General features: G+C 41.8%; 8 protein-coding genes across 10 annotated transcripts in view; 5 read left to right on the forward strand and 3 right to left on the reverse strand.

Annotated features, from left to right (window-relative positions):
• The first annotated feature begins 1,647 nt into the window (after positions 1-1,647).
• On the forward strand, positions 1,648-5,021 carry atf3 (activating transcription factor 3). The gene is made up of 4 exons (XM_030722115.1): positions 1,648-1,794; positions 2,972-3,224; positions 3,339-3,446; positions 3,566-5,021. The coding sequence occupies exons 1-4, from the start codon at positions 1,655-1,657 to the stop codon at positions 3,878-3,880; spliced, it is 816 nt and encodes a 271-aa protein (XP_030577975.1). The 5' UTR covers positions 1,648-1,654; the 3' UTR covers positions 3,881-5,021.
• A 17,669-nt stretch (positions 5,022-22,690) lies between these two features.
• batf3 (basic leucine zipper transcription factor, ATF-like 3) lies at positions 22,691-24,571 on the reverse strand. Its single transcript, XM_030722404.1, has 4 exons — positions 24,426-24,571; positions 23,913-24,017; positions 23,105-23,149; positions 22,691-22,825 (listed from the first exon to the last, which is right to left on the reverse strand). The coding sequence occupies exons 1-4, from the start codon at positions 24,498-24,500 to the stop codon at positions 22,691-22,693; spliced, it is 360 nt and encodes a 119-aa protein (XP_030578264.1). The 5' UTR covers positions 24,501-24,571.
• A 326-nt stretch (positions 24,572-24,897) lies between these two features.
• Positions 24,898-29,995, reverse strand: nsl1 (NSL1 component of MIS12 kinetochore complex). The gene is made up of 6 exons (XM_030721960.1): positions 29,768-29,995; positions 28,147-28,219; positions 27,897-28,027; positions 27,648-27,702; positions 26,644-26,711; positions 24,898-26,569 (listed from the first exon to the last, which is right to left on the reverse strand). The coding sequence occupies exons 1-6, from the start codon at positions 29,957-29,959 to the stop codon at positions 26,312-26,314; spliced, it is 777 nt and encodes a 258-aa protein (XP_030577820.1). The 5' UTR covers positions 29,960-29,995; the 3' UTR covers positions 24,898-26,311.
• A 67-nt stretch (positions 29,996-30,062) lies between these two features.
• On the forward strand, positions 30,063-36,602 carry tatdn3 (TatD DNase domain containing 3). Of its 3 annotated transcripts, none has more exons than XM_030721573.1 (11): positions 30,063-30,212; positions 30,319-30,351; positions 30,570-30,643; positions 31,050-31,134; positions 32,116-32,178; positions 34,061-34,170; positions 34,733-34,788; positions 34,867-34,979; positions 35,065-35,145; positions 35,235-35,375; positions 35,412-36,602. In XM_030721573.1, exons 1-10 carry the CDS (start codon positions 30,156-30,158, stop codon positions 35,367-35,369), a joined length of 807 nt encoding a protein of 268 aa, XP_030577433.1. In that variant the 5' UTR covers positions 30,063-30,155; the 3' UTR covers positions 35,370-35,375; positions 35,412-36,602. The 3 variants fall into 3 exon arrangements, with proteins under 3 accessions (XP_030577433.1, XP_030577434.1, XP_030577432.1); XM_030721574.1 differs by having other exon boundaries at positions 35,235-35,368; positions 35,405-36,602; XM_030721572.1 differs by lacking the exon at positions 35,412-36,602 and having other exon boundaries at positions 35,235-35,400.
• Positions 35,885-36,863, reverse strand: spata45 (spermatogenesis associated 45). The gene is made up of 2 exons (XM_030721575.1): positions 36,559-36,863; positions 35,885-35,927 (listed from the first exon to the last, which is right to left on the reverse strand). The coding sequence occupies exons 1-2, from the start codon at positions 36,797-36,799 to the stop codon at positions 35,908-35,910; spliced, it is 261 nt and encodes an 86-aa protein (XP_030577435.1). The 5' UTR covers positions 36,800-36,863; the 3' UTR covers positions 35,885-35,907.
• Positions 36,864-42,170: 5,307 nt separating this feature from the next.
• Positions 42,171-55,887, forward strand: flvcr1 (FLVCR choline and heme transporter 1). Its single transcript, XM_030721646.1, has 10 exons — positions 42,171-43,334; positions 43,820-43,964; positions 46,011-46,151; positions 47,188-47,255; positions 48,005-48,108; positions 48,845-48,955; positions 49,826-49,931; positions 50,228-50,339; positions 50,449-50,516; positions 51,978-55,887. Exons 1-10 carry the CDS (start codon positions 42,606-42,608, stop codon positions 52,074-52,076), a joined length of 1,683 nt encoding a protein of 560 aa, XP_030577506.1. The 5' UTR covers positions 42,171-42,605; the 3' UTR covers positions 52,077-55,887.
• Positions 55,888-59,640: 3,753 nt separating this feature from the next.
• On the forward strand, positions 59,641-65,788 carry LOC115774725 (uncharacterized). The gene is made up of 7 exons (XM_030722114.1): positions 59,641-59,735; positions 61,380-61,691; positions 62,082-62,369; positions 62,467-62,580; positions 63,385-63,410; positions 65,065-65,136; positions 65,320-65,788. The coding sequence occupies exons 1-7, from the start codon at positions 59,690-59,692 to the stop codon at positions 65,404-65,406; spliced, it is 945 nt and encodes a 314-aa protein (XP_030577974.1). The 5' UTR covers positions 59,641-59,689; the 3' UTR covers positions 65,407-65,788.
• A 1,720-nt stretch (positions 65,789-67,508) lies between these two features.
• Positions 67,509-68,716, forward strand: part of LOC115774587 (uncharacterized) — a 2,727-nt gene continuing 1,519 nt past the window's right edge. Inside the window, exons 1-2 of the mRNA XM_030721942.1 lie at positions 67,509-67,554; positions 68,140-68,322. Of these exons, the coding sequence (XP_030577802.1) occupies positions 67,509-67,554; positions 68,140-68,322 (229 nt within the window). The remainder of the gene's footprint in view (positions 67,555-68,139; positions 68,323-68,716) is intronic.

Below are 68,716 nucleotides of genomic sequence, written 5' to 3' on the forward strand. Positions count from 1 at the left end.
GAGTAAACATCACATTATCTTCTGGTACTCTGGAAGGGGAACTTTTGTTTTAATTTCCAACTGAAGAGACTGCAGCTCCTTCCTCCTTTAAATATCTAGAAAACACTGACATAAAGGCTTTCAACTTTAATCTGACTACTAGGACTAAGACCTGACTGGTAGTGCTAAAGTTACAGGTGTATCATATGAATCAGGTCCTATAGAAAAAAAAAAATCACCACTAATGCCAGTTAGTGTATCAATCTACAGCTGCTCTGACCCATTGTTGCTGAATAGTTGGGATTTTGTTCCTCCTTAGGAAATCTGTGCCAGCAGAAAAGTAAACAAGATCATCTGATTAAGACTAATCAAGAAAATCCCCACCTGTAGATTACAGTCACTGCCAGTCTAAAATGGTTCACAGCACACACATAAAAGCATTTGGAAATGAAACCATGCAGAAATACATTTTCTTTACCTGATCTCATCATATCATCAGATAGGAAAGGGGAAATATTTCATCTTAATCCATCCATCCATCCATGCAAAGGACCCATATCTATCTGCATGTCTGTCTAACCTCATAGTTTTATACTCCGGCTGGTCAGTGTGGTGTAAGCACACAATAAATAACCGCCCGGTGTCACTCAGCCCGAACGGCCTCATTCACTCGTTAATGTGGAATGTCTGGAATGGAAATCCATGTCAGTGTCAAAACCGGGAGAGATGACAGAGAGGGAAGTGTAGAGGAGATGGAAACATGAACAAGGAGACGAGGCTGATCAGCACAAGACAGGACAAGCGTATGGGCGGGGGGGTGTAAATGAACCAGAGGGGGCAAAACTGTGATGAGGAGAGGAGAAAATATGTTAGAAGACAGTGAAACAGTGTTTTGATGAAGGAATGGAAGAAATGGGGAGAGAGGGATGATAGAGAAGAAGACGTGGCTGATTATTGGAAAACAGGAAGATGTGTGGGAAGGGGCACGGCGACGGAGGGAGGAAAGAAAACAGGAAATAGGGTTGAAGGGAGAGATGGAAAAGGGAAGGAGGAGATAAGAAAAACATTAATGGGGAAAAGAGAAGAGAGAAACATGTTGGGAGAGCGGCAAAGAAGAGAAGGATTATGGGATGTAAAATGGGAAAAATCAGAAAAACAGCAGAAGATGTTGGGGGGGTGATGAAGAGGAAGAGATGAAGAGGGGAGGAAATAGAAAGTATACAAAAAGAGGATTAAAGATGATAAATGAGAAGGAAATGAAGTTTTAAAAGGAGGGAAATGTAAGATAAAAGATGGGAAAAATGAAAAGCTCAGGAAATAAAATGAGTGGAAGAAGGATGGAAGCAGAGAGAGAGCGGGAAGGAAGAGAAAGAGGAAAAGAAGGATGAAAATCTGAGGGGGGTGAGGCAGAGGAGGAAGAGAAAAAAAGCAGGAGGAGGAGGGGGAGGAGGGGGATGCCTGTCCTGTTATGGCAGAGCAGAATCGGAGTTGCTGGATTGCATCATCGCCGGATCAGCCTTCTATAAATAGGATGACGTCACCCCTCTGCTCTCGTTGCTCGCTCTCTGCCTCACCCCCCCCGTCCCGCCTCCTCCCTGTCTCACTCTCTAGTAACATTCCCAGTTGCGTCATGCGTCCCCGCCCCCCCCTTCGAGTGTCTTTATAACCGGAGGTGATGCAACGTAAAGGCCACAAGCGCAACTGTAGCCAACGAGTAGGAGGCGAACACAGAGCGAAGCGCGCAGCTGGAAGACGAGCTTTTGGTTTTCTCCGCCGCTCCAGTTCATCTGATCCGCTCACCCACAGCTTTTACAGGTAGGCTGGAGTTTTGTTTCCGGGAGGGGTTGGCGGGTGCTGGTGGGGGGGGAAACGGAGGTTTTTCTCCGAGAGAGAGAGAAGCGGTGGTGTCGCTGCTTGATCCCGGTGAGAAGCGGAGAAGTGTCGGTGCCTCCGTGCGCTCCGTCCCGGGACACTTTGCGAAAACTTCCACGCGTCTCTCTCTTGGGCTCAAATGTAAAATCGCGCATCTACTGGGAGCAGTTTGCACCACTGATTTATCCTAAAAGCTTTTAATTTCAGGCCGTGTATTCATAAAACTTTGGAGTTATTTCTGAGATCACTTTGATTCAAATCTGATCTGATGCAAGATTCAGTTTGAATTCTGACCGGATGCATTTTTTTTCAGGCTTTTTTTTTTGTAGCTTATTTACATTGATTTCAGGTTATTAAGGTTATAAAGACTTGGAGGTTTATTTAATTAAAAAAACAACCATATTAATAGTCTTATGATGAATATCTAATGTGTAATACATAATAACGAAACTGAAGGGAAAAGGGGGACATGGTTAAATATTTGTAGGTCTAAATATATTTATTTTTTAAAATACTTTTTGTATTATAAGATGGCATAGTTATTACAAACTACAAACTATATCAACAATAATTTCTTTGCAGTATTATCTATTATGGGAGAACCTATGATTTTAATATAAATGTGTTTGTTTTGGTTTTGTTCTCACAGCTGATATAAAGATCATCTTATCAGGCTGACTGTCATAATTCAGCACTTGTCATTTCTCTGTTTAGATAACAAACATCTCCAATTAATTATTCTTTTTTTATGGCACCTTTTCCATGAAGCAAATATTTGCTAACGTTTGGATGACTCTGGTATTTGAACCTGTCCTCATAATTTGTTTGTTCTCCAATGCTGACTTTGCTCCAAACTTTGGCTTTTCATCTAAGATCTGTATCTTTATTACTCAGCAAAAACAGAAATCCCTTTATTATGCATTTTATTGATTTATCTTCAGACCTTTAGTGCTGGGTCCACAGTGACTTTTTATCTTTAAGGACATGTTAGCTGAGACTTATTAACTCTGCACTCTTTTAAATTGTATTTAATGTTTCTGACCCCCCCCCCAAAAAAAAAACAAACAAAACTTTATGACTTCATAATTATGTGGTAATAACTCATGTCTTGTGTTTCCAGAATGATGCTTCAGCACTCGGGTCCTTCTCTGGCTGACATCAGCTGCTCCGCCTTGGTTCCCTGCCTCTCCCCTGCAGGCACACTCACCCTGGACGACTTCACCAACTTCACGCCCATCGTTAAAGAGGAGCTCCGGCTGGCAATCCAGACCAAGCGGCTCTCCAATGGGCTTAGTGCCGACATGAGCTCCGATGGCACCAGCTCGGACCGAGCCTATGAGCAAACTTCATGTGAGAGCAGAGCAAAGAGAGAGGTGAGGCAGAGGGGGAATTACAACACGTGTATATATGGACACTGTGTTTTCTGTAATGAGTGTATAGGGTTTTTTAAAATTTCCTAACAGTTTATATTTCTCCCTGGTTTGCAGTTCACTCCTGAGGAGCACGAGAGGAGGAAAAGGAGGAGAGAGAGAAACAAAATTGCTGCTGCCAAGTGCCGTAACAAGAAGAAGGAAAAGACCGAATCCTTGCAGAAGGTACTTTTTGACTTCAGTCAGATCGTAGCTTTCTGCACACTCACAGTTATGATTTGCTGTGAGAAGTTGCTCATGTATTTTGGTGATTAACAATCCCCTTGTTGCATTCTTCTCTGCAGGAGTCTGAGAAGCTCGAGAGCATCAACGCCGAACTGAAAGCTCAGATTGAGGAGCTGAAGCAGCAGAAGCAGCAGCTGGTCTACATGCTCAACCTGCACCGGCCGACGTGCATCGTCCGAGCCCAGAACGGCCAAACACCCGAGGACGAGCGAAACCTTTTCATCCAGCACATCAAGGAGAGCACCTTACAGCTCCACAACCTCACTTCCTCCACTTCCACTTCCACCTCCTCATCCACATCCACGTCCACGGTAGCACCCCTTAGCGGAGGACTTCTGACCCTCGACCACGTTCAGTGCCCCAGTCACCTATGATAGACCACGGTGTTATCAAGGACTTGCAATTCTTCCGTCTCCTGCTGCTAATGTAACGTTGACTGTTTTAGCGGCAGGTGGAGTTGCCACATAGACTTATGACCTGAGAATGAAACACCACCCATGACTCCTCACACTCATCCTCCGTCCATAATGCTGCTAGAGAGAGAAAGAGAGAGAGAGAGAGAGTGGTATAAAGTGACCTCAGCACCTCCCACTCCCTGAACCGTAGCTGCTGATTGGACAGGGGTGACAAATGATGGACAGCACTTTGATATGCGTTATGTTTCTTTCTTTCTAAATTATAAACAGTCAGGGCCAAGAACAGACGTTAAAGCACTAAAACTTCAGATTTTTTTTTCCTAGTATAGTTAATGTCAGATTTTTTTTTTTGTTTTTTGTACCAAAGTCTGATTTCAAGGTGATCAAGGCACATCATTTAAGTGTTCACTTGTAGAGTAAGTAGGTTCAGATTGAGCGTGTGAGTGTGTACAGATGCAAGTCACTGACTTTAAAAAGAAGCTGTTTCTGTTCAGCGTATGGAAACAATTACATATTTATTAAATGACTACTGTATGATATGATATTGCTGTTTTAACCCTGTCTGCTTGTCCTGTATACAGCGTGAATTACTAAAACTGCTGCTGCTACTAACCACTCAGGACCTACATAGGCTGTAGACATCAGTTTAATTATATTTAATGAGAGTGAACTTGTGCAAAAGTGTGAGTACACGTCAGGTTCTTTGCTGTGAGTGTAGCAGACACAAAAGGGAAACGTACTTCACAGGCAGGGTTTGTAGTTCTGCCTGATACAAAAAACAGTGTAATGGAGTGTATATGTAAGTGTCTTTTCTTAAGAATTCAACGTTTTCTGGCAGGTGAAATTGTCCAGTGTACATTTTATTTATCACTGTGTTCTCTCTTAAAGCAAATGGGATTCATATTCTGTTTATTTTTTTTTCTGAACACGTTCTGTGACGATGAAGCTACATGAGTGTTATTTTACACGTGTCTTTTCTACCTAATATCTTGTATAATGTATTGGCCGCATATTAACTCTGTGCTGCTGTATGTAAACACCGAATGCCTCCTTTGGTCTCAACAGAGCAAAACTAAAGTTATTTTTTTAAAAAAATGTATTTATTGATAACATTTCGTCTGGATGTTGTGTTCACTGGATATCATTAGCTAGGTATCAGAAAGCGCTGCATCGGTTTATTTGTCGGTTTACTCTTCCGCTCACGCACACAGTCATGAAGTTATGCAAGCTAGCCAAATAGCTGTCCTCACTTCCACACCCTTTTCCATTCCCTGACCTTTAAAGTTTAGTCAGTTAATAGCTCAATGAGGATGTGGTTTATTGTGCAAACAGAAACTCGAGAAGCATAATCAGTGCTGTTTATATTTTACTGACAGCAAAATAAAACCAAGTGTTACATCAGAAGCTCTTTATTCCTGAGCGACACGCTAACACGCTAACCTCTGATTCAGGTACCCGCTCACTGGAACCTCCGGAAACTCCAAAGTAGAAACCACCGAGCTAAGGATGAGCTGTGCACTAGAGTAAGATGATTTTGCAGACTGAAGTTGTATTCCTTTGGTAGAAGAAGCTTTAAATTGTTGTATGTGTTGTGTGAGAGTCACACTGTTAGAGGGATGCAGGCGTCTTTGTGTTTTTGCCACCCGTGGTCCCAGTGCTGGTCATTACTATTAGCCACTCAGCGTATGTATTCATATTGTGCCTATTTCTACTACAGAGGACTTTTTCTCTCTACAGCTGTGTTATAGCAAACATGAATAAAGGATGTCAGGAACAACTGCACTGCTACGGTCACTGTGTAACTACTTCTGTCTCTGTGATACGTTTTGAATTTGATACTTTGATAATTAAAGATATGAACTGAAGATGATCTGTCATACGTCTTTTCTGGAAATGGATTAGCAGTCTTGACATTTACTGCTGTGAAAAAGTATTTGCCCCATTCCTGAATTCAGATTTTTGGTCATGGTCATATTTATCCTGACCCCTCCCCTCCTCCCACTCATTTAAACATCACATTATGCACACGTAGGTTCTTGGGGGAGGGGGGCTCGTGCTGCAGTGAGTAGGGCCACCTCCATGGCTCTGCTCGCTGCGTGATGTCCCACTCCTCCTTTTTAATTGCATCATACAGTTCACAACACATCATAGTACATATAGGGCCTTGGGGGGACAGGTGTGTCACACAGTGGTTAGTGGGTGGCACTGCTGAGGTGGCCCCACTTGTCCATTCACTGCTGCCTGCTCCTCAGTTTTATTTACATTTTAGACATTGAGGGCCTTGGGGGGGCACTGTGGATGGGCGCTGTTATTCAGTGCTCATATTACATCTGTCCCTCCAATTTTAATAGCAGTATAGTCTTCACACAGCCATACACATTCTTTTCAATACATACACCCACATCACCCCCCACACACTGGGAGTGGGAGGAGGGGGCGGGCCTGTCTTCTCACACCCCAGTTTCATGCACCCCGCCTGGGGTGGGGACTGGCTCGTTGTTCGGGGCTGGGTTGCCGCTGGCTCTGTGCTGGTAGCCGCTCTCCCAGACTAGGTGTCCATGTATGTTACGCGTGTGTACATGAGTGTGTGACTGGTGCGTGTGGATGTGGGTGTGTGTGTGTGTGTGTGTGTGTGTGTGCGTGTGTGTGCATGAGTGAATGACTGGTGTGTCTGGATGTGCGTGTGTGTGTGTGTGTGTGTGTGTGTGTGCGTGCATTCATGTGTGGGGCTGCTCGTCGCCTCTGGCTCTCTGGACTCTCTGCACGCGGTTGCCATCAGGATGTGTGGCCTCAGGTCTTCTGAGCTCCTGGGCTGTGGATGGCCTGGGTCCCCTGAGTCCTTCCCTATTCGCCTCTGGATCGCGGGGGGCATGGTTGCAGTTTCTTGTCCTCATTATTGAGTACCTTGCATGACAGAGGCGCATACACACACATTACTGCAAACAATAAAATTGTGTGTGTGTGTGTGTGTGTGTATGTGCATGTGTGTGTGTGTGTGTGTGTGTGTGTGTGTGTGTGTGTGTATGGATGTGTTCAATTTTTTTTCTTTCTTCCTTTTGCCCCCCCCCTTGTTCTTGCCCCTTCCTTGTTGCCTGTCAGACTTGGCATAAATAACTAAATAAAAAGATAAATAAATAAAAATACAGACATTAACAAGAATAGCCTATAAAAAACTTATAGAGCTGTTCTTGTAAAAGCAAATATGTTTGGTACATCAGTGCGTTCGGATCATCATTCCGATTGTGAAAAATGCCGGACATGACAGGCTAAAAAAACAAACAAAAAAAAAAACAAACTTCATTTTGCTTTTTTTGAGCCATTCAGAGGAGGACCTGCTGGTGTGTTTGGTGTGTGGTGTGGCCGGTCATTGTCCTTCAGGATTCATGGTTCCATCAATTACAGCAAGTTGTCCTGAAGCAGCGAAGCAGCCCCTGACCATCACACCACCATGTTTGGCTGTTGGTATGATGTTCTTTTCATGAAATGCTGTGTTAGCTTTATGGCAGATGTAACAGATGGACTCAAACTTTCCAAAAAGTTCAGCTTCTGTCTCATCAGTCCACAGAATCTCTTCCCAGAAGACTCGGGGCTCATCGAGATGTTTTCTTTTTGCAGATGTGAGACGAGCCTTTGTGTTCTCGTTGGTCAGCAGTGGTTTTCTCCTTGGAGCTCTCCCGTGGAGGCCATTTTTGCCCAGTCTCTTTCTGATTGCTGAATCATGAACTCTGACCCTAACTCAGGTAAGTGAGGCCTGCAGCTCTGTAGATCACATTGTGGGTTCCTTTGGGACCTTCTGGATGAGTCATCGATGCTCTTGGAATAATTTTGGTAGGCTGGGAAGGTTGGGAATGTCTCTCACTGTGGTTCACTGGAGTCCCAAAGCCTTAGAAATGTCTTTGTCACCATTTCCAGACCGACTGATGTCCATGACTTTATTTTTCTTTAGATCACGGCACGATCTGCTGCTTTTTCAGAGCTTTAAGCCTGCTTCACTTTGTGAGACAGGTTCAATTTAAGCGATCAGGACTGGGTGTGGCTAATGAAACTGAACTCAGCTTTCCAAAAAATGTGGCTAATTACAATTAATTTGTGATTTAACGAGGTGGGATCCTTACTTTTGCCTATCGGGTAAGTTTAGATTATTATTGATTTACTTTGTCTAATTTTTAAATTTGTTTGATGATGTGAAACATGGAAGCATGAGAAATATGCAGAAAATATTTAAAACATTGATATTACATAATAATACCAGATAGAGATTAATCAAACTGCAGCAATGATCTTAGAAATACAGCTAAGCTCCACGAAGCTCAGCGGAGGAGGGCTGGGTCGCTGCTTCCTTATAATAATTTTAAATTAAATTACAATATTTCCACAATGATGCCAGTGCACAAAAGCTGTGATGGTGCATTGATAACAGTAAGTAATGAGCAGAAATGTTAGTGCCTCGCTGTTCGCTGTTGGGACTGTGCAACATCTTACAGACTTTCAGCACTTATGAGGACGCGCGCCGTCTGATGCAACGTATTGAAAAACAAATGTTTTTGATGCTTATCATCAATAATCTCCACTTTCTGACAGTGCAGCTGACTGGTCATTTCCCATTGCAATGTTGCTTTGGATTGCATCAGATCTGCTTTGAAACAATGCTTGTCATTTTGTAGCCATTACCCCAGTCGCATACATCTCATGTTCCACGTGTATAAAATGACAACAACAAAACTAACAAAACTCATGTTTGATCTTTAGACAAACAGGCTGAAACTGTTCAAACCCTCTGCAGCTGTGGGCTTCACAGTTACAACATCACCATTCCTGACTCGTGTCATTAAAGGATGTATAGTGTGTTGTGAAATAAGCTTACATTCCCAGATAAAGACCAGGAAGCTGCCGCGCTTCTGGAACATTGTGTTTTTTTTTCCATAAGTGGAATAGTTTCACAACATAAAAGTTTACTTACAAAATTCCTGCATGTGAGCACAGAGTAGCTGTGCTTCTGCAGGAGTGCAGGACAAGCCTGATCATGTCGAGGCAGAGAGTGGGGGGAGGAAACGCTGCTGTGCCAGTCTTGTTAGATATGACTGGATGTTTGTTATCTGTCCAACGAGGCCCTGACATGCAGCTCAAACAATAACAAACCCGCCCAATCAGACCACTGGCCAATCACTACCAGATCCCAGGAAATATGTGCAACATCATATCATACACGGTAACCAAGCGTATTCAAACACTTGGCAGTTTGCGGAGCGTGCAAAATCAAATATGTTTGTTCCTTTTCTCTTTGTGTTTGCATTCAGGAATTACAGGAAGTTGTATCTAAGTTGCAACATTCAGTTTAACCTTTGAAAAGCAGCTTTCGAAGCAAACATACTGTGAAAACTCCACGGCTCATCCGGAATGAGCCTCAGATTTCTCTGCTTAAACGTGACAGACGTGTTCTCAACAATCCCGCTGAACTGAAAACCTGTGGACAGGAAATTATGTAATTACATAAGAAGCTTCTTGCCTCCAAGCATTGAACCTCACCCTCCTGCATCAGGGCGGTGAAACCCACAATGAAAATAACTTGATCCATGTCTGCCCGCCTGAGATCTCTCTGATATGGTTCGACCCCACCTATCTGTCACTGAAAGTGGATGAAAACACTCAGGTATGCAAGCGCCGTCTGATACTGCGTACCTGTTATCATGAGTTTCATATTTCCAGCAGGAAGATCTGAGGCTTTCCGATAAACCACCTGAACCCAGAGAGTGCCTTGTGTTTAGCTTTTACTCTGTCTTTAAAAATGTAGTTTCCCATTGTTATCTGTTATCTTAATTCAGGAAGAGTCAACAACGGATATTTTCTGAAGAATTCTGTGGGTAAGATTCTCATAATCCAAGTGTGAGAAAAATGGGTGGAGCACCATTTTACTGTGGGGAATGTTTCAACCTGCCCATCGCACTAATTTACGTAACAGGCAAATTAATTGCAGCTCATAATAAACCAAGAATAACATTCCCGCTATCCACAGGTTTCTTCCCACTCTGTTTCCACAACTCTGTCGTTGCATTATATTTTATTAATCCAACTGAATGCTGAAAGACAAAGAAAACAAACAAAGCTAGTCATTCAGACCAAGACTCAAAAGGTCAGCTAGTGCTTGTGTAACTCTAACTTACACTTTAAGAGGGGGAAAACGAACCTGTTGGATGTGGAGCTGCAGGGCAATATTTGCTGTCACGTGTCACATATTCACGGCTGTTTGCAACAGATCCTTTTTTTTTTTTTAGTCGTTAAAGTGATGAAATAACGACCTTGCTTCCGGGTGCAAGAGCCTACTGAACTGGATGAAGCCCTCATCTTTTTTAAGGTGCTGCAGTGTTTTGTCTCTTGACCCCAAAAAGACTCAGTTGGCATCCTCCAGCTTTTTATTAGCACCATTCGTGTGCAGCACCTCTTTAAAAACTCACAGTGCACTGCAGCCGTACGTGTGGAGTCCTGGACACCAGATATTTGAGCCCTTCGGTGTGGCTATAAAGCTCATGTTCGGGACTTATTCACAGTAAATAATCCAAACTTTGCACCAGTATATTAATTTCTGACCTCATGTTATTCCTTTCACGTTAACTAGTAGTGACTTCATGGATTTCTTTACAAATAAAATTTTAGACATTAGAGAAAAAATTATTCATAACCATCTCAAAGATTATTCTTCATGTTCGGCTGCTTTCAGCACTGCTGGTATTTGTTTAGACTCTTTTGCTCCAGTTGATCTTTCAGAGTTAACTTCAATAGTTACTTCCTCCAAACCAGCAACATGTTTGTTAGATCCCATTCCTACTAGACTGTTCAAAGAAGTCTTTCCAATTATTGATGCTTCAGTCTTAAAAATGATCAATCAGTCTTTATTAGTTGGCTATGTACCACAGACCTTCAAGGTGGCTGTAATTAAACCTCTGCTTAAAAAGCCATCACTTGACCAGCTGTCTTAGCTAATTATAGGCCAATCTCCAACCTTCCTTTTCTCTCAAAGATTCTTGAAAGAGTAGTTGTAAAACAGCTAACTGATCATCTGCAGAGGAACGGTTTATTTGAAGAGTTTCAGTCAGGTTTCAGAATTCATCACAGTACAGAAACAGCATTAGTGAAGGTTACAAATGATCTTCTTAGAGCCTCTGACAGTGGACTCATCTCTGTTCTTGTCCTGTTGGACCTCAGTGCAGCTTTTGATACTGTTGACCATAACATTTTATTACAGAGATTAGAGCTTGCTATAGGTATTAAAGGTACTGCACTGCAGTGGTTTGAATCATATTTATCTAATAGACTCCAGTTTGTTCATGTAAATGGGGAGTCTTCTTCACACACTAAGGTTAATTATGGAGTTCCACAGGGTTCTGTGCTAGGACCAATTTTATTTACATTATACATGCTTCCCTTAGGCAGTATTATTAGAAAGCACTGCATCAATTTTCATTGTTATGCAGATGATACTCAGCTTTACCTATCAATGAAGCCAGATGACACACATCAATTAGTTAAACTGCAGGAATGTCTTAAAGATATTAAGGCCTGGATGACCTCTAATTTCCTGCTTCTAAATTCAGATAAAACTGAAATTCTTGTTCTCGGCCCCACAAATCTTAGAAACATGGTGTCTAACCAGATACTTACTCTGGATGGCATTACTTTGGCCTCCAGTAACACTGTGAGAAATCTTGGAGTCATTTTTGACCAGGATATGTCCTTCAATGCACATATTAACCCCTTAACTGGCAGCAAAAAAATCACCTGACAAAAACTACATAACGCCTTCTGGTTATTATTGGCTCTGAAAAACCCATTTCATAGCCTATTAATCGGCTGCGTCTGGTCCGCGGGCCGAATGAAGTGCATTTATATGGCAGGCTAGACCCGCCCATTTTGACTGACACCTCATTCGGCCAATAATGTTAAGAAATGGGTTTCCCAGAGCCAATAATACTCAGAGGGCGTCACGTAGCTTTGTCAGGTGATTTGGTGCAGCCAGTTACATGATTGGCCGAATGACGTGTCAATAAAAATGGGAGGGTCTAGCCTGCCATATAAAAGGGACTACAAACGGCCCGTCACCGGGCCCTTGCCAGTTAAGGGGTTAAACAAATATGTAGGACCGCTTTTTTGCATTTGCGCAATATTTCTAAAATTAGAAACATCCTTTCTCAGAGTGATGCTGAAAAGCTCATTCATGCATTTATTACTTCTAGGCTGGATTATTGTAATTCATTATTATCAGGCTGTCCTAAAAGCTCCCTGAAAAGCCTTCAGCTGATCCAAAATGCTGCAGCTAGAGTACTGACAGGGACTAGAAAGAGAGAGCAGATTTCTCCCATATTGGCTTCTCTTCATTGGCTCCCTGTTAAATCTAGAATAGAATTTAAAATTCTTCTCCTCACATACAAGGTCTTGAATAATCAGGCCCCATCTTATCTCAAAGACCTCATAGTACCATATCACCCCAACAGAGCACTTCGCTCTCAGACTGCTGGCTTACTTGTGGTTCCTAGGATACATAAGAGTAGAATGGGAGGCAGAGCCTTCAGCTTTCAGGCCCCTCTTCTGTGGAACCAGCTCCCAGCTTGGATTCGGGAGACAGACACCCTCTCTATTTTTAAGATTAGGCTGAAAACTTTCCTTTATGATCAAGCTTATAGTTAGGGCTGGATCAGGTGACCCTGAACCCTCCCTTAGTTATGCTGCTATAGGCCTAGGCTGCTGGGGGGTTCACATAATGCACTGTTTCTTCTCATTCACCTTATTTACTTTGTTTATACTCCACTCTGCATTTAATCATTAATTGATATTAATCTCTGGCTCTCTTCCACAGCATGTCTTTCTCTCCCCTCAGCCCAACCGGTCGCGGCAGATGACCCCCCCTCCCTGAGCCTGGTTCTGCTGGAGGTTTCTTCCTGTTAAAGGGAGTTTTTCCTTCCCACTGTCGCCAAGTGCTGCTCATAGGGGGTCGTTTTGACTGTTGGGTTTTCTCTGTATTATTGTAGGGTCTTTACCCACAATACAAAGCGCCTTGAGGCGACAGTTTGTTGTGGTTTGGCGCTATATAAATAAAATTGAATTGAATTGAATTGAATTGAATTGAATTGAATTGAATTGAATTGAATTGAATTGAATTGAATTGAATTGAATTGAATGTTGTCGGTGGGATCCTCTCAGACATTTCTTGGCTGGAGTTTAGTCCAATTTTTGATGTGTTCTTCCTGCCACGTGATGCTGTTTGTGTTTGAACATCAGGGACCCTCAAGAGAACAATTTATCCCCGATTCCACAGTTTCCTCACAGATATGTCAACTCGTCCACGTTCACTAACACTGAACATTACTCGTATTGTTTTCCATCTTTGTTGACATTCAAAGTTCACGAGCCCATCGGGATCTTGTTGGGCGTGAGTTATCCAAACAGAAATAAGAGCGGGGTCAGCTTCAGCTAAATACAATCCGAATAAAATCAATTATAGCAGATTTAAAATATTATTAACAGGGCAAATTTAACCAGTGACAATAATGAAAATTAGTATGATAGTTGTGCAGAGGAGGGATAGTGGATATATTGGACACGGGATGCTGAGGATGGAGCTGCCAGGCAGGAGGAAAAGAGGAAGACCTCAGAGAAGATTCGTGGATGTGGTGATGGAGAACGTGCAGAGGGGGTGGGACAGAGGAGGATACCAGAGATGGAGGCAGATGATCTGATGTGGTGACCCCTAAAGGGAGCAGCTGAAAGAAGAAGAAAAATGATTAATCTGAAATGGGGCCGCGCCCCCGAACGTTCCTGTTTGTTATTGTTTCTGTGCCCTACCCTCCCTCTCTCTCAAAGGTATCAGCCAGGCAGCTGCTGCCAACACTCAACAAGGCCTTCTCCAAGCCGCTGACCTCGTTATCATAAAAATTTATATTTGTGGTAGTGGTCCTTGCTAATGAGAGAGTACCCGTCATACAGAGCATCAGAGGACCGGATCACAGGGCTGTGGTAACTGAACCACAGAGAAACCTTACTTTCATCATCTTCATCACATAAAGGGATTACTTCAGATTGGCTCAAGTTTCTCTCCTCCTTCATACGAAGAGAATATAAAAACGTTAATGTCTGCTTATTCAGAGGTGAGCCAAGGTTCAGCTGTCTTCAGCTGCGGGCTGTAATTAATAGGTTCCACGGGAATGTCAGGAGCACAAACATCAGCAGGGAGAACATCACCTGACACCTGACGAAGGAGTTTGTAATGCAAATGTGACTCGCTCTTTGTTTTTGAGATACCCTGCTGCAGTGGGAACCATTCAGCCTGTCTTTTTGTGCCCTCGTAATTATAGAAATAAAGATTTTTATGAATGCACAGCTTCACAGTTTGCCGACCATTAGAATAGGTTTTCCAAGGGTAGCCCTGTAAGCTGAATAGGCAGAGTTCACCCTCACTGATTTCTGATGCACACCCGGTCATCTTCATTTTGTCCTTGAATTCGGCCTGAAATATGACAGAAACTGCTCAGCTCCAAAAAGAGAATCGCAGCTACACCCAGTGAACATTAGAGGAGGAAAGAGTTCAAATTTGATTATTTGAAACAGCAAATGCAACAACTGTGCAAACAAACAAACAAACAAAAAGAACATAAATCAGGAATGGGGGAAATGATTTTCTCACAGCTATAAGTCTGAAAATACACTTCAGTGCAAACTTTCTGTCCTTCAGGCTGATTCTGACTCTGACTTCAAAAATCTACAATAAATGACGACTCGTCTTCTTAACAGGCGCCGCTCGTTTGACGCTGTGACCCAATAATCAGTGTGTTCGAATTTGAACTTCCTCCAAGTGCACTGCCTGAGCCTGCGGTGCCTGTGACTACGCTAAAGCTTCCATGTTGTTGCACGTGTCAGACAAGCTTTGACGCTGGAGAGTCGAGAACATCTCCGTCCTGAAATCAGAGCTGGAACATTCGACTCAGAATAAAGCAAACCTGAACAAAAACACTCCAGCCTGATGAGGACTGCTCAGCTTCAAACAATTCTGAGCTAATTAAGAAAGAAATTAATTAAAAATAAAAAAATAATTAAAATAAAGGCGACAAATAATCTATAACTTTCACAGCACCGACCTTTATTTATTCTTTAAAAATTATTCTTTTAAAGCCTCTTTTAAAAAGTGGGAAGTACATGTTTCAACACACCAAGTACTGCGAAAACAGCGAACAGTACAGTACAGGTTACTCTGTGCTTCCTTCCAGGGTCAAAAGGTGACTGCACATTAAGTCATTCCAGAAGGAATTAAATCATTAAGTTTAATCTCACTGGTTAATAACCCGGATGTTTCCAGGTGCTTTACTTGTAGTTTGCAGTGAAAACGTGACATCCTGAGGCCGAGATCTCAACCACTGGTTGCTTGTTTTGAGCACATCTCATGAGATGTTGGCTAATATGGGGCCAGATTACACACACAGACACACACACACACACACACACACACACACACACACACACACACACACACAGAGGAAGGAAGGGGGGGGCGGAGTGAATTTAGAGGAAAGATGTTTTTAAATGTGGGGGAAACTGAAGCAACTGAGTCACAAGCGCATGAAAGACGCCTGATGAAACAGCAGTGTCATAATCGGTGTAGTAATGTCAAAAGGTCAGATTAAGACTAAAAGGTCATTAAGGCTAATCACATGTGGAGGCACCAGTTCTTGAGGTGGATCCCCAGAAGTTCAGGGTATTCACTGCTCTAATCATTACGACTGCTCACTTAGTCTTAGAGGAACACGAGTGCACTGAGCAAACGGAAAATGTGGCATCCAAACTGCCCACTTGCTCAATTTTTTTTTTCGCAGAATGACTCAGGAACTTCACAAAAAAAGAAAAAAGTCTGTGCAAGTATCGGCTAACATCTGGATGATTTGGTAACAGTGCAACATGTTGCATTATTAATTTAGGTGTGTCATTTCAAGCTATCACATTAAATTAATGTAGACACCCTGGTGTTGAAATGGGTCTCAGCATCCTTGATTGTGTATTTTCTTTTCATTTTCTCCACATTTGGAAACCTTCAGGATGCTTAAAATTACCATAACTTTTTTTACTTAAAGTATCGGGACATAACATAATCTAATCCTCAACAGGTTTAATATTACAACCCTGGATGAACTAGAAAACATCGTGACACGTCATGCTGTGTCATTATTTATGTGACAAAGGTTCATCCAAAGTGGAGAAGCAGTGTGTGCCAAACTAAATGCATCCTGAATGCTTCCATAGGAATTAAGAGGGTAAGTAGCAGCCAGCCAATCAGATACACTTGATTAACTGATCATCAGGAAGCGTGAACACCTCTGTAAGAGCAGAAGCTCTGACAGTTTGCTGGTCTGGAGTGTTCAGCTCCAACAGCAAAGATCTTGGAGAAGAAACTGTTGCTGTCCACCAGTCTGAGAACGGCTGTAAGACCATCAGTCTACAGAGAGAAAGGTTCGCGACAGCCGCCAGTCTTCACAGCAGTGGACGTCCCAGCAAATTCATCCCCAGGTCAGACAAACTGCAGCAACCCAAGAGCCACAGCTCTGACTCTACAGGCCTCGGTTAGCATGCTTATGTTAAAGTTCACAACAGTTCAGTTAGAAAAAGACTGAACAAGAATCTTTCTCTTAAAGGTGTTTCTGCAAGCAAGCTGATTTATGAGGTGTACTCAGTTTTTCACAATACCACAAATGTGTCAAACATGAAATAATAAATCCTTGTTACACATTGTTACTGCTGACACCTTCACAGTCAACCTGTTAACACCCCCCCTCCACAAACAAGCACACACAGCCAAGCTCACCTGCTTTGTGTGTGGATGTCAGAGGAGATACGGGGCCCACATCTTCCCAGCATTTTGAACACAATAAAAACATGAAAGAAGCAGAAGAAGAAAAAAAAAATGCTCAGCAGGGCATCAACGCCTCCGGCCTGCGAAAGTCTGTGTACATGCCAACAGGCTGATAAACACTGAGGAGCTGGGAAGAAAATGAAGCAAGAGGTTGGAGGTTCAACATTAGCTGATATTCTTCTCAAAAAGTCTGCGCTCCTCAGTTTAGTTGAGTCTTGTTGCTATTTTGCTATTTATTTTCAGCCAGGCTCTGTAACATAGTTGATGACGATCTGAGGGGCTTTAAAACCATCTCAGGTATGCGCGACATGTTTTGAACATGCTGCTGAAACACAACTTAACAATTAAAGTTCAGCGACTGAGGAATTAGCATATGCAGACTGAAGCAGGTCATGCACCATGAGCCTGACATCAGACACAAAGACTAAATCACATCAGTGCGCGCTGACAGTAAACCTGAGAACAGTGTGAATGTGAATGCAGTTCAGGATGTCTGAGAGCCCAGAGCTTAACTGCATCAGTTCCAATATATGTTGATACCCGGTGGCTGAATTTGGGGTTTTCTTTAATTACATATAATTTGTGCCACAATTTAATACATAAAAAACCACATCTGAACTACCTGATATTCAAAATTTCCTGGAGGAGGACCCCAGGCTACAAGCTTTGTGTGTAAATCTGTATTTATGCAACTGTACGCCATCTAAACTGAGCAATCAGTTTGACATCACTGTCCTAACGATGTGCAAACATGGGCCACTGGAGTAATAGGAAGAGCAGCTTGCCATATCAGACAGCTTCCTGTGCAACCATGTGACATAAACTAAAGAGATGTTTCCAGGAAGGTCATCTCATATAACCCATGTTAGAGAGACAGCAAATGACAAACAATAACTCTTCTGACCAGCCATAAAATGTACAATCATGGCCACTTCAGGCATTATCAATCAAACTGTGTTATAATACTACTGCCTTTAACCCCTTTTCAGTAATTATATCCCCCCAGTCTGGTCTGTGCCCCGACTAATAAATATCAGGCTGAACTGGTTTTGCACATCTCTGAAATTAAAGCTGCATGTGTGCAATAATAAATTAGGTACTGGGTGACGACAGAAACATGCATGTGAACAATCTGCTCTGTAGCTGTGTGCTTATCATCCATAATGATCTTCATTTAAATACTTATAGTGTGACATCCAACATCAGACCTGAAAAGAAAAAAGTGCACCAGTTTGTGATGAGCTTCAGTTCAGTTCAATTTTATTTATATGGCACCAAATCACAACAAACAGTCACCTCAAGGTGCTTTATACTGTAAGGTAAAGACCCTACAATAACACAGAGAAAACCCAACAATCACATGACCCCCTATGAGCAGCACTTGGTGACAGTGGGAAGGAAAAACTCCCTTTAACAGGAAGAAACCTCCAGCAGAACCAAGCTCAGGGACGGGGGGGGGGGGTCATCTGCTGTGAGGGGACTACCGTATAAACAGAGTGAAAAGAGATGAACAGATGAGAAACACTCAGTGCATCATAGGAATCTTCTGCTTGTGTTTCTTAGTCCTTCTTACACTCTAGTTTCTCAGTTTGTTGTAGTTTTGTATTGTTTTGGGTTTTTTTGTTAATTATAGGTTATTGTGAGTTCCCTGTGTTCTCGTGTCCTTGTGTGCTGGTGTCTGTTATCCCTTCCGTGTCAGGTCTTCAGTGTTTGTGTTTCAGGTGTGTGCGTCTTCCCTGTTCAGTTGTTTCCCCGTCTTGTGTCAGCTTAGGTGTTGTAGTTTAGATTCCCTCTGTGCCAGTCTCCTTATGTGTCAAGTCTGCGTGTACCATGTTTGGGTTACTTCCTGTTTTATTTTGACACTTCTTTGTCCTGTGTCCTTGTCTTTTGCTTTAGCTCCCTGAGTCTCGTTAGTGTTATTCTGTTCACCTGTTCTGTTCACCCCTCGTTTCCTCTGGATTTATTGTTTTCTCCTGGTCAGATGTCAGAGTCTTGTTTTTGTGGCAGTGGTTTTGGGCCTGTGTTTGCACAGCTTCTTGGTTTCCATAGTTTTCTTCCAGTTTAGGTTTTGTTATCTCCTCTTGGTTTTTGTACTTGCTTGCGTTAGCCGCAATAAAGGCTCGTTTTTGTTTTACACCTCTACCTGTGTCCCGTGTTTGGGTCCTCGCCTCCTTCACACGCCACATGGCTTGCGCCCCCACACTGTGACAAAACCAAAGATCTTCTGTTGTTAGATGTCTATGAATGACCATCTCAGAAATGTTTTTATTTTTGTGGGTCTTCTTGTTTGTTACTCGAAAGGATGGCTTGAAGAAAATACAGATCCATCCAAGGTAAACTTCCATAGCTGTAACCCCGTCCCTCACAGTGTTTAGTCTTTTTGCTTTGTGAGAATTGGACGTAAAGGTGATCTTGAAATTTAATCAGTAATTCTGAGTACTCAATTTCAAGCATTCCAAGCCTTCATAATCATTTAGTGAAAAATCCAAAGCAAAGCCTCTGACACAAAAAAAGCTGCTGCAGAAATGGATCTTTGCAACGAAACAGCTCTAAATAATTAACCTCTGTCCACTTGGCAGAGCCATTACTCTTCCAGAGAAGTTAGAGAGAATTCACTTCACATTTCAGCAGAAGTGCGTGCGCTCGAGCATGTGTGTGTAGATGCGTTGGAGGTGCATGGTATTTTTATGTCAGCATGTGGGTGTGCTGTGTGTGTGTGAGAGAGCATATTTTGCTACTTTTACTGAGATTTTTATGTTTCTGAGAGGTTTTTAAAGAATTACTCCTTTGCTTTTGTATGCCTGCACCACTCAGTAAGTTAGCACTTTACTCCCATGTCTCATAATAAATCTAGCAAAAGCTCTATTGATTAGGTGGCCTCCAATAAATTATGGTGACTAATTAAGTAGTCTCCCCTTCCATCCCTGAGCTGAATAACTGCAGCTTTATGATGCACGCTGAAAAAAAGGAAAGATAGAAAAGTTGATATTTCATCATTTTCTGTTATTTGTTGTAATTTTCCCACAGAGCTCACCCACTGGTTTCTGGACTCTGAATTTTGGCAGCTGCCATCAAAGCTTTTAGTGCCATAAACCAGATTCTGAAGTTGTCAGCTGCCAGTAATAAGCTACATCTGTAAATGTTATGGGTGCAGCTCACAGACCAATGACGCGACACCACTTCACTCACATAACCAAAGCACAAACTTCTCAGATGGGCTTTAACTCATAAGCAGCCAAATTATGTGTCAGATGATTCCATAAAATTGCTCCAAGCCCACAAACACGATCAGAGACTCGAGTTTAGCGGCCAGCAATCAGTCACGACGCAAACCTGTCAATAAAAGTGACTCCTGATTTTAAGCCTGAATATCGGGATATAAGAATAATTTCCTGTCAGCTATAGAATTTTGTTCCAGTGGCACAAAAAGGTTTTATGATCTCAGCATTTCTAAAGTTATTTTCTACAACCCTGTTCTCATCAGCAGAGGTCTTTATCTGTGCACAGGATCAAGAGTTGCATCAGAATTTCAGCAGAACTCTGTGAATGTTTGTGTTTGTGTGTGTGTGTGTGTGTGTGTGTGTGTGTGTGTGGTGTTATCTGGCAGTTGTGTAGTTAGCTTTGTCTTAATCTTTGTGTCTTCTGGATGACTGGCCACATATTTATGCTCTAACTATCTGCCTATGCAGGCTTCCTACTGGATTCCTCAGAATAGTGGAGTGATGTATGACTTCCTGCCCAGGCAGTATTTCCTCAGTTGCTGGGTAGTATTTTAGAGCATGGTTCACTTATAAGCTGACCTTGGCTCGGATTCACAGCGACTGCGTTGTTAGTTTCTCAAGGAAGTCTGAGGTCTTGGAAAAACCAGGCCAAATATGATTTGCAGACATTGAACTTGGAAGACCGTGATGAGTGGGGTTTGGCACACTTAGGCAGCTGTGATTATGCAAGACGGTTTCCCTGAAACCATTCACCTCCACTTCATTAGAATATTTTTAACTTGAACAGCCCTGTTTTTATTATATGTTCCAAGTTACAAACCAAGCAAAAAGCACGTAAAGCAGCTGAGACCTGCTTACATTTGAGCAACATCTGCCCAGATAATCACGTGGCTGCACTGCAGGCCATTGCAAGAATATTCAGGCATTACCTTTTTGACATAAACTCCACACAGCCTGGATTTGAACCCAGGACCTTCTTGCTGTGAGCTGACAGTACCACCCCCCACCCCACACAGAGCTCATTTTAAAACCTACATAAAGTTTTACAGTGGCTGATAATCCCTATAACACCTACAGCTCATTACTGTCATTTCTTTTAAATAGGATAATTTACTGATTGATTTCCCGCGCAGCCGCCTGTTGTGCCATCATTCAGTCATTAGCTGTAATTCTACACTAATGCACTGAAAACAGCCCGACTTTTCCTTCTTCAGAGAATTTAGGTTTGTGGAAGGAAAGCGTCAGTTCGGTTTCCCTGAAATCTTTGACTGTGACACTGCTGAGTGCCAGTGGTTTGCTTCATCATCTTCTACCTCGGAACGATCCGCTCACCTCTTCATGCAAAGGGGGAAGAAAGGAAGGAGGAAGGGAAAGTGAAAGAGCTGGCCCTGTGCCGTGCTCGCTTAGACTTTGATGCAATTGCGGTCAAATTGGGGAACCGATAGTGTCCAACAACATATAGATTTCTATTCTGATGCAGGTGAGACGGTGATTATGGTCCATGTCGGAATTAAAAATGACCTCAAGCCATTTAGTAAAAGGAAGTACTGTCCCAGAAGATGTTTCTGTTACTTAAAATAATGAATAATGGTGGTGAGCATGTCCTTCACAAGTAACCTATGACACATGTCCTGCTAAACGCTGTCCTGCTAATGACTTCTACATTTGACTCAGGTGTGTTGAAGCAGAGACACATCTAAAACCTGCAGGACAGTGGCCCTCGAGGCCTGGAGTTTGACACCCCTGCTCTAGACTGAAACTAGAAAAGTGTGCACTCCTGTGGTTTTTTGTTCATCCACAGCATCCTACCATCCAGCAGCACAAAATGACACAACACTTCAGTGTCAGCACCTTCTTTCATCCACAAACATATCATCATATCCTCTCCAACAATTAAAAAACATGAAAACGACAGTTACCAACAGAAACCACTATCCTCTGAACAGACACATTACAAACAGTAAAACTGCTCGGCGTGTACAAGTACAGTTTTCCTACGAAGCTCCAATCACGTGCTGCCTCCCTAACCTGCCATCAGAGCAGCATCCTGTTGAATCTGTGCTTTGAAACATTAAGGCAGCTCTGAAGGCAAAAGGGGTCCAACCCAGTACCTAATAAAGTGGCAACTCAGTGTGTCAACAGTCATTTTTAGTACCTTTTAAACAGTGTTGAGCAGTATTAAAGCAAAACGCTGATTAAACTGTTTTAAAAGCAAATGTCTCTGATTAGCTGCTATTTATATACAAGAATTCAACATTAATAATAATGGCTGCTCATCTTTCTTCATAAAGGAAAATTAAAAATGTCACTTTGTGTAATCAAGCAATCTTTAACATATGTCCAGATATGAATCAATCAATACTTTATTCTGATCAGACTGTTTGTTAAAAAGCACAGCTTCGTTTTAAACAGAATAACAATGGCAACATTTCTGAGGTCTGCTCTCAGTAACAGGAGGGAAACTCTGCAACTGCACCGCCAGAGGGCGCTGTTCGCTGTGATTCTAGGTGCTGCCGCTAGAGACCAGCAGCACCTCACACCTGTTGCATCTGCGTGTAAGGATTAGTAAACAGCGCTCTCTAGAGGTTCACTGCAACCATTACACAGACATCAACTCTTAGACGTTGTTTTCAAGTTTAAGCGGCCTCCAGAAACTTTGCCTCAGACAGATCGGGCTGCCATATTCTCAGGCTGCAGGGTGGAGGAGGCGAAGGAGCAGTGCATGATGGGGCAGAAGGGCTCGTGGGCTCTGAGAGCTTCGGTAAGCAGGTGCTGCTCCTCTGACAGAGAATCCACCTGGAGAGAAACTCTCTGTTACTGCTGTGTAAATGCTCTGAAGATCCACCAGAAGTATTTTGTAATCTCCTGTAATTTGGTGTAAATTATTTAATTTCTATTTCCGCTGTTTTTAATGCATTTTATACATAAAGGACCCGGTGCTGTAGAAATAAAGTGGCTGTAAAACTGAGAACAGCAGCAAGGCGACGTCTGGGAGGAGCGGCTGGACGTTACCTGAGCAGCATCACATTAAAGACAGGCTGTTTTTTTTTCCCTTTAAATCAGCAGTTTGTTTACCTCCCTCCTCAGCTTCCTGTTCCTCTGCTCGAGCAGCTCACAGGCCTGCAGTTGAACAGTAGAGGAAAAAGGGGGAAGGGGAACTGAGCATTAAAAATGGAGTGTTGCAATGTAATGGTTACAATAAAAAAAAGCTTTCGTGTATATTAAAAATAATAGGATTCATTTGAAAAACTGAGGTTGACCTCATATTTCACCACTTGTTGAAGTTATGGAAATTTGGGGATTTTTGCATAGCCACAGATAAATCTGGCTGCAACACGTGTGAAGATAAATGCACAATGGGATTTTTATTGCTGCAGTCCAAACATATAGCCACACAATATCTTCAATAAGATGGAGAAAGCACTCTGTAATCTCTAGATTTGGTCAGAGAAGCATGCCTGAATACAGATGTTTGTTTTGGTTTTTTATTCAAAGTAAAACCAGAGAAATAAAACGTGTCAGCAATAATAGATCTCAGGTTTTGCATATTCAGCAGGTTTGTTTTCAGTACAAAGAAATGTATTTGCATGATCCTGGGCTTAAACACCTCCCTTCAGCCACAGGTCTGTTACAGCCAGTAACAGGGCTGTAACACCTCTCAGTCTTCTGGCTCTGATGAAATTAACAGCTCAGACAATCACGATGCAACTCGTTCTTAATGACTTGCAATAACAAACGTTCCTGAAGCAAAAAACTAAAACGAGCAATATTTTGCAAAGCTATTCAGGACAAAAATAAACCTTTTGGAGGGCCACTTCTGGCCCACGTGCCACATGTTTGACATCCCGACTTCATGCATAAACAGGCAGAAGGGTTCACACACCTCGTGCAGCACGTCGGCTCTCTGCGTTTGTCTTTTCCGGCTCTTCTGAGCTGCAACTCTGTTCTTTTCTCTCCTCTTCATCCTCCGACCTTCATCCTCTGAACACTGACACACACGCACGTGCACACACACACACACACACACACACACACACACACACACAGGACTTTAAAGTGTGGAAAAAAGTCCTGTTCTGACAAGTTTTGCATTTTATATTTTGTGTTTCTTTTGTTCATTGTTTAACCTGAGTTTGTTTGTGCAAACACGTTTTTGCATTTTCACCCGAGGACACGTTAAATTGTCCCTGACAACATTACATCACATCAGTTTCTGACACAACCACAGCCTCCGTGTGAAGCACTGAGGGCGACTGCAGCGAGATTAGCCTCTAAACAGAATTTGACACTTTAAACCTGCATACCCCTGACCTTTGACCTCCCCGAGGATGAGGAGCAAGGTCAATAGTGGCAAAGAACTAAATGCGCACACATAAACAAAACAAAACTTTCCTACCTCCCATCCTTCACAGAGCTGGCTGGTCTTGATGTTATTCTGTTGAGACTGGCATGAAAGACCAGAGTCTGACATCACAGGCTTTAAAATTCAAACCTAAACCGAGAAGAACGGGGACGGTTTCCTGCACGCCGGTTCTGTCAGAGGAGCGCCGTGTGCGTGCGCGCCGGGCACCGAGTGCAGCGAAGTTCAAACAAACCGGTTAAAAAACTAGCTCGAGTTTCACTTCAACTTTCATCTTGCTTTTCAATTTCGCTGCCTTTTTTAAAGAAGTGGCGAGGACAGTTAATGTAAGTCACGTGACTCGGGGGGCCCCCCCCACGGTTAACCTGTGTTTAGTATGTAGAAGTTTGCTTTCAGGGCTTTTCTACCAGAAAACCAACTGAGATGATGATAAAAAAAAAAAAAAATGACCAGAGTCAACAGAGGAAGCAGCTCCAGTCCCTGTAATTATTCATTTATTTGTAACAGTCAGATTCATTCAATTTAAGCACCAAAACTACTTGGTTAGATTCACAAAAGCAAATTCTTTGCATTAAAATATACCCATATCATAAAGTAGCAACACAATCACATATTTAATCAAACTGACACACCTTAACTGTACATAAAAAGTTTATATATCTCTTTAAAGTGGGACATAAACTGTCAAACATGAGGAAGAAGTTTTATTCAAGGAGAAAATACAAGCAAAGCATCTGGAATTATGTTTTATACAATATGCACAAGATAACAGAAATCCATCTTCTCTTATCCTCGCAGAGACGTTCCACACGGGAAGGACCGGCCAGATGGTGGATTCAAACCCAGGACCTTCCTGCTGTGAGGCAACAGTGATCACCACCGTGCCACCAGAACAGAAATCACTTATTTGATTCACTCAAATCCTCAGCACTAAAAATCACGTGAGGGCTCCTATAGCAAAAATCCCTTCAGGGTAAAATGTTCTTCTAAAGGAACACAAATGAATCTGGTGCCGGTCGAGCTGAGACAACGTGGAAAAGCTGCAGAGGATTAAACCTCTGATGACACTTTTTGTTGCAACTGGAAACACAAATCAGGCAGTTTTGTGCATTTCTGGTTGGGAAAACTTTCAGCCCACACATGAAACAGAAACTTCTGTTTGGCTTCATGGTAAAGACTGAGCACGTTTACGGTTATTAATTTCAGCCACAGAATGAATATTAAAAAAAGGATGTACGCACTGTGACATAATCTCTTGCATTTTAAGGTCTCAGTGTTGCTGTTTTGGCCACCACCGTTCTGGTTTTCCAGAGCCCACAGTGGGCGAGTGCAGTCTGGCACAGACACGCAGACTGAGGCCTGTTAATCAGTGCAGTGTAATAAAATACTAGAATTTCACTCACCAAAAATGAAGCAGAAGCTTCCTGAATGGTCTGAACCTCAAAGCAGGACAGAGTTTATCATTTGTCAGATAATAAAAGGCTCCAAAATGCACCGACAGCACAGAAAAGTGCACTGAATCAGCCGAGGTGAGGCGCAGAGGTAACAGCTGCCTGTGAAAGCAGCCCCCACCTTTAAGCCATAACAAAATCAATACAGCTGAGTTATTAAAGAAAAACTGCATTTAAAATTAAAAAAAAAAAAAAAGGGTGAAATTGGCTGCAAAGAAGAATTTTTCCATAACACATATTTCTGCAGTAAAGTTGGAGTCTCCATTGGGATTCACTGCTTTTACAGTCAGGCTCAAGCGGCCGTTAGAGGAGCTGCAGCTTTTGGCTCTGGTTTAATCTTTCTGCATGAATTCAGCAAAATCTCTTCATATTTCAGAAAAATCTGGGCTGTTTTCAAAATAAACATGAAGCGTCTTTTTCTCCAACTGTGGAAAATTTAACTTTTTTCCTCCATTACATCAGCTTGAAGTGTCACTCCAGCTTGCCCTCTCCCACGGAGCACTCTGGTTTCTTGGCTTGGGGCACATAGCCCTCTGCGGCTGCCGCTTCCTCTACGGCTCTCTTAATTGGTTGTTTGTTTCCCATAGCGCTTTTCACAGGGGGAAAGGGAGCTTCTGATTGGTCATTAAAACCAAACACTTCTCTGTGGATCTCCAGAGAGGCTTGACTGGGTTTCGTTTTGAGGATTTCACAGAGGCCTTCAGCTTGTGTTTGCAGAGTGTTGATAGACTGTAGAAGAAAACGTGTGTCAGTAATGACTCTGTACATAAAGGCAGATGTGCGAAAGGTTTTCAGTGTGTTACCTTTATAACCTGGATGGCCTGCTTTACCACCCCAGGAGCAGCTGCTGACAAATCATTCATGATGTTCTCTGTGAAACACACACAAGTACGGCACTCTTATGGAAGGCAGTGACGCGTGCGTGCAAAAGATCTATTTGGCATGTTGTCGTCATCCACACTGTTGTGGTAAAGATCTTTTTGCAGAGCTTTCATGAGGCCATGCTCGACTTTGCTTCTCTTTTCTAGAATCATTTATTATTTTCAAGCCAAAAAAACTCCCAGCATGTCATCGTGTCCTACTCTGTGCTCTGCAGTAACATCCTTCATTTTATCTGAAGGACGACAGTTACTGAGCTCTCCCCGGGTTATTTTATTTCTTTATGTAGAAAATAAAGCATTCAGCATTCAGGAAGCAATTTACTATGAAAATAATGCAGTCATGTTGTAAAGAACTTTCAAGAATTTACATCTTCATCACATTTAAATTCAACAATTTTCACAGATATCCCACGAAAACTACTGCTCGCTTAAAATAAATATAACGAGTGATAACAATGGATAAACTGTAGTGATACTACAGTTTATCCATTGTTATTGCTTCACGAGTCATTCATAATCTGCCAACATGTTTTAATTCCCAGCCGTCGCCTCAGTCTGCTGAAAATGGTGAACAAGAAGTACTGATGCATTTAGGTATTTCACTTCAGTGACGCTGAAACTTTCATGTCTGCCTTAAAAAAGAACCAGTTCTTCCTAAATTCACTTTAAAATAGAACTTTTGACCCTCAGTGGATAAAGGGCACTTTATGTGGGTTTTTTTGACCTAAATGTAACCATAGGAGTGTCCAAACTTTAAAACAGTAAAAGACATGTGCTGCCAGCAGTGCAGTGCTCAGGAAGTCACTGCTATACTTGTAATGTTTTGCTGTGTGGGCAGCATCTGAAAACAGTAGAAGCTAAAATAAAAAAATGTGTGGGTGTGTGTGTGTGTGGGTCTGTGTGTGCGCCTGTAAAAGTGATCAGACCTTGATCAGAATCTTTGACCACCTCTTGAGGTTTGACTGTCCGCTCATACAGCTCCTGAAACACCAACACAGCTGAAGTTAGAACTCCTGTGGATCCTGCAGTTAGTGTAGATTCGAGGTATTTACATGTTATGGTGCTCATGTGCTTTAGTTGCCTAATAGACTTGTTAATTTGTTTAACAATTAGACAGACTGATGCACAGTAAATCAGTCCTGGTAAATAACTAGACAAACAGAACAAAGTCCCACCATGACTTTGCGCTCAGCCTTGAGGGCATGCACCACATGGGGAAGGATCTTTTTGGGGAATGTACGGCGCCTTCTTGTGGTCTCAACGACGGTATCGTCCAGGAGGCTTTCCAGATCTATAGGTTCGACCTCTGCTGAGCATGTTAGTGGTGGAGAAGCAGACAGCAGTTTGTTAAATAAAGGTGCTATTCAGATATATGAATTCAGAACAAAACAAGTGGTAAAGAGAATGAAGAGGCCGAAGGATCACCTTCATCATCAGGCACCTCCTCCCAAGGGCTTCCATTCACCAGCACATTAGCCTGAACAGCAACCTCAAAATTCTGCACAGTTTTGACAGACAAACACACAATCAGCAGTAACACACATTAAAAATAATGTCAGCTGTGCAACTGCAACAGGATCAGATTAGTTAAAGTTTCTATTTTGGTCAACACAGAAAGCCACATTGCACTTTATTTTGCAGAGTTAATCTGTGTAATCTGAGCCCAAAGACGAGTGCCAGGATCATTTTCAGGAAATACTGTCGTTCAAGCACGCCGGAGTCATTCTGGAAATACAGAGTTGCTTTTGCACGTAAATCACCTCAAGCTGAAAAAGAGCTACAACTCTTCTGCAAGAGTGAAACACTGTTTTCTATATCTGTGCATTTGATTCATCAGTCAGCACACGTGTTAAAACACTAAGGAGAAAAAAAGAATCCTGAGATCTCCAAACAGCATTTTCACTCCATTTAAACAGATTCTGTCTCAGAGCACTTGGGCCACCCCTGAGTGAAATTTAGGGCTGCCACAATATCCTCTGGTGATTAAAGACATTCACTTTAGTGACATTAATGTATGTCTAATATAGATTTTTTTGTGTGTTATTGATCACTGCACGTTGTCTCTTTTAGGCATTACACTCAGAGTCAGAGTTAAGGGACGTGCAGAGAACAAATCTGTAATTAACTGCAATAAAAGATATGCAAAAAAACCAACTAATTAACGCTGTTTTAAGGATCTGTTATTAATACATTTTGTTTTTAAGAATTTCACCACTAATTTTCTTGTTACTGGACTAATTTTCTAACATATTTTGCTGTCTCTTGATGTTTATGCTCAATTTGATGATTTACTTTACTAGTTCTGAATCCAACAAGAAGAAATGACGTTAAAGCGCGAGACAGAAAAGTCTCAGTAGTTTCTTCTTTTGGCCGCTCCCTTTAGGGGTCGACACACAGACCATCTGCCTCCATCACCTTCACTACATCCACAAATCTTCTCTGAGGTCTTCCTCTTTTCTTTCTGCCTGACAGCTCCATATTCAGCATCCTTTGTCCACTATATCCACCATCCCTCCTTTGCACATGTTCAAACCATCTCAGCTCAACTTTGTCTCCAAACCGCTCAGCCCGAGGTGTCCCTCTGATGGACTCATTTCTAATCTCGTCCATCCTGGTCACTCCCACTGAAGAGCTTAACATCTTCAGCTCGGCCTCCTGCGTTTTTTTCAGTGCCACTGTCTCCATCACACTGCTACATCACATCAGGTCTCACTACCATCATGTAAAAAGTATCTATACAAAAAAAAAGTTATAATATAAATAAGCGGAAACTTGTAAGTTAATCCCAGCAAATATTAAAAGGGGCTTTCACCGTTGTTGCGGCTGTATTTGACCGTTAACGGCGACGCAAACATTAAATTCAAACTTTTAAAATTTAATTTGGCGTAAACCTCTATCCGGCGTGAGAAAGACAACTCACGGATCCATTATTAACAAAATCCTTAGTTAAGGCTCTGCAGAACCGCCTGCTATGCACAGTTTAGTAACCCCCACATCATCATCTGTACTGCAGCCCCCACAGACGGCAGCAGGGACTCGGACTCACCGCCAGCAGCTCCTGCAGTAAAACCCTCTTCGTCTCCTCCGGGAAGTCCTCCGGCTGTCCGTCCAGAGCCGTCTTTAAAAGTTCTTTATACTTATTCACCTGTTCACTCACTTCCTTCTTCGAAGTTACCTGCACCCTGTATTCTTCCTTTATTTCCCCACTTTCTGAGATCTTACTCTCTGCCGCCTCCATCTTTACCGCCAAACTGTTTATATTTTTAACGCAACCCGGAACTGGATGTAGAACCTACTGCCAAATCTGACCGTGAAGGAACATTTAATTACCAGAGGTCCGTTCCGGGGTGGTTGGTAGCGATGCTACTAAAGCAAAGCTGTCAGAGTTATTCCAGTTTTATTTTTATCTCTTACCTTTAATTTATTAATTTTCAATGGAGAATGGCTTCGTTGACTGTCACTGTCATATTTCGGCTCATGAGTTTGAAGAGGTAAACTCTGTTATTCCCGGCAGGAGGTTTAGGACAGACATGTTTTCATTTACAGCTCCTAGCTTTACACCCACACCTAACACACAAAGCCTTTGTTTCTTTGTAGGATTGTGAGGATGTGATCCAGAGGACGAGGGAGGTAAGCAGCGTGAACTCCTTTGAGCCCAGAAGATCTTTGCAGATCCCAAATTCATACATTTTATACATTTTTACTAACTTTGTCTGGGCCATTTGAAAGCAGTTATATACTTGTAGTTATATGTTTCATGTTGGTTCACACAAGTATAGCAGGTACAGATTAATATAATATTTAAAACGCAGTTGGTATGAAAGCAGTTTTTGTGTCTTCGTGTGTAGGCTGGTGTAAAGACTGTGGTTGCAGTTACAGAAGCAGTTGAAGAGTTTGCCCGCGTCCTCCAGCTTCAGGAAAGGTCTGCATGCCTGCAAAGTGCATTCTCTGTCATACTACACTGAGGGCCAGTGCAGTAAATACAAGTAACAACAAGAAAGATTATCTCGAGAAAATAAAACCTGCAATATTCACTAAACTGAGCTGAGACAGGAAAAAACAAGACATGCTTTCAGCTTTGTGTTGATTGAATACATAAAACCATTGAAGCACAAAAAGGGTTAAGTTTTCTCGACTATTATTTGTGGAGTAAAAGCATGCAGACACACTGAGGTGAGATCATCTGTGCTGACAGTAAGAGCAGAGCTTGTGTTACTTCATGCAGAGTGTAGAGAAAGCAAATGTATACACTGTTGTGCTCAGCCGCTCCCAGCTGGAAAGCAATGCATTTGTTATCTTTGGTGTCATGTTGACTTTCTTTCTCACAGATATCCAGATCTTGTGGCTCCATGTTTTGGCATCCACCCACTGCAGGCTGGCGGCGGGCCTCAGCAGCGCAGTGTGAAACCTCAGGTAAGTAAAACAATCTGCAGCACATCCGACTTTTAAATATTTGACTTTAACAATGATGAGAAAATGGGAAGAGAATCGACATCCAGACTTCACAGCTCTGTCCCCAGTGGAGAGCTGAAGCCTGCAGTGAAGGAGGGACACACAGTAATTCATGCAGTTTGTTTACCGAGGCTGTGGTGTAAAAATAAGCAGCAACTCCTGATACAGAAAAGGTTTCTACATGCTTTCCACTAAAACACACATAGATATAATCTCAGTGCTAATCACGTCCAATTTAATATTCTAATTATTACTTTATACACTCACTGACCACTTCATTAGGTACACTTTACTGTGTTGGACCCTCCTTTGGCTTTCAGAACTGCCTTAATTCTTCATGGATTCAATGAGGTGCTGCAAACATTCCTTCATGATTTTGGTCCATGTTGAAATGACAGCATCACACAGCTGCTGCAGATTATTCAGCTGCATCCATGATGTGAATCTCCCGTTTTATAGGACGTGGGCAACAACATTATTCAGAAAGGCTGTGGTATTTAAACAATGCTCAGCTAGCACCAAGGTGCCCAAAGTGTGCAATAATGTCCTCCACACCGTGACATCACCAGTCTGAACCGCTGATACAAGCCAGGATGGATCCAGGCTTTCATGTTGTTGCTTCAGTTTGTTTATCAGGTCTGGTGTTGGACAATTTTGGTGAGTCTGCAAGTAAAAGCCTCAATTTCTCTTAGCTGACAGGAGGGACGGCGAGGTGGTCTTCTGCTGTCCGTCTGCTTCAGCATGCTGACCATGTCTACATGCCTAAATGCAGTGAGTTTCTGCAATGTGATTGGCTGGTTAGATTTTAGCATCAACAAGCAGCTGGACAGGTGTACAGAACAAAGTGTCCAATTAATGTGTATATATATTTATATAAAAAGATTGTGAGCCTTCTGTACATTGAATGCACCTCCCTGTTGATGCATTTTTGCTGTTCCACAGGATCTGGACGCGGCCGTTCCACAGTTCTATAACCACAGAGAACGCCTCGTTGCTGTTGGAGAGGTAGATGTTAATCCGCTAATTAAACCTCACACTAACTTTGTCATCAACCACATTGCATCACACAAACCCAATGTCCTGGCAGCACCTCACAATATCATAACAGCCACAAACAATTCCAGCATGATCCCAGACAAGCCCCCACTTGTTACGAACCGGACCGGGCCATGACAAAAAGGGAGATGCACAGAAATGCTAATTAAAAGTTTTTTTTTAATTAAAGGAACAGAAGCAGAACTCAAACTAATCACGATATGTGTAATCAGTACAATCAATAATGTCAGTGAGTGCATGAGTGAAATAATGGTGTATGCAATGTTGTCCAGTGCAAAAAAAAAAAACAAACCAAAAGCCAAAGTAGTGTCTCAAGGAGGAGAGCCCCCATCAACTGACCTGTGAGAACTTACATAGAGCACTGGCACACACTGGGCTCAGGTGTTGTCAATGTCACTGATTGGCAAATGAGTCACTCCAGCCCTCCAATGCTTGCAGGACACCTGCTACACAAGAAGGCCAAAATAAAGGCAGGGCAGAGTGGGTCATCACAGCTTTTTTTTAAACTATTTATTTTATTGCAGAATTAATATGATTTTGTGGGCTGTCAGCTGCAGGCCCCTAACTCCAGGCTCTTCACGTGGATGAGAAGTGTGATGCATCTCAGACTCCACACGATCACTAAGGAAAGCTGTAATTCCATGACTGCAACTTCACACATAAATACACCGGCTCCTGGAGGTTTAAGGATGTCCAGAGATCCAGTCGTCTCTCACACACACACACACACACACACACACACATTGTTTCTGCCCCCAGTTAACGAATCCTTTAAGTTTTAATGTAACTTCTCTCAAAGCAAAGCAGATTAAACCTGTTAAAAGCCCCCGTTTACCTCCTAATCTCTCTTGTAAGAAGAGGTTAATGAACACAGTGTCAGTCTTCCTCCGGCTCTCAGACAGTCACGTACGCTGTTCACCCTCCAGCAGGCTCTAATGCTGCAGGGAACTTCTACATGGTCTCAGTGAGGAATGTGTGTGTTTGAGCAGATTTCAGGCATCACAGGGCTGAGACAACACTCTCACTGCTGCTTCCAGCTGTTATTATTATTATATGGACTATGTTAGAGGCACTGAGAAGAGTTTGAATGTGTAACCCTTTTCCCTGTGAGTAGATTTAACTGAATTTGTTCTGTCAGTTTCTCTTTAATCTGCATCTGAGCGGCAGGATTGAGACTTAAACTGGAGTTGAACTTCTATCTGAAGGTTAAGCCTTGAAATTTGGCACATGAGGAAACTTTGTGGTTTTAGGCTAAATAATCAAAACCAATTTGACTCGACTTAATTTGGACTTGAGCTCCGTGAGAACTGAATCACCTGAGAGTTGATGACCTTAACCTCCTCTTTGCTGGAGGCTCGTGGTCCAGAGTTTTTTGGCAGGTTTGATAACATCAGTGTCTCTGTGTTTTATAGATGTTAGTTTACAGTTAAGTGGAAGAAAAATAAAGTTATGTTAGTGTTATATTGATGTTTATTTCATACATTTGTGGATCTTTTACTTACAAAATGTCATCAGTAAACAATTCACTGACATAGTTCAGAGTCTAGAGTTTAAGACTTGCCTTCACCTGAGACTTAAAAGCAAAGACATTATAGATATGAAGTTTTGATCTGCAGATCCTTAAAAAAAGTGTGCATCCTTTGAATAATGAACTTTTAGATCAGTGCTTTGAATGCCATTTTAATGGTGAGCATTTAGGGGCCTTTATGGACAATTAATAAAGCCTTAATTTGAGTTTACCTTCTAAGAAAATAATTCTGGTCTTCACATCAGACGTCCCTGCAGGACCTAAAAGCAGCCTGAGACTGTTTTTATCTCCTTTTGCTGTCAGGTTGGTTTGGACTTCACGCCCTGGTGCGCCCCCGCTCAGCAGGACCGGGACGACCAAATGAGCGTCTTCATTAAGCAGCTCAGCATCGCCAAGGAGCTGGACTTACCTGTGTGAGCACTAAATAAAAGAACTGTAGCTCAGACTGTCAGACTGAATTTCACTGCATGTTTATTGTAGTGTTCTTTCATTTATTTATTACCACAATGCAATTCTGGCCCCTCTGTGGCTGCTCGACCGTCATAAAGACTAAACAGGTGGGAAATGAGAAGCCCAGGATCTTACTGCCTTCGTTCCCATCGTGCCAACGTTTTTAAAATATGGCTTTAAGACATTTTAAGACCAAACAAGATTTTATTTTTACCTTAAAGACGGCCCAGTGCACCGAGGCCCGGAGTAAACATAAATGAGGACCTGCAGGAACCCTGATAAACTCAGCTGTACTATAACTTCTTTACAAAGTTATCACATATAAAATAGGCTGAAGCTGCATTTGAATAGCAGGAGGTATTCCTCTGTGTTCCTGTCATGATCAGACATGATCAAACTCATGACTCAGTGATGACAGTCTGGGATTCAGATCCTGCAGCTGCAGTTTCCATGTGAAAATCCTTCCTGAATGTGAAGTTTTTAATCCCGGCATAAATCTGTGTAACATTGTGACTTCCTGCACAGGAACGTGCACTCCCGATCAGCTGCTGCGGTCACGATTGAGACCATGAGAGGACAAGGTGGGTGTTACACTCCAGCGAATCATGCATCTGCAGACATTTGGACTTTATGACACATCCTGATTTTTTTTCTGCCAGGCGTCAGCCGAGCTCTGCTTCATAACTTTGCGGGAAAGCCATCGGTCGCTCTGGAAGGTGTGAAGGCGGGTTACCTCTTCTCTTTTCCCCCTGCTGTCTGCAGGAGCCGGCAGGTAAGGGGAGAAACATCCTCCTGTGGGAAACGGTTTGTGTCGCTGCTGATTTACCTGAGTAATTAATTTTAGTGTTGCTACACAGAGAGACAAGTTAATCAAGCAGATCCCGCTGGAACACATCTGTCTTGAAACCGACTCTCCTGCTCTGGGGATTGAGAAGCATGTGAGTTTCTAATGCTTCAAAATCATCAGCATATTTGGGATCTGTAACATAACCACAGATGTTTTTTTTTCTCTCTCTTTGTTTATCAGGTGAGGAACGAGCCCAGAAACATCGTTCTGCCCTGCCGCTACATCGCTGACATCAAAGGTGTTTCCTCAGAAACTGTTCAGCTCGTCACGGCACAAAATGCATACAGACTCTTCCCCAAAGCTAAAACATGCTAACACACACACACACACACACACACACACACACACACACACACACACACACACACACACACACACCAGGGGAAGCATAACCCAGCTCATGACTGTCTGTGCTTTGGTATTTTACTCAGCCTCAGATGCTCAATGTAACATGAATGTAAACATGTCAGATTTTAAGCTCATAATGGATACACGGTAATGTTTGAATAGCAGCACATTTAAAAAGTCATTTCAAGTCAGTCCTTGTTGCACAAGCACAAGATGAACCAAGTCTTGCAGAAACTGTAAATAATTGTTGAGTCGCTCTGGACTAAAGTTTTTGACGGATGGGTGAAAATTAATTTAAACTCAGTCTTTCATTTCAGTATTACCAATAACAAGTCTTTTTAAGACCTTGAGCTCATGCATCATGATCTCCAGCATATTCTGGGTATTGCATTATGTCAGATACACTTCATCGGTCCTGGAAATAAAACACTGAAAGCTGCGACACGTTTGGGTCTCAGATTTATGTGCAGCAGCAGCTCAGGTCGTCTTCTCAGGCTGCAGCTGTTTACACCAGGTGAGTTTTATCTGAAAGAGAGGAGACGTGGCTGACAGGAGTCAAACACCATTTTAGAGAAAATCAAATAATACAGTGATATGGAATCATTTTACTTCACTGACCACATCATGAGTTTAATCTCGACTGCAGCAGGAAAACCTCTGCATGAAAATTTTGCCCAAACTTTATAATAATATGTCTGTTTTTCCACGTTTAGTCTGTTGGGGCTCAGAAACATCTGCATGGCTCCTTAAGCATCTTACTGAGGTGTTACAGCAGATCCTGGGTGAACTCTTTCAGGCTGTGAAACTGGCCGTGATTCTGCCGCATGTTATATTTTAATTTGTTATAAACCAGGTAACCTGTAGGGTTAGGACCCCAGTGTGATGTCATGTGCAAGAGCAGCTTCAAACGCTCCTTCATCACTGAGGTTTCACTTTTCCACAGATTGCATTAACAGAAAAAGCCAGCACAGGTCATATGAAGGCAATAAATAAATTGCATCCTTCATAAACTCAATAACTTTGGAATGGGATCCTTGAGCCCTTCAGAGCTTAATTACCCAGATATTAAAATATTATTTGGGGCACATACACTTTCTCGTGTGTATATCGGATCTACAGGAATATTTCTGTAAAATCATCAATCCAGCTTTCTTACAGCTCTCCTCGAAGTGTCTTCTCTCCGGGAGATTGTCCGGGGGAGGTCGCTGGGTGCAGGCCGCGCTGTGCCGCGGTCCGCCGCTCAGAGCTGTAAGGAGAACCGGGCCGGTCTTCAGGTGACTCCGGTAATGTCTCCTCTGGGATCTCTCCCAGAACTGCCGGGGGTTCATCTCCACCTGACACCACGTCTCCCTGCGCTGACTGAGCTCCAGCAGAGCCTGCTGCTCACACTCGGACATCACTTCTTACCGGCGGTCTTAATTTGGGGTAAATTTCCTTTTATAAATTATCCAAAGTTAAGTTGTGACGACAGACTGTTACCAGGGCAACAAGAAACCAGAAGAAGCGCATCAAAGATCTTTTGTTGAGAAGATGAGCCACTCTGGTCAGCTCCCTCAGTTTTCTGCTGACCGGCTTGTATATTTGCTTTTCCTCCTCAGGATCAGGATTAGTGTAGTTTGGAATAGGAATCCTACAGCAGATATTAAGCTTTCGTGGAAGGCGTGAGTTTAGTTTCCTTTAGTTTTATTCGTTATTTGTCAGGAACAGGGTTATTATAGTTAACGAAAACGAACCAAATAATGAAAACTGAAACTGAAAAAACGTTGTTATCTGAAATAAATCAAAACTAAAATTAAAACGATAACTAACTAAAACTGTATTGTGAGTTAAAAAAAAAACTAACTGAAATTATTGGTAAAATGACCTTCCTTGTGAATTGATCATTTTTCTGCTCTCCGAGTTTAAGCTGGGAGGCCGGCGGGCAGCTGTGTGCGTGTGTGCGTGCACGTGCTCGGCCACTTCGGTAGGTTGTGCACAGAGGCCGCAAAGATCCTGCAAGTCTAGTTAGAGCATCTAACCAAGCTAGCTCCAAAACAAGCAGCTTCAGCATCAGGATGCAGCTGGATTTGACCTTTGACTCCTTCAAAGAGTTTGTTTTTGTCAAACACCACATGTAGCTGTTGTTAATCTGCTGCACTGAGGCTGAACTTTATTGTAGAAGTTTCTGTAGAATTTACTGAGTTTTAGAGTTCATATTTTTCTTTGTTTCTCCCTGTTGATGTTCATGTGTGTCCTTAATATTACACATATTTAGCATGTAGTGCTGCTGTCAGTGAACTGTTGGTTGTTGAATATATTTCTTTAAATGGGATTTTTGTTGAGTTTTTATTACACAATAGTCACTCTTGAACCTTGAATCTTGCACCTGACAAAGTATGAAAAACTAATACTGAAACTAACGAAATTAAACTAAAACTAAGCATTAAACCTAAAATAAAAACGAGCAAAACTGCTCTGAAAACTAATTAAAACTAACTGAATTAGAGAAAAAAAAGTAAAAACTAACTAAAACTAAACAATAATGTAAAATCCAAAACTATTATAACCCTAATCAGGAAGCAGGCACGAAAACACTGATATCAGAAAACATGGCTTATATGAGATTCAGCCACAATATTTTCCCTGTGCAGAAACACACAATAAATAAGATATAAAATACACAACCAATCAGAGCAGCCTACTCTTTTCAGATTTTAGTAAAAGATCAATTAAATTCTTCCAAGTTTGAAGTTGGATCAAAACTCTTGAGCTGAAAGAAAAACTTGGATCAGTGCTCAGAATTAAAATTCATACAAACTTTAGTATATGTGAAATGTGGCTGTTTGATTTTCATATTCATCCATAATTCACTGAATCACTGAAGACCAGTTAGTGTATTTTCTGTTTGGTGTCTGGAAACAGTGACAGTGCAGGAGCTCGTTTCTGTCTCCCCTGATTTCAAACTGAGGCAACAAGTGGACACGAGGTTGGTTGATCCTCTCGAGAGGGGACCTCCTTCACAAAGACGCTCGAGATATTAGAAATGACTGCAAACCCAATATTCTCTTCACTGGAGTAAAATGTAACACTGCTGAACATTCAGTGAAAATATTAACCTGAGGCCGGTGAAGTGCTACTCCCCTGTATTTTAAAGGTTACGTGAGTCCATTTAACATGTAAAGCTTTCATGTTATCAGTCTACAAAGTAAAATAAATAAAAGAAAGCAATCAAATCTGCAGATTATTCTGCAGGTGTGAATCACCTGCAGAATCAGACTTAAGGCTGCAGCCAGTCTCACCGGGTCACGCTGTGATTAGGATTAGAGCAGATAATGCTCAGCATATGGACAGGATACTTTGAGTATATGGAGCAGGCAGCAATGCTACACACTAAAGAAACATTGTTTTTAATTTATTCAGTTACTTATATAGCACCAGTTCACAACAACAGGCTGCAATATTAGAGCGAACCCCAGCAACCCGATGAGCACTTGGCGACTGTTTGGAGGAAGAACTCCCTTTTAACAGGATGAGATCCCCTGAACCAGGCTGAGGGAGGCACAGCCATCTGCTGCGAGCAGCTGGGCGGTGAGGGGGAAGAGAAAAAAGAGAGAGAAAGGATAAAACAGTCAGTCATATGCAGCAGGAGTGAAAAAAGAAGGCAGTGGAGAAGAAATGCCCAGTGCATTATGGGAAATTCCTCAGCAGTCTGAGACTACAGCAGCATAGATAAGGAATGAGTCAGGGCTGTGGCCCTGCTGTAGACAAAAGAACATTTAAAGCCTGATCTAAGAGTAAAGACTGAGTCACTTGATTCCAAACTGAGAGCTGATAACTGAAAACTCTGCCTCCTATTTTACTGCTGGAAGCTCAGAGAACCACAGTTAGACCCACAATGTTCACGTCTGAAAGGACCACAGAGAAGGAGCTCAGACCAAATACAGGTGCTGCTCATAAAATTAGAATATGAAGAAAAGGTTGATTTATTTCAGTAATTCCATTCAAAAAGTGAAACTAATTTATTATATTCATTCATTACACACAGACTGATATATTTCAAATGTTTATTTCTTTTAATTTTGATGATTATAACTGACAACTAATGAAAACCCCAAATTCAGGATCTCAGAAAATTAGAATATTACTTAAGACCAGTACAAAAAAAGGATTTTTAGAAATGTTGGCCAACTGAAAAGTATGAACATGAAAACTATGAGCATGAAAACTATGAGCATGAAAAGTATGAGCATGTACAGCACTCAGTACTTAGTTGGGGCTCCTTTTGCCTGGATTACTGCAGTAATGCAGCGTGGCATGGAGTCCATCAGTCTGTGGCTCTGCTCAGGTGTTATGAGAGCCCAGGTTGCTCTGATAGTGGCCTTCAGCTCTTCTGAATTGGTGGCTCTGGTGTATCACATCTTCCTCTTCACAATAGCCCATAGATTTTCTATGGGGTTAAAGGTCAGGCAAGTTTGCTGGCCAATGAAGAACAGGGATACCATGGTCCTTAAAGCAGGTACTGGTAGCTTTGGCACTGTGTGCAGGTGCCAAGTCCTGTTGGAAAATGAAATCTGCATCTCCATAAAGTTGGTCAGCAGCAAGAAGCATGAAGTGCTCTAAAACTTCCTGGTAGATGGCCGCATTGACCTTTGACCTCAGAAAACACAGTGGACCAACACCAGCAGATGACACGGCACCCCAAAACCATCACTGACTGTGGAAACTTCACACTGGACCTCAGCCAGCGTGGATTCTGTGCCTCTCCTCTCTTCCTCCAGACTCTGGGACCTTGATTTCCAAAGGAAATGCAACATTGACTTTGATCAGAGAACATAACTTTGGAGCACTCAGCAGCAGTCCAGTCCTTTTTGTCTTTAGCCCAGGCGAGACGCTTCTGACGCCGTCTCTGGTTCAAGAGCGGCTCGACACGAGGACTGCGACAGCTGAAACCATGTCTGCATACGTCTGTGCTGGTGGTTCTTGAAGCACTGACTCCAGCTGCAGTCCACTCTTTGTGAATCTCCCCACATTTTTGAGTGGGTTTTGTTCCACAATCCTCTCCAGGGTGCAGTTATCCCTGTTGTTGGACACTTTTTTCTACCACATCTTTTCCTTCCCTTCACCTCTCTATTAATGTGCTTGGACACAGAGCTCTGTGAACAGCCTCTTTAGCAATGACCTTTGTCCAAGGTCTCAGAGGTGACAAGTCAGCAGTCTTCTCCATGATTGTGTAGCCCAGTGTTTTTCAACCTTTTTTGAGCCAAGGTACATTTTTTCATTGAAAAAAAATCACGAGGCACACCACCAGCCAAAAATGTAAAAAAAAAAAAAAAAATGATACTCTGTAGCCTATATTAACAATATAGTCATTCTTATCAAAGTGTCTTGAATAGGAATCAAACACAAAAAAGAACGTTATCATATAATATATATCTTCTTTCAAATAAAAAGTGCACTTAACGTGTCCACTTCAAGAACACAGCTTGAACATAACAAATGCCACAACAATGTGGTCTTATAGTAGAAAACTTCAGTGTTTTGTAAACTCTAATTCTGTCCAAAATCATTCTGTTACCAGGAATAACACAACAACAATACATGAGAAAGAGGCAAGCTCACAGCTAATGCCAGTTTAATATCATCATCATGCATAAGTCCCCGTACAATGTTTTAATGGATGAAGGTTATTGTTAACTATAACCCTATAACCGAACATGTCATAATCGGCTCAGTGTACTTCAAAAGTGCCGCTGTTCGCGGAGCTCCGGCAACAATTACCATAATAAAACTGTAATAATACCCTATGTTGGTTGTGAAGTGCAGTTTCTCAGCTTTCAGAACCAACCGCCTCAGGCTCTGTGCTAACCAGCTGTTCGGCTAGTAGCGGCGATGATTGTGGTAAAGGAGTCGCTCTCATGCCTCCGCTAGTGACGATACTCCCTGGCCAATCAGTGGCATGCTGTAGTCCGCGTCATATTTTTGTATCTCCTCGGATCGCTTAGAACCTCGGGTGAGTGAGTACGGAAAAAAGGACCGGCAAAGTGGACCTGATTCTAATGGAGATGCCGTCAAATCGCGGCGAGTCTTGTCTCTATGTACAATGCAATTCGCTACCTGCTGCTATCTAGTCTAGTGATATGGAAGAATACATGATTATGCTCCCAGTCACTATTACAGCACAGACACTCATGGCATATTAGGTGAAATTGGATAATTTCCCACGGCACACTAGTGTGCCGCGGCACAGTGGTTGAAAAACACTGGTGCAGCCTACAGAACTAGACTGAGAGACCATTTAAAGGCCTTTGCAGGTGTTTTGAGTTAATTAGCTGATTAGAGTGTGGCACCAGGTGTCTGCAATATTGAACCTTTTCACAATATTCTAATTTTCTGAGATCCTGAATTTGGGGTTTTCATTAGTTGTCAGTTATCATCAAAATTAAAAGAAATAAATAAATGAAATGTATCAGCCTGTGTGCAATAAATGAATATAATATACAAGTTTCACTTTTTGAATGGAATTACTGAAATAAATCAACTTTTTCATCATATTCTAATTTATGAGCAGCACCTGTATAATAACAATAAGTCCCTCATCTCTTTTGGTAGAAAACAGAAACATTCAGAAAAGAAAATCAGTCCACATCCACAAACATTATTGCTCTAAAAGAAATTTAAAATAAGGTAATCTAGTAATTTAACAAAATTTTTTTATCACTTCCTGTCAGTCTCACTTGATTTTCTGTTGCATCAGAGCCTCCACATGGTAAACGGTTACTCACTGATAGGCCCCGACAGGCAGCACTAACAGATACTACGAGCTGCTCTGCTATTGGCCCGTCGGTATCGAAAGGCTTCGTGTCAGAGCCAGCTTAAAAAGACACAGGATTGTAGTAAAACACACACACACACACACACAGAGGAAGAGAGAGAGAGAGAGAGGAAGAGAGAGAGAGAGAGCGTGTGTCAGACCGGCAGCAGCGTGCTGCTTCCGAGAAACCGCGGAGGAGTGCTTTATAGGAGCGGGGCTGGTTAAAGTAGTCTTTTCATACTCAGGTATATGCAGCCTGCACCTGGGTCATGTTATAGTCACCTACAGCTTCGTCTTCCTTTTCACTGGTAACCAGATGAGGAAACCTCTCTGTTTCCTGCTTCTCTCGCTTCAGTCGATCCGCTCTGAGCTCAGCATCGCGCAGACAGAGCAAACTGCTTTAAACACGCATCATGGTCGCCGGTGAGCTCGTGCAGGAGCATCTGCGCGCGGATACCGGCGCACCTGACGACATCACGGTCGGCAGGAAAGAAGTGGAGGCGGATGCGGGCGAGGAGCGGTACGCGGAACAGACATACGGAGCGGCGCAGACGGGCGGGGCGGGGGAGCCAGACGCAAAACGGGCGCTAGAGCTGGAGGAGGAAAAGGAGGCGCCGCCTGATGAAAGAGAGGTGATGCTGCCTAACGGAGGAGGAGGAGGAGGAAAAGGCGATGCAGAGGAGGAGGAAGGGAAAAGGCTGGAGACGAGGCTGTACCGGCGCCGGTTCGCCGTGCTGACCGTTTTCAGCCTGTACTCCCTGGTGAACGCCTTCCAGTGGATCCAGTACAGCATCATCACCAATGTGTTCACCCAGTACTACGGGGTGACCAACGACAAGGTGGACTGGCTCTCCATCGTCTACATGGTGGCATACGTGCCGCTCATCTTCCCTGCCACCTGGCTGCTGGACCGGAAGGGTCTGCGCTTAACGGCCCTATTAGGCGCCGGCCTCAACTGCGCCGGCGCCTGGCTCAAGTGCGGCAGCGTAAGCCCCGAGCTGTTCGGAGTCACCATCACTGCGCAGGTCATCTGCTCCGTGGCGCAGGTGTTCATCCTCGGCCTGCCTTCCCGCGTGGCCTCGGTGTGGTTCGGACCGCGAGAGGTCTCCACCGCGTGCGCCACGGCAGTGCTGGGAAACCAGGTCAGCGAGTGCGCGAGTGTGTGCGCGTGCCACAGATTATTGATAGGAGTGTTTTAAGGTTTGATTTGTGTGGAGGAAGGGCGATGAGAGACGTACACAATATGAAAAATATCATTCACAGTTTTTAGAACAAAGAATAAATAAATGACAGCAAAGGACACAAATTATTCATAAATTATTGGCAGATAGGGTCTAGGCTGAAGCTTTTGGATTCTTATACTCTGGTATGTTCTAAATAGCAACACTTTTGTAACTAGAAAAGGGAACAATTAGAGACTAATAAACATAACAGGAAAACTGCAAACATGGAAGTAGATCCATTATAATTTCTAAGTCACAGAAAAGCAAAAAAAGCAAAATGTTTCACAACTAACACACAACGATGTTATCACCAGATTATCAGTTGTTTATACTTTAACACTGAGTGTAATATTTGTGTGAGTAAATAATAATAATTTTCTCTCTTCATGTGCCTTTTTTCCTAGTTGGGGACAGCCATTGGCTTCCTGCTGCCCCCTGTTTTGGTTCCTAACACTCCCGATGATGTTGAACTCACAGGTCACAACATCAGCATCATGTTCTACGGCACAGCCGCCGTCTCCACGGTCCTCTTCATCCTTGCAGTTTTAGGTACGCGCCACTGCCACACACAGTCACACACAGCCACACACAGCCACACACTGTCACATACAGCCACACACAGTCACACACAGGCTCTCGTCACGGAAGGCACCAAACATTTTCTAGGAGCTGGATCTGTTCCAGTTTCCAGGGAACGGTGCTCAGACTCAGACTCCTGTGGTTTACCTGTGTCCATGAGAACAGAGGTGTGCATGTGTGCTCCTGCACATCTAAGGCCCAGGATGTCCCCTTGAGAATATAATTATCACAGTAGAGACATTAACCTGCAGAAATGGGGTTTAGGATTAGGCATCTAGATAAATCATTTATAATTCAAAATGTGGTGTAGGGATGCGCCGATCCGATATTCAGTATCGGTATCGGTCCGATACTGGCCTAAATTACTGGATCGGATATCGGAAAGAAATAAAAAAATGTAATCCGATACATTAAATAACGTTTTGCTCACATTAGCTGCATTACAGGGTTCAGTCGTCTTCTTCTTCTTGTGGGTTTGCGGTTGACCAAACCAGCTTAGAGCTGCATTACCGCCACCTACTATGGAGTGGGGGATCAGGAGTTAGAAAACAACCCCCTCAGATTCTCCGTCGCTGCGACGGATTCCCTTTGACACTGAGCGATCATCGCTGACATGTTTTTCCGCCTCCACCGCTCTCTGCCTTGTTTGTGTGTTGTGCTCGCGGTGCTGAGAATCAGCTGTTATTTTTTTCTCTACTTCAGCTCCCGGACATACTGCTAGCGAGCGCAGCTATTAGCACTGGTGACCGTCCGGTACCGGAAGAACCCCTTCGCTGTCAAAATATTTTTGATACTTTAATCCCTGATTTGTGACTAAATATAGACCTGCAGTAGAAACGTATTTAGGAGAATGCTTGTAAATATAAAGCATTACAAGATTGCGCTCACACAGCCCCTAGTTTTTCACGTGAACACTGATGACGCAACAGCAGCAGTCAGCTGATTTACGTGCAGTCTGTCTGCACAAGCGGAAAGAGGCGGAGCCGGCGCGCTCAGATGGAGCAGAAGGAAATGTTTTTCTAGTGTCCAAAAGAAGCCTTTTCTTCCCTGTAACCTCCATTAAACCTTTACTGGGAAACAGCTGGAGATCCTTCATCAACCACCTGATCAGTAAGTGAAGAAAAGAGAACTTTGTAGCTGCTCCATCCACCCTGTTTGTTTCACACAGGGAAAAACTGCAGTACGGAAGTTAAAATATGCAGATGAACTGTTAATATGAAAAAAGTATTTCTTATCCAGTTACTTGGGTAATCAATATAAATAGAATACACAATTGCTAAAATAATCGATAGTTGCAGCCCTAATGAAATTTGCAACATGCTTCTCACACAGAAGCAACAGGATTCAGGTGATAGTTATTGTTGTAAGTAAGTAAAGTTTATTTATATAGCATTTTTCACAGACAGAAATGCGCTGAACAATAATTAAAACACAATATTACCCCCCAGCCCCAGAAAACACTTTGTTAAAAAACATAACATTACCGTATTAAAAGAAAAAGAATAAAAATAAAGTCAGAAACCAGAAAACCTGGTTAAACAGAAAAGTTTTCAACTATTTTTTAAATGACGCCACAGAGTCAGCTAAATGGAGCTGGAGTGGTAAACAGTTCCAGAGCTTTGGTGCCACTGCCTAAAAAGCTCTGCCCGCCCTGGTCCTTAGTTTTGTATGTGGGACAACTAAAAGACTTTGATTTTGTTGTGTGAGAGACTGTTGACTTCTTTTTTTTTTTTTTTTTTTTAATGTTTTTAAATGCCTTGATCAATTTTAAATATCGGATTTATATCGGTATCGGCAGATATCCAAAAGTAAAATATCGGTATCGGTATCGGACATAAAAAAAGTGGTATCGTGCCATCCCTAATGTGGTGTATTTGTTACATATTTGAGCTCCTTAAGGAGTGCTCCTGGGCCATCCACATATCAGTAATTTCCCAACCTTTGGGATAAATAAATATTTATGCTTCTCTTAAAATCTGAAGGTCCATCATTTAACTATTTCTGCCTTTTCTACAGTCATAAAAGACAGACCTCCTCTCCCTCCCAGCCAAGCCCAGGCTGTGTTACCGGACTCCCCTCCTGAAGATTACTCCTACAAACAGTCCATCCTCAACCTGGCGAAGAATAAAGCCTTCGTCCTGCTGCTCATCAGCTACGGTAGGTGTAAAACGTCTGATTTATGCAGACATTTACAATGTTTGTCTTTATCTTTGGTAACATTTTGAGGACTCTTACGGTTCAGCTAATCTAACAGATTACCATTAGTCAAAATAAACACTGGCAACACTCAGCAGCCCTGATATTTCCTACAAATATAATATTAAAGCAGGCGTCCTCTAAAGATGCTTGTTTCCTCCTGTCACTGCTTACGACGACCATCATGTCCACCACATTTACTGGATCACTAACAGCACTGACAGGGTGTCGTGGTCACGATGAATAAAAGGCCCACTGTAACAACATCTCCTTACCCACTATCATCACCTGTACAGAGTGTCACTGCTAAAGTTATCTCAGCCAGCAGTACTGCAGTTAATTGTACTGCTGCATGTACTCACTGTAAACCTCTATTTCTGCACACAGCTGGCCATAATCTCACCTCTGATAAGCTTCCTTACATAAATCGTGTGACACCGAAGCTGAAAAACTTAGAATTTCACAACCTTTTTTGCTGCTGTGTGTAAATTTCAAGACCTTTAGAGCTATTAACCCCAAAGACACCGACACCGGGGCCAGTAAAACACTTAAAGTGCTCCTCTGAACTTTAACACGACTAAGTCCTGACAATGCAGAAAGACACAAATTACAGTTGTTTCCTGTAATATTATTTACACACACATAAATGTAGAGTACCTAATGAGCTAAAAGTTTGATCATTAATAATATTTTCAGTGAAAGTGCCTCAAACTCTGTCAGTTACATTTCAACACTGTTAAAAGCGTTTTTAACGTTAAGCATTAAAACAAGACGACGCTGCCCACAACCACCACAGCAGCTAAACACTAAATATTTGCACTCTGACATTTTGAAAATGTCTCTCTCACACACACACGCACACACACACACACACACACACACACACACACACACACACACACACACACACACACACACACACACACACACACACACACACACAGCAAATTCAGTTTAAAGCTTCATGCATTCAGCTGCTGAAACTGACTGTTTGCAGGTATAATGACTGGCTCCTTCTACTCCGTCTCAACACTTCTCAACCAGATGATCATGGCCTGCTATGAGGTAAACACATCATCCTAAAATCACACAGACAAACAGTTACAAAGAAATATTTTGGTGCTCATCAGCTGCAGTTCTGTATTTTTGTATTTTGTGCTCAAGTGTGAAGTTAGCCACAAAGAAAAGCTCTCAGCTCTCTGTTAATCTTTGTGCGTCCTGAGAAACCGAAGAACAGAGAGCCTCTGATGGCTGCAGTGAGACACGAGGTCATTGTCTGTGGCTCTGAGTTCATTAGCTGCTTTCATGCATGCCTGCTGCCCACCATAACACACACACACACACACACACACACACACACACACACACACACACACACACACACACACACACACACACACACAGACACAGAAGCAAAATCAGCAGAGCACAGACTGATCCAATCACTCTGACAGACTTGTGTCTTTCTCTGTCTGCTGCCCTCAGACGCTGTGCACACACTGACTGATAGACAAGCTGATGCTCATTCAGTTTTCGCTTGTCTCAGCGATACACACTATCTACACTCATGCACGCACACACACACACACACACACTCAGAGCTCCTCAGCCTCGTGTGACCTTACATAACTCTTTGTCTAAACTGTTAGATGACTTTGCAGCTCTCTCCCACCAGAAGCGCTTTAAGCCCCCGTCCGTCTGTGAAGACAGACTTTGTGTCTCTGTTGAAATGCTGTGTGTTCAGGTTAGAGGGAGACCAGGGCCCTTTAAACAGCTGCACCGTGGCTCTTAGTCTAACTCTCCTCTCTCCTCAGAACCAGGAGCTGAATGCTGGGAGAATCGGTTTGACTCTGGTTGTTGCCGGGATGGTCGGATCCATCCTCTGTGGCCTGTGGCTGGACCGCACCAAGTTGTACAAGTAGGCGACAAATACACACTTATATATCCATACAGTTTATATTTATAGATAAGGGCCTGCTGGATGGCTCCTGAATGGAAGAAATATTCGTATATTTTGCAGCTCTTTAAGAATGGATCACATCATGAAAGTGGAAATATTAATTTCAGCTGAATAATCTTTAGTTTTTCTTAATAACAAAGACATGACCTTCAGTCTGCCACTTTACAGTAAGACTGTGAAACCAAACAGCTGTGCTGATGTGTTTCTTTACAACGATAGTAAACTAGGTGATAGTTCACAAGCTATGGCAGTCTCTGTGGGACCTTGGAGACCGCCATAACAGCATCCATCCAGCCATGCCCCCATAAACAGTGAGGTCTAGTCCACAGTCAGCAGTTTTGGGTGGGGTCGAGAACAGGCTCAGAGCAGGTGGAGGGGGAGGGGGAGAAAGAGCAGGTCAGGTATACTTTTGATCATATAGTGTTGTTTTATATGCCTGACACAGAGTACAGTAATCCTTCAGCAGGAGGGGAGAAATGAATGGATGCCTTTATTGTGAAATCCCGATTCAGTTTCTGCAATTCAAGCTTTATTTTAACGTGTCTTCGTAGGTTTGGTGAGTTTGTTGTGGTCTGTGTGGGGGAGGGCCACAGATGCTGAAGTGTTACAGAAGCATGGATGTTATCCGAGCGTTCGGTGAACGTAATCCAGAGTTTGCGGCGCCTCTCGTGATCGTGCTGTTACTTTTTCACAGGATCACAACTCTGATCGTGTACATCCTGTCGTTTCTGGGCATGCTGGTCTTCACCTTCACGCTCGACCTCGAGAACATCTACTTGGTCTTCATCACTGCGGGAGTCCTGGGGTACGTCTGCCTGTTTTTGCTGCCTATCTGAGCATTACAGACAAAAATAAATCTGTCCGCTTTCCTCCAGCAGCCGTTGGTGACACAGGACGTCGTATTGCTGTTGCAGTATTTAATAGCTGCACCTCCTGTTATGTAGCCATACGAAATGAATGGCAGCGTTTCTGCTCTTTGTACATTATATAAAACATCATGTTTGCAGGCCACACATCTTTTTGTCCTGAGGGTTTGACTCGTGAGAGAGTGACAGGGCAGGAGGCACAGACGTGGAATTTGCATACACTTTGTGTCCATTCAAACCTTCTCGTGATTGTTGTGAAAAGATCATCGTGTGCTCCCCCTGTAATTTGCATATGTAGAAATATTTGCATGTACAAAATATTTTATATAATACTGAACTGGATTTAGAGGGTGGGATATTCCCACTCATGTCTTGTCTCTGATCCCACTGGACTACTGAAACATTCCTTTTAAGTGATGTCTGGTTTTTATGTGGTAACAATGTTAACAGTTCTTCTGCCCATGCTAAGATGTTTTACCTTTCATCCATTCATATATGTATTGTTTTCTGTAGAGAGGAGCTTCTTCAGTCCTGGTTACATTTTTTGCTACTTTAATAACTAAACAGTGATCTTACAGCCACGTTTTACTCTCATAACACGACTGTGATGCATGCAGGACACATGAGGACACGGGGTGTGAGCTGTCTCTTTTGTTCAGTGTTCTTGGTTGAAACACGCCCTCTTAGGCAGATACTCTGTAGATGTTTACATGGAAACATCAAACCACAATATCCCTTTACAGTTTTTGGATCTCATTACTGGATCCTATTTTCCTCTAAACCTCGTTTCTGTGACGTCTGTGTTTCAGGTTCTTCATGACCGGGTACTTGCCCCTGGGCTTTGAGTTTGGGGTGGAGATCACCTACCCCGAGTCTGAGGGGACATCATCAGGACTCCTCAATGCTTTTGCTCAGGTACCGCACAGGCTGTGTAACACTTTTATACTGAATAAGAGCGCCTTCTATAAGGCACTGTGGGCCACATGTGCAGTGTGAGCTATTGTTTGCTTTATGGAAGAAAACATTAAGACTGGAGCATTTTCTGCAGTCCTCTGATGAACACATGCATTTATTATCTGAGACATTTATTCAAAGAAGCTAAATAATAATCCTTCATCTATCGCTTTGCCAGTGATCAGTGACTTTTTAAAGGATGTAATGTACTCTTTTAGCCACTGTTGCTCAGGTGTTGTGTGCTCACCTTTGTGCAGATATTTGGGATCATTTTCACTCTGATTCAGGGAAAACTGACCACAGACCACGGCCCACTGGCTGGGAATCTCTTTCTCTGTGCCTGGATCTTCCTGGGAATCATTCTTACAGGTAAGTGGTGCGTGCGTGTGTGTGTCTGTGGGTGTGACTGTGTGTGTGTTCATTCGTGCGTGCCAAATTAAATATTAGACCTGTAATATTTTGCTGTATTGTGTTTCAGCCTTAATCAAGTCAGAACTGAAAAGACACAACGTGAACATGGGAGCAGACAGCAAGCACCTGCAAGCAGTGAGTCCATCCAGGGATCTCTGAACCACATTCATTCATTCATATTTCTGAGCAGTAAAACTTCACCTGATGTAGAAAGTCGAGTCTTTACTTGAAGACAAAAACATTTTTAAAGCTTTAAGAAAACTGGTATGGTTAAAGTGGTAGTAACTGATGGTAAATGGGAAGTAGCAGTTCATTCCAAGGAAGTCATAATTCTGCACACAGTACAAAAAAATGGGATACATTTCATCCAGGATCATATGTCAGTTATTTTGCACCCAAACAATAAACAGAATTAGTGTTTGTGTTTCTACTTAAAATCAAAAATCTCTTTTTTCCTTTACTTTGTTCTGTTTTTCTCTCTGTGTTCTCATGAATGCCCTTCACAGTATTTAGTCTGAGTGTCTCTGTGCAGTATTTTTAAGGTGACCTTCAGAAGAGACACATTCTTGAACCTTTCTCCACTTTTCCTGAACATTAGGTTTGTTTCTGTTCTGGCAGTTTGCCTCACAAATTGTCCTCTATGCAGACAGAACTATCAAACACATGACCTTGGTGCCAGCTGGTTATCGTTAATGATTTATCTTAAAACCTTTTAGACAAGCCAGACCTTTAAATCTGTTTAAGGACTTCAGTCACTTGATATACCGCCATCCCACCATCCTGCTGAGTCACAGCTCTGCAGAGAGGCCCTCTGTCCTCTTCTTTATCAAAGTTGAGGTTTTTCACACAGTCCTGTCTGATTGTGGCTTTATCCAACTGTTACTTTGCTTCAGGAGCCACAGTGATGCCTCCACTGCAGCCATTCCCAAAGTCAGCAGTGCTGCAGCCCACTTAACAACCAGAAAATCCCATGGGACCCACACAATCTTTTTTTTTTTTTTTAAAGCCTGTCATGTCTGGCATACATTTATATAAATATGTAACTACAAATTTGTGAATAATTCCAAACGAAATTTCCGTCATTACTGAGGCCCACCTGCACTACCTTTGCAGCCCACCAGGGGGCCTCAGCACACACTTCACTGCTCTACATTGTTTCAGCATTCTTAATGTTTTAATTGGTGCCATCTGGTGGTAGTATTGAGAATGACACTTTTGTAGATACTAATGTTACTGCAACAACAACAACAACAAAAAAACCCTAAAACCATCAGGAGAAGATACACCAATAAGGAATCATCCTACAAGTACAAAAACTGGATAAAAAAATAAACTCCTTAACATATTCAAACCCTTTATTTTCATTGCACAATGAAATTGTGTTTCCCTGTGGTGCTACACACAAACAGATAATGCCCAGCAATAATAAACACACAGAATACACTCAGTTAAAAACAGAAATTAGAACAAATAAGTAATAAGACACATAGGTTAAAAAAGGGAGCAGCACTGGATTATTGCAACTCTCAGAACAGAATAATGAGGTCATTACATTAAAGCGGACTCCAGTTCATTCTGATTTCCTCTTCCTCGCAGCTTCCTACCGATTGTCCCGGGGACTGCCCTTCAAAAAGGAAATCCAACGGAGTCCAGCTGGAGCCCTCGGTCAGCTTCTCCCGTGAAACATCACTGTGACCCACAGAGTCACAGACGGGCGTCTCTGCTCCCCTGAGGAACAAGCTGGCATCACAGGCCAGCCAAGTCTAATGTCCTCCTCAACAACTGAAAAGCTGGAGGCACCAGGTGTGAGCCCGATCTAGTCAAACACAGCCACAGGTGATTCAGGCCACGGCACAGGGAGGGAGTTTGACTCCTCTTAAAGTCACCTGGATGAGCTGAGGTGGACTGATTTATTAAAAAAAAAAAAAAAAAAAAAAGTATGGAGGCAAAGACATGCAGAAGGAGCTCCGCTGCACTTTATTTGTACTGTAAGTAAATGATGGCACTCTTACCTGGTTATTGAATGGAAATGAAGTTAATGACAGAAAACTGGTAAAACCTTGTAGTTCCTGGACGACTATCACACTGGTCCCTGTAACACTACTGGACCATAAAAGGAGCTGAATCGTTTTATACTGCCACAGATGTTAGGCCACCATTTCCTGAGTTTACCTAAGTTATTCATTCATGAGCTACTGCAGACTGCAGATATGGTAAATATTTATTAACGTTGTTTATAAATATTGTTACATGGCATTAGAATCAAAGAGGTACTCTGACTCAGATTAACTCCTGAAATCTGTTTCAAAATGGCTTCATTGAAGAATAATGGACATGCTTATTTTTTAAAAAGAAGAATGAATTTCCATATACTGTAGTTAAAAGATGGATGCAGCCGCTGTGACATCACCCACCCACATTTTAAACCCTCAATGTTAGCAGTTTGGCAGCTGCCGTGTTATTTATTTCTTTTGGAGCCAGAAGTGAGACCGTACTGAGACGACAGGGTGGAGCAGTAGCAAGGGCTCAGCTAGCTTGGCAAGCTTTGCTAACAAGCTGCATCCACAAAGTGTGCAGGTGCACAAATCCTGATTTTAAATAAAGTAACAGACCAATAAGTTATTAGGATTTCACTCACCAAAGCCACTATAAATGCTTCAAAAGGCACCAACAAGGTCTAGACATCAAATTCAGTGACTGAAATAAAAAACTAGCATAAAGCTAGCTGCCTGTGTGGCACACCTGTTAAATAAAGCAGCCACACCCTAACTTTAAGCCTTAATAGTATTCAAATGGCTGAGTTAAAAAAAAAAAGCCCTAGTATAGTTATCATGACAGGAGAAATTTGCTTAGCCCAGCAGTTTCTTGAACCATGCTGCAAACATTTTACTGCTGAAGTTTGTGGGAGTCTCTGACTCACTTTTAGGGCCAGCCCCAAGTGGCCATTAGAGGAACTGCACCTCACCATTCAACTGATTTTTCATCCCTTAAATTTGTAACTTGTGCAGTTCAGAGGCAAGCAAGCGATTGCAATCACTTCTCATGGTTTGTGCACAGTAATGGTCACACCAAGTGTCAATAATAATATACATTAAGTTAAATGCATCTCACTTAGATGACATCTAAAAATCCTCATGAGGCCCTCATAGCTTTTCATTGCTGCTTTTCTTAATCACAGTTTACACATGGACCTATAATCTTTCTGGCTGACTTAATGTACCTATTTGATACATCAAAAAAATGATGATTCAGTAATTAAGGAGAAGAGTAAAATGCTGAGGTGCATCTTTGAGCAGCTTTGCTCACAAAGAGCGAGTGGAGGTGCATAAGAGTCTGTTTATTTACCCCCACCAACCACCAGGGGAGGATGTAGGCGTAACTGTCAAAACACTATGGTCATGATTATTTTTCTAATAATTTATATGTGTAATGCTCACATTACTTATTTCCTTTTCTAAGAACTTTTTTTATATCAAGAAGTTACAGCAGCCACATCTTAATGTGAACAAATCAGTTTAGTTTTCATTTCTGCGAACTCGACTGAAACCTGATGGTTCAGCAGTAAAACAGATTATGTAATGTGTAAATATGTGACTGACTCGGACGGCTTCTGAAAACACAAATGAGCTGCAGTGTTTTCCAACCTGGGACCAAACGGAACGTGAAGATGTTCTGAGTTCAGCGCACAACATGAAACACGGCACAACTCGGAGCCTTTTTCTGGAATACTTGATTCCGATGTGTTTTTAATGTTTCTCTCCTGCCCGTCACGTCTGCATGTCACAGCTGTGAGACGGGAAGCAGAGAGAAGAGGAAGCACAAAAGTCTGATTTTCATTTTCAGAGCGATTATGTTTGTCTGCAGCCATCTTTAAGTATTCATAAAAGTTTCATCTTTTAAAGTCTTGCAGCCTCCTTCGAGTTAGCTGACATGAAGCCTCTCTGCATGTTTGTGTTCAGATTTGTTGTTTTCAGTTATTTGGCATCTCTATGAGAGGACAGACCGGCCGGACTCTTCAGCAGACGTGTCCTTGTTGGACTTTGACAAACGGGGCCAGTCTCGGTACTTTATGGGCTGCCTAAAAAAATCTGACCCACCATCACAGATGTTTATCTGTCCATTCTTTTGTCCTTTTATTTAAAGATGTAGAAGCGGAGTAAGAGCGTAGATTTTCTACCTCCGTTTATGATCATTCTCTGGTAAAAATATATTTATTTTTCTATATTTTCAGCAGTCTCACATCAATCTCACATCTTCAGCAGGATTCATGTCGGCTAACATGCTTTCCTCAAAAAACTTCAGCGGCTGCAACAGTTTCCAGACCGCTCTGGTCTAGAAGTGTTGGTTGCTCTGAAAAGTAAAATGGCTACAGTATTTCAAGAAAAATTAGAAGCATTATTTGGCAATTAAACGCTGATACCACAACCTCAGACGGAGGCACTTTACTTTTTATACCCCACCTGTATTATGGTCACATGTTTCTCCAAGCTGCTGATTATGTATAAAACTTTTAGGAATATTTTAAATATTTTTCCTGTTTTCTGGCTCTTTGCTAATGAAAATTTAACTTTTATTTGACTTTTTCTCATTTTTGTCACTTTTAGAGAATACTGTAAGTTTTGGAGTCTGACATTTAATTTCTATAATTAATTATAATTAAAATATATAATTTTATTTATTGATTTTTGTCAATTTAGTTTCTTTATTTTTTCCCAAGTTACAGAAAATAGCACTTAAAATTATGATGGGGTGAACAGCACACGGCCTTGTTTTGGCAGTTCACATCCAGGTTTGAGCATTTCTTCATGTAACATGAATAAATGATGTGGAATCATAAAGCATATGATGCTTCATCTGTTTTGGGTTTACTGTTTACACCAAAAGGATCATTGCATCTATCGGTTATTTTATATTGCCAATAAAATCTGTCTGTGCAGCAGATGTTCTTTTATACTTTCTGTTGTCATGACTGATTTATAATAACATGCAGCTGAAGGCAAATGCATTTCCACCAAAGCGAGGACACAATGTCTATTTTTCTCCTCCACAGTTTCATCTTTAAAGCTGAAATAGACCAAAACATGCACACCGGTCAGCACAAAATTTAAAAATCTGAAATGTATATTGGGGAAAATGGTGCATATGGACATAAATTTGGTGCTGTGTGAGTAAAAAGTGGTGCTCTGATCCACAGTATGACTCAGTGATGCAGAATATATGAGAATTAAGAAACAACACTTATTAACTGGATACATTATTTCTTGTTTTGTGTCTTTGTAGAGGACTTGTTGACTGTAACAAACATGTTGGCTGCATCTGTAAACTAAATCTCGATGCCAGTTATTGTTAAATATCTAAGAAGCCACGTGCTGTGATGACTTCCTGTTAATAAGGAAGAGGCTGAAAGTAGATTTTATTTTCAAATCATTTTTTTTATCCTGTGAAACTGTTTCTGTTGAAATCAGTCTTGGAGTTTCCTCAGTGTCAATAAAAGCATTTTCCTACAGCATGTTTGGCCTGTATGTTTCACCCTTTTCCTTCCTTTCACAGTTGCAAAGCAGCCTAAACACTGCTGTGAGTTACTCACTTCACCTGTTTGCCAAAGCTGTATCAGAGTAACTGTGTCTGTAATCTTGGTGAAGTTTGAAAGACTCTCAGTTTAATTCCCACCATTTTCTCTCTGTTTGGGTTGTTTTCTTGGGAACAGCTCCTTCCTGCTCAGTTTGTTTGCCATGTGGACTCACTTCCTGTGACCAGACCCTTTAACTTCAAGATACCAGGATACCTTTTTGTTATCTTGCTTCACTTAACCTGAATAACACTGATTATCTCTTTATCACAGCACCTGTTAGTGGGTGGGATTATATTAAGGAGCAAGTGAACAGTTTTTCCTCATAGTTGATGTGTTAGAAGCAGGAAAGATGGGCAGCATAAGGATTTGAGCGGGTTTCAGGGGGGTCAAACTGTGATGGCTGGATGACTGAACAGCTCGAAAACTGCAGCTCTTGTGGGGGATTCCCAGTCTGTAGTGGTCAGCATCTATCAAAAGTGGTCCAAGGAAGCAACAATGGTGAACAAGCCACAGGGTCAAAAGTGTCTGAGGCTCACTGAGGAGTGAAGGCTGGCCTGTGTGGTCCAATCCAACAGACGAGCTACTGCAGCTCAAATTGTAGAAAAATTATATGCTGCTTCTGATCGAAAGGTGTCAGAATACACAGTGCATCACAGTCTGTTACATATGAGGCTGCATAGCCACAGACCAGCCAGGGTGCCCATGCTGACTCGTCACCCATTGAAAGCACCAACAATGGAAACATGAGCCTCAGAGCCACAGAGCAATGGAAGAAGGAAGCCTGGACTGAGGAATCACGTTTTCTTTTCTTGTCACGTGGATGGCCCGGTCATACATGCGGATGTTACTTTGACATGTACCACCTACCTAAACATTGTTACAGACCATGTACACCCTTTCATGGAAAAAGTATTCCCTGTTGGCTGTGACCTTGTGGTTTTGACTACAAAAGTATGAAAGTCCATCCATCCGTCCACTTATCCTTTTCAAGGTCATGGCGTGCTTCAGCCAGCTGTCATGGGGTGAAAGGCGGGGTAAGAACTAGAGTTACTCACAGACTTACTCCTGTTCTACTTTGGTCAATTACAAATGATGACAATCAGATTACAGCATTTTACTGCATTAAGGCCAAAACAAAACCTTAAATTACTTTTGGAATAACAGTGAACTTTTTAAAGTCTGTTTGAAGACAACAATGTGATGAAATCCAAGCTCTCATATGACAGTGTGTGACAGCTCTCATAGTGTGGGTGATGCATGATGGTGTCAAAGAGGAAACCTCATAATGCTGACACAGAATGACACAAGTCCTGGGCCGAAGGTGCAGTGTTTTGAGTTCCTTTAGTGAGGTTCTGCTTTTTGTGATATTTCTGGCTGTGTTTACTGGTTTTACTGGTTTTCATGTTTAGGTTCTCAGTTTGTAGTTTTGTACTCCATGTTTGGGATAAGATGTGAGAAGAATGAAACATAGTTGATATCCTTAGCTCATGCATTAATGTATTGTCCAACATACACACACACCTTTTCATCCAATCATTGTAGGGTCTTTACCTGACAATATGAAGCACCGTGAGGGGGTGGGTTTTGAAAGTGCCTGATGTTGGAGAGGCCCTGATGTGAAGAGCAACTTTGTTTCACAGCTTAGGAGTAACTTCTGCAAAGTTCTCATCTCTCGAACGTGGGAGAGCTAGGAGCAGATCTTGGCACAGGGTTAAAACTGACCCACACATCAACCCATGCCAAGACCTGAAAAACAACAAAAATGTACCCTTTAGAGACCACTCATGAGAGTTTTTGAGGATTATGTGTGACTGGCAATGCAGATGTGTGCAAGATACATTCAACTCTAGTTTAGAGTCTTTCCATTAACTTTAAATGTGGTGGAGACTATTACCACCATATATCCACCACACTATATTTAAAGTCACCTAAAATATGTCCACAGGACCATTCACACACACAAAGGGCTGATCAGCTGGGTGACGAGGACAGGTGAAGACACTGAGACAATCAAGGGGAGGAAGTCAACTAACAATCAGGCTCAGAGATTCTAACTAACAAAGTAAAACAGGGAACTGAGATAACTATAACTGAACTAACTCAAAGATAACACAAGCAGGATGAGAGTGGAAAGTAGAGAGAGAGTGGAAGGAACTGCAGGACTGACAGTTCAAACATCATCAGTGGGCTGTCAGAGCTGCCAGCACCACACACCTGCTTTTTCTACTTTGTTTAGTTATAACTAGTGATGGTATAATGAGGCCCCGTGAATGTGTTGAATCTTTCCGGCCAACTGATTCGCCAAAAGCCTGATCACAGGAAGCCCCATTTAACAGGTCATTTAGGAGTGCTGACATCTGCTGGACATTTGATATATAGCATCCTTGCTGTTCTGTTACATGTTGGTTGGGGGATCTTTTAGCCTAATTATGCAATTTTGTCAAAATAAATGAAATAAAAATATGATTAACAAGAATAGCTTATTGAAAACTTATAGAGCTCTTCTTGTAAAAGCAAATACATTTGGTACATTAACGCACTGGGATCATCGTTCTGATTGCAAAAACTGACAGACATGACAGGCCCTAAAAAAAAAAGGGCCTGTCATGTTTGTAAATGAGAACTAGTTCTCATTTACATTTTACCTGGTAAAATAAAGGTTTTTTAAAAAAAATTGTAAGCCAAATTAAATAAATCTATGTTGATTGTGGTATATTAATAAAATATAAGATAAGATAAAATTTAATGATCCCACAACAGGGACATTTGCATATTACAGGAGCTTAAGTACAGAGAAGGATGAAGTAAAATAAAATGAAATAAAATAGAAAACACTATATACAAAATTACACACACACACACACACACACACACACACACACACACACACACACACGTATACATCAAAACTATATATAGTAGAGTATAGAGACAGTATATGGTGTGTTTGTGGATAAACAGTTACAGGAAGTGGTTAGGTGGAGGTGCTTTATTAATTTTTATTCAGGAACAAAAACAACTGAAAATCTTGGGTCTGAGGCGATTCATTCTTTTTGGTAATAACTTCCACAGCCCTAGAAAACACTCACAGAAGACTGAAGAAGCAGGGGTGCGCATCTGATTTGCGGCTATAACAGTGGATCAGACTCGCAGAACACTTCCTCTGTTTCCCACGTCTTTTTCAACAACTCGAATCACATAATGAAACAGTCACGTGATTTCAGAAAACGGGGCCTCGTTTAGCTTTTGTCACGTGATTTTCTCAAAAACGATACGGGCCTCGACACAGACTTCGTTTGGACACGCCCCCTTTGCTCGGTACAGGCCTCGGGACTTCGGTACAAGACGTAACATCACTAGTTATAACTCATCAAACTTCCTCATTTTCTATACTGCTGACATAATAGAATTTATAACTTCTCTCTTTTTTTTTAACATTTTACCACTTTATGGCAAAAACACCCTTAAATATTTTTTGACACTAAAATGTTTATTCAGCTAAAACTTATTAACTTTTGAAAGTATGTCAAAGCAAAGAGATCAAATTCTTTGTACAGAATGTTACAAGTTTCCTTCATTTGTAGTTCTTGTGTGCGGTCTATTTCCAGACACGGATGTGATGAAACCCAAAGTTTCTAATGACAGCCTGTTATCACTGTGAGGTGGGCGTTGGTGTCAAAGAGGAAACAGCAGCATCAGACAGACCAGCAGCACAAACTTCTCTGAATGACACCAAATGGCTCTGCTGGAACTATTTCTGATTTTTGTGCTTCAGTTTGAAGGTAAAGCTCCTTTTTTTTTTTTATATGATTCATAGATTATTTTGCAAAAATGCTGAAGAAAAAAGTCCACTTTGATAATCTCACATATGCTTGAAAACATGTACAGTACCAGTCAAAAGTTTGGAGACACCTTCTCATTCTGTGTTTTTCTTTTTTTTTTCCTACATTGTAAATTAATACTGAAGTCATCCAGACTGAAGGAACACATGAGGAATCTTGTAGGAAACAAATATGTTTTAGATTTGAGATTCTTCAAAGTCGGCACCTTTTGCTTTGATTACAGCTTTGCACACTCAGCATCATGAGGTCATCACCTGAAATGGTTTTCCAACAGTCTTGAAGGAGTTCCCAGAGGTGCTGAGCACCTGTTGGCTGCTTTGTCTTCACTCTGCGGTCCAACTCACCCCAACTTATCTCATTCGGCTTTAGATCAGGTGATTGTGGAGGCCAGGTCATGTGATGCAACACTCCATCACTCTCTTTCTTGGTGAAATAGCCCTTACAGAGCCTGGAGGAGTGTTTGGAGTCATTGTCCTGTTGAAAAAAATCAATGATGGTCCCATTAAGCACAAACCAGATGGCATGTTGCTGCAGAATGCTTTGGTATCCATGCTGGTTAAGTGTGCCTTGGATTTTGAATAAATCACCATCACACTTCCTTTTCTGTGTCTTACAAAGACATGATGTTTGGAACCAAGAATCTCAAATCTGGACTCCTCAGACCAAAGGACAAGTTTCCACTGGACTGGTGTCCATTTCTTGTGTTCATTGGTCCAAACTGTTCTCTTCCTCTTGTTGTTCTTCCTTTGAAGTGGCTTCTTTGCAGCAATAAGTCCAGATTCACGCAGTCTTCTCTGAACAGTTGCTATGTGTGTGCTACTTGAACTCTGTGAAGTATCTAGCTGGGCTCTTACCTGGGGTGTTGTTAACTTGCAGTTTCTGGTAACTCTGATGAATGTATCCTGTTACAGAGGGAACTCTTGGACTTCCTTTCCTGGGGCGGTCCTGATGAGAGCCAGTTAATGTTTGATGGTCTTTGTGACTGCACTTGAGGATACTTTAAAATTATTAAAATGTTTCAGATTGACTGACCTTCATTTCTTAAAGAAATGATGGCCTTTCATTTTTCTTTACTAAGCTGAGTAGTTCTTGCCATAATATGGATTAGACCATTACTGAAACAGGGCTATTCACTGTATACCAACTCTTCATAACAACTGATGGTCTCAAACACATTAAGAGGGCAAGAAATCCAAGAAATTAACTCTTGATGAGGCAAAGCTGTTAACTGAAAGCCATTCCAGGTGAGTGCCTCATAAAGCTGACTGAGAAAGGTGAGCAAAGCTGTCATCTAAGCAGGAGGTGCCCACTTTAAAAAATTCTGGTTTAACTAATTTTTGTTTATTAAATAATTCCATGTGTATTTTGTCATAGTTTGGATGACTTTAGTATTAATCTATAATGCAGACAATTTTAAAATAATGAAAAAACACTGAATTAGAAGGTGTGTCCAAACTTTTGACTGGTACTGTGTGCAGGTTTTATATGTCCTATGTGAAGTTTCAAAAGTTAATTATTTGTTTTGAAGATCATTTATGTTATGTATAAAATTTTCCCCAAAACATGTTCTTTTCTTTGCTGCAGGGATCAGTGGAGAAACACAATATTTCTATCATAGACCTGGAAATGATGTCATTCTGCCCTGTGGCAAAGAAAATTATCCATGCTCCATAATTCACTGGAGTTACCACAAACATCAGTCTCACACTATAGACGTGGTTCGTAAAGGGCAGGTTGAGGAGAGCTCAGCCAGATCCTCCAGACTGAGTGTGTACAGTGACTGCTCACTGAGCATCAAGAACATCACTGCTGAGGACGCTGGGCAATACAACTGTCTGTATGAGAGGAACGGTCTCCCATTCACACTTTCTGAAGTCATCCTAAATATTTTGACTGGTGAGTATTCAGCATCAAAAACAATGAGCTTTACACGTTTTCATATTTACTCCTCAAACTCAGAGGAACAGTCACAGAAGAATCCTTCCCTCAAACCTGTAACTGATCAAAATTACATCTGTTTTGTTTTTTCCTTTTTCCGTCCCACATCTTCTGGGTCAGCAATGACACTTAGCATCTCAGGTGGAGAGATGACCTAAAATGTGCATGTTTGTTATGGGATGAAGGAAGTAAATTTTGATTGGTCATCATTTGATTATCCATTTAAAAACAAACAAATATCTGTTAAAATATCTGTGAAACTGTTTCTGAAAGAACAATTTGTCACACTCACATAAATGTTCAGTGTTTTCATTCTTCAATAATCGATGTTTCCTGTTCTCTCCTCAGTTTCAGCATCTCCATCACACACTGACTCACAGAGGGACGGAGATGTCACATTAGAGTGCTCTCTCTTTAGATTCTATGACCTCCCTCCTTGTGAACAGGACAGCATCCGCTGGGTGGATGAGACAGGAACCGTGCTGCTTAACAGCTTTTCCAACAACGAGGACCTGATGAAATGTGTTTCTCTTCTGACTGTGAATCATCAGAGTGGCCACAACAAGAGATACACCTGCCAGTTTGTTGAGGAAAACAGTGTGAAGATAGAAGCCCACTACCCACCTGTCCTCATAGGTAGGATAACTTTAAAAGGAAAAATAAATTAAAATGAAAATTTCATGTTGAACAAAAACTGTTTAATGTGATCTGTCTATATTTTTTACTCTGACAGAGTCATCATCCAGCACAGCTTTCATCATCACTGGAGCTCTGATGGTGGTTCTGCTGCTGGTCGTCATCGCTGCTGTTTTCATCAAACACAGGAGGCGATCCAAAGTGACAGAAGGTCAGTAAAAGAACACAGACAGTATGAGACTGCAGGACGGCTCAGAGCAATAAAACCATGTTTAACAAGACATACACAGAATGTAACCAAGTGCTCCAAGAAGCAGTTTTCTTTAGTGTTTAGGAAATACTGGGGAGTAATCAACAAAGATTATTAGAAAATTTATTACATTCAAATCAGATAATTGTAATAATAAATTATTCTGAAACTTTAAATTGTAGTGTCATAAAAGCGAGGCACGTTTTGTTTCTCAGCCTTAAGTCAAACTAATTTAAGGCTTTTAAGACTAACAAAGGCCATTTTTCTGAATTTAAAGGAATTTTATTATTTTCATTAACATCCTATTACAGCAGTGGATGCTCATTAAACATGATCAAAGTTTCAAATAACCAAATCAGTGTATAAGTCACCTGCATGAGTCACTCAGGCTGCAGAGCTCTGAGAGCAGACATACAGTACAGACACAGTACATATACTTGTATACTCAGCAGCATCATTTTTGTGCAGGTCTTATCAATTTGATATTTGTTCTCAGTGCTTTTCATTTTCAGTGCACTGAGCTCTCGGGACCACTATAAAAATGATATGAGCCACAGTACACTTTTAATTTTAATCTGTAATTATAATCCATCACTGCAAGAACTGCAATTCATTTCATTTGTCTAATATACTTTGCACCAAAAACGTGACTTTCAGCTGAAGGCCAAAGTATGATATAAATGATATAAACTTCTATTTATGATGCAATGTATGATGCTGCTGCTGCTTGATAACTAATCCTTGAAATTCTTCCTTTTGTTCCAGATGTTCAGAAACCATCTCAGTGCATTGTGAGTAAACTGAAAGATGTCTGTTGCATTTCTTTCCTGTTGAGGAAATGTTGCCAAACTGACAGTAAATGTTACCGTGCTTCTCTTTTCTTCTTCATTAGCCACAGAATGAGGAAATCTCTGGAGAAGCTTTGAGTCAGTGGATGTTCATATTTAGTTCACTGGAGTTTCTCATGACGAGAGAATTAAATTATCTGGATAACATATTTTTTTAAAGGCTTCCCTTATTCACCTTCCAAATTACATAAAAATAAACACTTTTTAATCAGAGTTTAGCATCAAGTCAGTGAAACTTCACAGCTCAGTGGGATATTGATGTGGTCAGTATGTAGCAGACAGAGTTGTTAATCAGCTGCTTTGGTGTTCATCAAACTAACAACAGGTGCACGAGAGGGACAACAATGAGACACCCCCCCAAACAGGAATGGTTTACAGGTGGAGGACACTGACAGCTTTTTCCCTCCTCGCCTTTTCTGACTGTTTTTCACTAGTTCTGCATTTGGTCAGAGTCACTGCTGACAGCATGAGGTCATACCTGGACCCTACAGAGACTGCACAGGTAGTCCAACTCTTCCAGGATGGCACATCAATACGTGCCATTGCCAGAAGGTTTGCTGTGTCTCTCAGCACAGTCTCAGAGCATGGAGGAGGCCCCAGGAGACAGGCAGTTACTCCAGGAGAGCTGGACAGGGCCGTAGAAGGTCCTTAACCCATCAGCAGGACCAGGATCTGCTCCTTTGTGCAGGAGGAACAGGATGAGCCCTGCAGAGCTACAAAATGACCTCCAGCAGCCACTGGTGTGAATGTGTCTGAGCAAACAATCAGAAACAGACTTTACGATGGAGGCCTGAGGGCCCAACGCCCTCTAGTGGGTGCTGTGCTCACTGCCCGGCACTGTGGAACCTTGCATATTGGCATTTGATAAGATGCACACAGTAATACACAGTACAATGCAGTAAAATGTATATTGTACCTGCAGGTGATAATAGTAATAAGAATTTGAAATTTACCACAGAATACCAGGATTGGCAGGTCCACCACTGGTGTCCTGTGCTTTTCACAGCTGAGAGCAGGTTCACCCTGAGCACATGTGACAGAAGCTGGTTAGGCTTCATCTGTTTCTCAACTTCTCACCTGTGGCCTCCCCTGTCCCTGAGCACCCTGTTCCCAGGGTGGGGGTGGTCAGGGTCCAGCCTCAGTTTCAGACCTGAAATCAGCAGTGGGCTCTGCTGAGCAGCCTCATTCAGCTGTGTGCTCTCTGCAGATACCAACATGTATCAAGATAAAGTCCTTGGACCACTGTCAGACCCTGCGTTGTTGCAGTGGGTCCTGGGTTCCTCCTGGTGTACAATGCTGGTTTTCATGTGGCACATGCAGGCGGTTCCTAAAGGATGAACTCACCTGATTTAATCCAACAGAACACCTCTGTTTATGGTTTGGTCCATCCTCAGACTTCAGACCCAAACATGAGCATGACCTCTGATGCTTCTATATGTTTATATAAGATTTCAACTGTTAAACAGTCAGCACCTGAGACTGACACTTAAGTTATTTCAACAAAAAATGAAATAAAAAAATTGATTTAAAAAAAAAATATACCAGAATATGCCAAATATGATGTTTACACTGTATAAACCACTGTTTTTGTACTCAGGATGAGCCAGACAGCAATATCACCTATGCTGCTATTGATCATGCTAAAGACGAGGCGTCTCCAAAGGAAAAGGTAACTGACTCATTCAGCTGTTTTTTTAACATCATGATCCCATCATAAATTTACTTTGCATATGTAATAGGATGTATTTTTTTCATAGATTCTGATGTGAGTTATTTAAAATAAGTCTTCGGTGTGCAGCATAATGTGTGTAATGGTTTGAATCACATAAAGACTCCAGTTTGTGTGATGCAGGTCAGAAAGGAGGAGGCAGTGACTTATTCTGCAGTCAAGACAAAGGCAGAAAGTGACCCGAGCAGCTTCTACAGCACTGTCAGCTAAACTTAGCAACAATCAACCAGAAGAAATCAAACATCTCATAACATCATTGCTGTAATTTAAACCTGGAGGAGCTCTGCTACCATAGACCGGTGAGCTGGATTTCAGCAGCTGTGTTATCATCTGCTGAAAGTGTTAGTATGTCTAAACCCCGGGAGGTGTAACATGTTGTTTTCAGAGGGGTCCACAGACGCTCTCTAGTTTGTCCCTGAGCTGCTTTGTTTACATAAATATGTTTCTCTCATTAATAACTTTTAGAAATAAAGCACAACAAAGCAGGGTGCTCCACAATAAAGCCAGTTTATGATTCAGAAAAGATGAAACTGTTAATAAGTCTAATTATCCTGGATCATTTGTTGAGCTCATTTTTGAGACATCTGTGCAAAATAACCACCCTGAAGTGTTTTATTTTATGAATATTTCATCTGAATGTTGCTCAGCTTTGCATTCACTCTGTAGTTATTTCTCAGCCCATGTTATTATTTTGTTTTCACCCATTGGAAAAATGTCTTGTTGCACTCTTTCCTCTTTCAACTGCTGAATAAAAAAAATAAAGATACAGCCTTGTATTTGAGTCAATTTCAGATTTACATACTTTAAAATATGGCAGCATTACTGTAACACAAACTTATGGAACTAAGGACGAAAAATGTTTTAAATGTATTATTTAAATACTGATTCACAAATCCAACAGATTTTATTAAGATGCTCAAATTAAGGAAGTGCCTTCATTATTAGGGTGTTATTGCCACAGCAACAGAGACGGATCCTGAATGCTGGTTAAAAAAGGTTTCAGAGCTGGAAGCACATCTGCAGACTTGTTCTACTTTGTTACAGATCCTTCATACCACTGACATCACAGACACTGTGGGACCAGCAACATGGCAACATCTGAGCTTAACCAAAGCCCCACCCCCCCACCAACCACAGTGTTCCACTGCAATTACAAATCCTCTTTTTTTAACCTGCTGCCATGACACAATGGAAGTTACATCACTGGTATTTCAACATGTTTTCACACTGAGCCTAAAAAAAACCTTTTTGTAAGATATCAAAATCATCATCTGGCTAAACAAAGTTAGCTTTTAAACTATGTCAAAGCAAATGGATCAGATGTAGTTATGGTGTGCAGTTATTGGTTTCTTTTATTCTGGGATTTGGATGCATACATTCATGTGCATATTTCTTCTATTTCCCATAAACCAGCTGGCAGTTCAAAATCCTCTGGTCTTTTATTTTAGGGTGTCCAGTTATGAACCGCTCATGCAAACCTAAACATCTATAATTGTCTACAGTGCTACACAAGAGTAGCCCACATTTTTGACGCTGCCCCCATCTGACAAGAAACGCTCTGTGCAGGCAGACTGACAGTCACAGGCTGCCTTTGCACTAACCTCACTCAAGCATAAAACAAGCATTTAGAGGACTGCATGGGAGCACGCCTCTGCTCTCCTAACAGAAAACTGCACACAGGCAGATACATTAGTGGGACCATGAATTACCTGCAGAGAGTTGTGTTGTTGAAGTGTACAGACAACAACTCTTTGTTTTTGCTCCATCATCCAGCTGCAGAGAAGAACAGGAGGATGAATGTGACCCTACAAACAATGCAGGTAAAGAGGGCAGGTGGTCCACAGTTGAAACTGTTTGTTGTGTCATTTTGGTCATCAGACGCTCTCTGAGACGTGTTTGAGTTTAATGCTATTCAAACATCATCAGTGGCCTGTCAGAGCTGCCAGCAGGACACGCCTGCTTTTTCTACTTTGTTTAGTTACAAACATCACACTTCCTCATTTTTTTAACACTGACATAATAAAAATTAAAGTTACTTTTTTTTTTTTTTTTCAACATTTTACCACTTTATGGCAAAAACACCCTTAAATATTTTTTTGGCATCACACTAAAATGTTTATTCAGCTAAAACATTTTAACTTTTGTCTGTTTCATTTGTAGTTCTTGTGTGCAGTCTATTTCCAGACACGGATATGATGAAACCCAAAGTTTCTAATGACAGCCTGTTATCACTGTGAGGTGGGCGTTGGTGTCAAAGAGGAAACAGCAGCATCAGACAGACCAGCAGCACAAACGTCTCTGAATGACACAGAATGGCTCTGCTGGAACTATTTCTAATTTTTGTGCTTCAGTTTGAAGGTAAAGCTCCTTTTGTTTTATATGATTCATAAATTATTTCACAAAAATGCTGAAGAGATGCTTTAAAGTCTACTTTGATAATCTCACATATGCTTTTTGATACCTGTAAAATAAAAGCAACACATGGGAAGAAACAAGTGTGGAAATTATGAGGAAGTTAAGAACGGAGATTCTCAAATTTATGTCAACTCGATTTTAAAAATAGAAAAAAAGTAAAACAAAACACGAAAACGGTCTCACAAATCTCACTTTCAAATATTAAATTCATTGCTGTTTAATACAATAATATCTTTGGAGAGATGGTGAACTGAGATATAACTGAAATGTATTAAAAAACCAATATATGTAGGTTTTATATATTTTATGTGAAGTTTCAAAAGTTAATTCTTATTTGTTTGAAGATCATTTATTTTATTTATAATTTTTTTCCAAAACATGTTCTTTTCTTTGCTGCAGGGATCAGTGGGGAAACACACTATTTCTATCATAGACCTGGAAATGATGTCATTCTGCCCTGTGGCAAAGCAAATTATCCATGCTCCACAATTCACTGGAGTTACCACAAACATCAGTCTCACACTACAGACGTGGTTCGTAAAGGGCAGGTTGAGGAGAGCTCAGCCAGATCCTCCAGACTGAGTGTGTACAGTAACTGCTCAGTGAGCATCAAGAACATCACTGCTGAGGATGCTGGTTATTACAGTTGTCAGTATGAGACGGACACTTACGCAGCCAGACTTTCTGAAGTCTTTCTAAATATTTTGACTGGTGAGTATTCAGCATCAAAAATGAGCTTGACACATTTTCATATTCACTCCTCAAACTCAGAGGAACCGTCCCAGAAGAATCCTTCCCTCAAACCTGTAACTGATACATACTACATCTGATTATTTCTTTCTTTTTTTTTTTTTTTTTTTTAAATATATGTTCCTTTTTCCGTCCCACATCTTGTGGGTCAGCAATGACACTTAGCATCTCAGCTGGAGAGATGATCTAAAATGTGCATGTTTGTTATGGGAAGAAGGAAGTAAAGTTTGATTGTCATCATTGGATTATTCATTAAAAAACTTTTTTTGTATTACATCGGGATCAGTTACCATTGAAACACATGTCAAAACAACAATTTGTCACACTCACATAAATGTGAACATTTATGTGAGTG

Source organism: Archocentrus centrarchus, chromosome 24 (assembly GCF_007364275.1).
Source record: "Archocentrus centrarchus isolate MPI-CPG fArcCen1 chromosome 24, fArcCen1, whole genome shotgun sequence".
Lineage (NCBI taxonomy): Eukaryota > Metazoa > Chordata > Actinopteri > Cichliformes > Cichlidae > Archocentrus > Archocentrus centrarchus.

What these genes read in the sequence shown, in the direction of transcription:
- batf3 (XM_030722404.1), bottom strand. Translation starts at nt 24,500, where the DNA reads ATGTCAGACTCTGGTCTTTCATGCCAGTCTCAACAGAATAACATCAAG. An exon ending in AGCTCTGTGAAGGATGGGAG is followed by an intron (nt 24,018 to 24,425) that starts GTAGGAAAGTTT and finishes CGTGTGTGTCAG; the next exon opens with TGTTCAGAGGATGAAGGTCG. An exon ending in GAGCCGACGTGCTGCACGAG is followed by an intron (nt 23,150 to 23,912) that starts GTGTGTGAACCC and finishes GTTCAACTGCAG; the next exon opens with GCCTGTGAGCTGCTCGAGCA.
- tatdn3 (XM_030721573.1), top strand. Translation starts at nt 30,156, where the DNA reads ATGGAGAATGGCTTCGTTGACTGTCACTGTCATATTTCGGCTCATGAG. An exon ending in GTCCTCCAGCTTCAGGAAAG is followed by an intron (nt 30,644 to 31,049) that starts GTCTGCATGCCT and finishes TCTTTCTCACAG; the next exon opens with ATATCCAGATCTTGTGGCTC. An exon ending in AGCGCAGTGTGAAACCTCAG is followed by an intron (nt 31,135 to 32,115) that starts GTAAGTAAAACA and finishes GCTGTTCCACAG; the next exon opens with GATCTGGACGCGGCCGTTCC.
- LOC115774725 (XM_030722114.1), top strand. Translation starts at nt 59,690, where the DNA reads ATGGCTCTGCTGGAACTATTTCTGATTTTTGTGCTTCAGTTTGAAG. An exon ending in TTTTGTGCTTCAGTTTGAAG is followed by an intron (nt 59,736 to 61,379) that starts GTAAAGCTCCTT and finishes TCTTTGCTGCAG; the next exon opens with GGATCAGTGGAGAAACACAA. An exon ending in CTACCCACCTGTCCTCATAG is followed by an intron (nt 62,370 to 62,466) that starts GTAGGATAACTT and finishes TTACTCTGACAG; the next exon opens with AGTCATCATCCAGCACAGCT.
- atf3 (XM_030722115.1), top strand. Translation starts at nt 1,655, where the DNA reads ATGCAACGTAAAGGCCACAAGCGCAACTGTAGCCAACGAGTAGGAGGC. An exon ending in CTCACCCACAGCTTTTACAG is followed by an intron (nt 1,795 to 2,971) that starts GTAGGCTGGAGT and finishes TTGTGTTTCCAG; the next exon opens with AATGATGCTTCAGCACTCGG. An exon ending in AGAGCAGAGCAAAGAGAGAG is followed by an intron (nt 3,225 to 3,338) that starts GTGAGGCAGAGG and finishes CCTGGTTTGCAG; the next exon opens with TTCACTCCTGAGGAGCACGA.
- nsl1 (XM_030721960.1), bottom strand. Translation starts at nt 29,959, where the DNA reads ATGGAGGCGGCAGAGAGTAAGATCTCAGAAAGTGGGGAAATAAAGGAA. An exon ending in GGTCAAAGATTCTGATCAAG is followed by an intron (nt 26,712 to 27,647) that starts GTCTGATCACTT and finishes TGTGTTTCACAG; the next exon opens with AGAACATCATGAATGATTTG. An exon ending in AGGCCATCCAGGTTATAAAG is followed by an intron (nt 26,570 to 26,643) that starts GTAACACACTGA and finishes TTTCTTCTACAG; the next exon opens with TCTATCAACACTCTGCAAAC.
- spata45 (XM_030721575.1), bottom strand. Translation starts at nt 36,799, where the DNA reads ATGTCCGAGTGTGAGCAGCAGGCTCTGCTGGAGCTCAGTCAGCGCAGG. An exon ending in AAGACACTTCGAGGAGAGCT is followed by an intron (nt 35,928 to 36,558) that starts GTAAGAAAGCTG and finishes CCTCTCTTTCAG; the next exon opens with ATAAAACTCACCTGGTGTAA.
- flvcr1 (XM_030721646.1), top strand. Translation starts at nt 42,606, where the DNA reads ATGGTCGCCGGTGAGCTCGTGCAGGAGCATCTGCGCGCGGATACCGGC. An exon ending in CTTCATCCTTGCAGTTTTAG is followed by an intron (nt 43,965 to 46,010) that starts GTACGCGCCACT and finishes CCTTTTCTACAG; the next exon opens with TCATAAAAGACAGACCTCCT. An exon ending in ATCACTGCGGGAGTCCTGGG is followed by an intron (nt 48,956 to 49,825) that starts GTACGTCTGCCT and finishes TCTGTGTTTCAG; the next exon opens with GTTCTTCATGACCGGGTACT.